The 65,624-nt window shown below is 36.8% G+C and overlaps 1 protein-coding gene across 2 annotated transcripts; it reads left to right on the top strand.

The window, feature by feature from the left end:
- Window positions 1-7,768: 7,768 nt before the first annotated feature.
- Window positions 7,769-52,950, top strand: mroh1 (maestro heat-like repeat family member 1). 2 transcript variants are annotated; one of them, XM_073872240.1, is made up of 43 exons: window positions 7,770-7,995; window positions 8,620-8,719; window positions 9,982-10,127; window positions 11,527-11,658; window positions 11,887-12,049; window positions 14,106-14,204; window positions 15,056-15,207; window positions 15,656-15,796; window positions 16,577-16,669; window positions 19,160-19,238; window positions 21,598-21,711; window positions 21,851-21,924; window positions 24,256-24,378; window positions 25,006-25,113; window positions 27,097-27,241; window positions 27,719-27,762; window positions 28,127-28,269; window positions 29,722-29,773; window positions 30,174-30,281; window positions 30,410-30,529; window positions 32,759-32,881; window positions 33,224-33,370; window positions 34,043-34,069; window positions 34,789-34,911; window positions 35,781-35,860; window positions 35,989-36,127; window positions 36,935-37,030; window positions 37,110-37,214; window positions 37,912-38,047; window positions 39,579-39,691; window positions 39,816-39,968; window positions 40,070-40,227; window positions 40,313-40,475; window positions 43,229-43,434; window positions 44,134-44,271; window positions 44,654-44,768; window positions 47,869-48,015; window positions 48,325-48,513; window positions 48,606-48,755; window positions 49,137-49,271; window positions 49,434-49,536; window positions 52,014-52,079; window positions 52,404-52,950. In XM_073872240.1, the coding sequence occupies exons 2-43, from the start codon at window positions 8,689-8,691 to the stop codon at window positions 52,478-52,480; spliced, it is 4,956 nt and encodes a 1,651-aa protein (XP_073728341.1). In that variant the 5' UTR covers window positions 7,770-7,995; window positions 8,620-8,688; the 3' UTR covers window positions 52,481-52,950. The 2 variants fall into 2 exon arrangements, with proteins under 2 accessions (XP_073728342.1, XP_073728341.1); XM_073872241.1 differs by lacking the exon at window positions 34,043-34,069 and having other exon boundaries at window positions 7,769-7,995.
- Window positions 52,951-65,624: the final 12,674 nt, after the last annotated feature.

Raw genomic sequence — 65,624 nt, 5'->3', positions numbered from 1 at the left:
CTCCCTCTTTTCTCATGCCTTGATGTCTTTCTCTCTACTTCTCAGTTTGTCTCATTCACTTTTTGTCTCTTTCGCTTCTTGCCTCTCTACCATCTGTTTGCTCTCCGTCTTAGAGATGTGCGATACCAAACAAGTCACGTCCCTGTATGTTGCTCTTTGGGATAGATAAATATGCAGTGTTCACGTGTTCATACTGTTTGTTATTATAGTTTGCATGGATAATGGGCTAATGGCCTGCACCATAATAAATTGTTGGGGTTCGCAGAATCACCATGAAATGAATCCCTGGCCCTCTTAGTACAAAACACATGCTTGACAAGAGGACCACCACCAACAGATGGCATTGGGGTAGTCCTGGTCCCAAACATCACTTTTGAAAGTATACTCAGAAACAGAGAAATATATTTAGTATTTTATGGCACTAGCTAGCTTTTGACTTTGCAGTTTTTAAAAATGATAAAAAGAAAAAAACTATTTAATCACAACACACTTATCATAAGCAGGGACAGTGTTGTTGAATTGACAGGTCTTGTTTTTATGTATATGAAAATATGAGACGTGAAAAATGAAAATGCCTAGACAGAAACAAGGATATCTTAACAGTTTTTATGAACCTCATAGGTCAGAAAGATTTAGGACCTGGGTGCTTCTCCCGGGTCTCATATGCAATCTGAACATGTCCTTAGTGGATTTTAACCGTTTAAGATTTCTGTCCTAAATGTTAGCCAAGCACGGACAGAACATAAATTCATACTTCTGTTTTGTTATAAAGTATCTGATAGTGCCAAAATGTATTAAAAAAAGGGACAGAATGTTTTTTCTTTCTCGAATTTCTCTAACTGTTCGCTCTAAGTCACACTTAATTCATTACAAATGCAGTATATACTGTGCATGGTGTTACGGTAAAGAAAAATATTGATACGAGGAGAAATATTTTTGATGTTTCACTGTATATTGTGTTCTTATTCCTGTCATGCTTGCTGACTTTTACTCTTATGAATGTGTGATAACATTAAAATTAAAAACATTTCACAGTTGTCACGTTTCATTGTATTTTCAGGACCTCTAAGCACTTTTAAACAAGCCCAGATATATGAACAGCGTGACACTTTATTTATTTTTTCATTATTTATCATATAAATTTCTTCATGAGTTCAGCTTTCTTGTACCAAATTTTTTTCGTCTTGTTTTTTATATTTTGTACTTCTGTCAGATTTTTCCCACAAAACCAGTCTAAAAAATTCATTAGAAATATACTTTAAAGGGACACTCCACTTTTTTTGAAAATATGCTAATTTTCCATCTACCCTAGAGGTAAACATTTGATTTTTACTGTTTAGGAATCCATGACTTTTAGCATAGCTTAGCATAATCCATTGAATCTGATAAGACCATTTAGCATCACGCTCAAAAATAACCAAAAAGTTTCAATATTTTCCTATTTAAAACTTGACTCTTCTGTAGTAACATCATGTACTAAGACCGACGGAACATGGCTGCAGGAGGCGGAAAGATATTATGCAGCGCCTGAAAATAGTCCCCTTGGTAACTTTCAATAGCAGAAGACTATTTTCGGGCACTGTGTAATATATCATTGCGCCCCTTGCAGCCATGTTACGGCAGCAAAGTCCTTGATTATTACGCCAGAATGAGAGTATAGTTTCTTGCCATATCTGCCTAGAAAATAGCAACTTTTGATTTTCAGTCAGTTTTAGTACACAATGTAACTACAGAAGAGTCAAGTTTTAAAGGAAAAATATCGAAACTCAGGTTTTTTTAGCGTGATGCTAATGGTCTAATCAGATTCAATGGATTATGCTTAGCTATGCTAAAAGTGCTACCGTCAGATCCGGAGATCAGCTGAATGAATTCCACAACGATAAAAATCAAATGTTTATCTCTAGTGAAGCTGGAAAATTAGCATATTTAAAAAAAGGGGTGTTTCTCTTTAAAGTATATATGGATTATTTAACTCAAATGGACCATGATAATTGTTTCAGTTTTGGTTTAAAGTCTGCAAAACCAGCATTTTTTTTTTTGAATATTCACTAGTTTTGCAGTTCTTTAAGTTAACACAATTTACATTTTAATAAAAAACAATCACTTTTTAAAACTCTAAAAAGGCTTCTTTCAAATTCCAGGTTAAATTTCCCCTGCATGCCTCGCACCACAGTCGCTGAGTCGTTGAAAAGCTGTTATTTGTCATGGGTCAGCAGGTGTAACTTACCTTTCTTATTGATTTGACCAGCAATTAGGGGATTTGCTATTTAAACATGATCAAATATCATCTGACTCGGTTCTTATATGGCCCATAAGCACACATACACACACATATGAGCTCAGTACTGGTATGCAAAAACTAACTGAGGTGGCCAATCACTCAAAACCCAGAATAAAACTTTATTCACAGAGATTTACCGATTTACAAGCTGGTGTCAGTGTCCAGGACGAAAGACAGAAGAGGGGTGAACTCATATTTTTGCAAGTGTTGAGTGTCCTCAGGAGAAGTGAAATTGTAGTTCACAGCTGTTCAAACACACAGCTATTTCAGCATGCTTAATAAGAAAAGGTCACAAGGGCTGTAAAATACATGCATTAAAATGCTATTTACATGAAGAGTGGCAAAGATCCTAATGCTACACTTTGTTCATTAAATCTGATAAGACAGACTTTCTGCTCATGCAGCAAAAGATAGGAAGCTAGATAGGATAAGATGTTTTTTTTTTAATTACTTGTACATTTTATCAAAGACTTTATATTGATAAATCTGATCTGTGGAACAGAATGTTTCAGCCAGCCAGGATCTTTTAGATCTCTCACCTGTGTTTGTGGATTATAATAAAATCAAGCACACGAGAGCCAAATGTTAAAAGTTTAGATAGTGTTGAACAGCAAATAAGGACCATAAACTGCAAGAAAATGGTCAGGGGTGATTAAAACCATTCAAAATGCCCAGCAGACAAATATGCACCCTGCAAACCTTCATGTTTATGTCATGTTTGACACACTGGCTGATCTGGGGTGGGGCCAGAGGGGCCCCAGTTGAAATCTGATTGGCCCCTGAAGTGCCCCTGTTCTGTCATTCATCGCTGATTTACATCAAAGCACTCTATTGGCTGTGTCGGTTCATCATTTGAAAATCAACCTGCATAACCATTTTTGTCTATATCTACATCTGTCATTAATAAACATAAACTCCATTTCTAGTGTGTCGTGCTAATCTGCTTGTGTATAGTATGAATAATGAAAAAAGAATCATACTTGCCCCCCTTTGTAAATTGTGGCCCCACTGTGGCCCCTGCCTTTAAAAATCCTTGATCCGCCAATAGTTTGACAGGTATATCGGTTTTCTTATGCCACAAGGCTCTCATTATATGGATTGCTTTACCAGCCAACAACACCGAATCTGTGCCAAATAAGGCAAAACACAATCCAAACCTTAAAAACCGGATCAATGAGAACCCTATAAACAATAATAATCCTGCCATTAATAAGATCATCACCTATCAGTAAGCGTGTTAATAACCAATTACCTCATCATGAGTAATCCACAGCTGTAGATATTTGACTTTGTTGAACAAAAACATTACATTCAACTCTAGATATCAGACCTCTGGGCCAATATATTCTTTATAACTGCAATAACTGTGTCTGGTCTGTCTAGTATAAAAATCATTAAAATTATGTTTTTGAAACCAACTGTCAACAAATTCATCAGCTGAAATTTTTACAGTATTCTGCAGTTTTTATTGCTGCAACTATAGTGTTTAAACACAAAATCCACATTTATCACAATCCACTAAATCTACTAAAAACTTATGATCTAACCTGTTTGGCAAGATGCCTTGACATGCACAGAGTCACTGTGTGTTTAGTTTCAAATGTTCAGTTTAATTGCTGCCTTAAAATCAAAGTAGGTATATTTAGTGTTTAGTTGCTTGTACTATTTGTACATTGCGCTTTTATTTGATTCACTCCAATGAAAATGTGTGTGTGTGTGTGTGTGTGTGTGTATTATATATAAATATTAATATTTCAGTATTATTCAATATTATAAATATTAAATTCATACAAAGAAATCAGAGCATTTAAGTATACAAGTTGAGTCATAATAAATAGTGAAATGACACAGGCAACACTTTATTTAATACTTTGTAGAAAAGCCTTTGTTGGTGATTACAGCTTCTTGACGCCTCTTGTATGGAGAGACTAGTCGTCTGCATTGCTCAGGAGTGATTCTGGCCCATTCTTCCACACAAATGGTCTTTAAATCTTGAAGGTTCCTTGGGCCTCTTTTAGGAACTTTGATCTTAAGTTCTCTCCATAGATGTTCCATGGGATTTAGGTCAGGTGATTGACTGGGACAAGCAACTTGATTTTCTTTCTTTGAAACCACTTCATTGTTTCCTTGGCCTTGTGTTTTCACTTTCAGCTTTCTGGTAGATGGAAGCAGATTTTTATTCAGAATGTCCAGGTACATTTCTACATTCATCCTGCCTTCAATAATATGAAGTCTGCCAGTACCCCTTGCTGAAAAGCAGCCCCAAACCATGATGCTTCCACCCCCAAACATAACTGTTGGTATGGTGTTCTTGGGGTGGTGGGCAGTGCCATTTCTTCTCCAAACATGTTGTGTAGAATGACTGCCAAAAAGTTCAATTTTGCTTTCATTTGATCATATTATAGTCTCCCAATAATCCACACAAACTTACACAAACTTTAACCGAGCCCTTTAACATGCTTTTTGTTCAGCAATGGAGTCTTGCGTGGTGAGCGTGCATGGATGCCATGGCTGTTCAGTGCATTGCTTATAGTTTTTTTTGAAACAACAGTACCTGCTGATGCAAGGTCTTCCTGAAGTTCTGCCCGAGTGGTTCTTGGCTCTTGGAGAACTCTCCTGATTATTCTTTGGACTCCTCGGACAGGCATCTTACGTGGAGCACCTGATCATGGCCGGTTTATGGTATGATGCTCTTTCCATTTCCGGTTAATGGCCCCCACAGTGCTCACAGGAACATTCAGCATTCTGGAAATGTGCCTATAACCATTCCCCCATTCACCGATAAGATTATGAAGATTTTGAGAGAGTTCTTTGCTTTTACCCATCATGAAGTCTTTCCTGTGTGCCTCCTGGGTAATGAGAAGCCTTTATAGGCCATCAAAAGCAGCTGATATCAATTAGTACTGATAGGGTGCAGGGTTTCTCTCTCAATACTCGGGTGATCTGCTTTCTATGCCATTTTGCACCTTGTTCTCTTCATGTGTTCAATACTTATTCCCTGTGTCATTTCACTTTATTTATTATGACTCAACTTGTATACTTAAATGTTCTGATTGGATAGTTTTCTGTGTGTAAAGGTGTGTGCGTGTGTGATGCCAGCGTATTGCACTGAATACACAATCCTGAACTTTTCTTAAACATCACGTCAGAGATCTGGTCTCAGATCAGATTACCCTCCTGTCTGTACTGATCCACACCACTCTGTGCTAACAACAAAACTGACCCTGACTTACGGCTGCCGTTTGGAATCCCCCCCCCCACATGTGGTCCTGATTTCTCTCTCTTTAAACCAAGCATAAATAGTCGATTTAGAGCTTTGGCGTGTGCCTAACCTTTGTATTATTGAGATTCACCTTTCGTTTCACTAAATGTAAAAATATTAATTTTAGGGGTAATGACAGAGCTGTACAAGCTCTAAAATTTGTCATGCCCTTAAAGGGACATTACCCTCATTCATGCAGAGAGAGGGGATTTTGTTACCCACTATTATTTATGAACTTTTCAAACTTTTCAAAATTCTTTGTGCATGCTGATATAAAACTAAACGGGTGTATGAATCTAATTGTCAGGTGTACTCTGTATTTATTGAGTGTGTAAATGTTAAATGAATTATTGATCTACATTAAAGCAAATCATGGCAGTTTTGCCTATTTGAATGCCAGCACAGCCATCCAAATATCATTTCCACATGAAGACTGAAAAGATTTATTTTCACTTCTAACAGGCAGTCTAAGCAAACATATATTACAAAACGTATTTAAAACAATACTAAGATGTCACATTTTTTCAGAGCTGAAAATATTTCATCTGCTTATTTGGCTACGTGTGCACACACGTGTCTGTCACACATTAGGTGCCTCTCAGTAAAGCAGCAGGTTCTTGTGAGCGATCCATACCAAACTGTTTATTAGACTCACTCTGTAATTCTGTCTCAGACCTGGAATCCCAACTGGGAAAAAATGGATTGACTTTAATGGCTGCCAAACCTCTCAGTGCATTAAAAGGGAGAAAATGGTATTTTTGTAATTAAAATATGAAAAGGGTCACAGTGTCTCATGGATTTTGTAAAGTAAAACTGGAAATCCCTGATGTGTCTCGTCAGTTGCAGTAAAGCTTTCATCTCACTTTCTGAAAAGGCCAAGAAAATAAAGAGTAGAAAATATTGCCATGCAAATAAAAGCTGTGTAATTACAGCAGTACCTATATAAATCAACTCATGCAATACATAATTTAGAGTCAAGGCACTCTTAAAAAAGGCATTTGAATATTAGCGCCATAAAGTATAGAAAATAAAAACAATTATTTAAGTTTGTTTAAATGGGTTTGTTTAACCAGGTGAAAAATAGCTGTGCCTTAAATCTAAGTGAGCTGCTTATTAGACACAGACAGAAGGCTTTATGTAGCACTGTGCGGACCTGTCGAATCCAAGTACTGTCGTGGTGCTTTGATGTTATTCATCGCAATGGCACATTAAGTTGGACACATGCATTTTTTGCATTGTGTGCACATTTGACACCCCCCCCCAAAAAAAATGCAGGAGGCATCTATAATGCTCAAACTGCTTGCTTGCAACTTGCTAGATTTGGACACATCCTCTATGTTGCAGGTTTGTATCTGCAAACTGAGCAATACAGAATTCAGGAAATACAGCATTGCAGGTTATTTGCAATGCAATAATAGTGGAGGCCTCTATAACTGCAACTTCCCAAGATGCACTGTTTAATGTCACCTTAAGTAGCGCCTAAAAGAGTTCACCAGCTCCCTCTAGTGCTCTTTGTGAGAGTTAAAACTAAGGTGGATCTTTTGTGGCACTTTTACTGTCATTATACAAATTTCACCATTCATCAGTCTTCAGAATTATTTGAAAAATCTACGTTGTAATTGCACACTAGCAGTCTAGCATATTAAGTATTTTACAATAATATATATGAAAACATACTACCAAATGTAATCTGCCTTTCATTGATCAAGAATATAGAAATAAACAACTTACTTGAAATAAAAACATGCATTAAAAGAGGTCTACTAGGCTATATGTGTGGTGCATCATAATTTTGATTATTACTGGCGAAAAAGATATGATAGGCTATGTTTGTAGGTTTTTTTAAAGTAAAAAAAAGGTTATCACATTTCCAGCATATGTAATAAGGATGTAAAATAGCGAAATAATATAATAAAGCAAGATGTTTTCACAAAAGTAACTACCAGAAGGATACTAACACAGATTCTACTTCATCTTATATCTGTAATATATTATTTGTTGAAATGCATGACGATTACCTGTCTCAGAAGTGTAAAAAAAGTTTTTTAAAAAAGTACATTTTAGCCTCTTTAATATTAATGCATATTTCCAAATGTTCAATTTCCCCTATCCTTCTATGACTCTGCCCCTGACATGGTGCATATGAATAATTAAGTAGGTCTCTTCTTCGTTGGTGTTTGGATGACAGCGCGCAGGCCCCGCCCACTCTGTTGCGTTACAAGCACGTGATTAGGCGTGTTTACCTACAATGTAGCAAGACCACCAATCCGTGTTTACCAACCTCAACCTCAAATGTGAAAAAGCACAGTCGAGTTCAGAGTCACAACCATTTACTGGATTTAAATCCGATTCTCCGTTTATTTTTCGCTAATAACTGTTCAATGCATCCGAGAGAAGCAGACCTGAGTGTGTAGTTTGCGGCCAAACGAGCAGACGAGCGGACTCGGTGAAGGTAACACAAGATTGACACAATGTAGCCTACATCTTTAATGAAACATTTACGTTGTTGTTAAAGCATACAAAACGTTTGTATTCGTATTGCAGTTGTTTTCGGGGCAAAGCCCTCAACGCAACAATGTAACGCAAAAGCTGTCATAGTAGTTCAGTGTGTCGTGGCTTTGAGGAAGTTGACAGTGAAATAACGACATGTGGAAGTGCTCATCATCAGTGTTGGTGTATGATTTACGCGTCTAGATCTTTATACTGTGTGTAGATATGTTTATACAGTCTTATAGCGTCTTGTTTTCTTTTTTTATTTTTTTATTCCGCATTGCCTAATCACATGGAACGGGTTTTTGTCTGCGTCTCAAATCCTAGTGAGTACCTTACTAGAAAGATAGGCTTCATGGAGCCTTGCGCAGACTGAATGCCATATGACATCAAATTACCGCGAGAGCGATTCCATAGTACAGCTTCTGAATCGCTCTCGCGGTACTTTATGTCCAACACCTAATATTTGGACGTTGGGTGCGCATATGACCTCCTAAACGCAGGTGTCTTACTATAATGCTGACGAACTATTGTCTAGTTAGGCAGCTTGCTATGACACAAATATGTTGTTGGTTTGTATTTGCAGGGTGAGCTCTTTGAGGGATACTGGACTAACAGATGCATACCGGTACCTAAATCTGCTGCCAGCCTCGTTATGGGCATTATAGAGGAGACTGATGTGGAGCGTGAGTATTCCCTTTGCTCCCTATCTACTTCAATAGATTTAATGTTGGTATAAACACATGAGAACGCTATCCTGTTACATTGAGCACGGTGGGCAAGAGTATTTGATATGCTTTAGCTATTATTTAATGTTTCTATTTTTTTCTTAGATGTTTAATTTAATAAAGGAACAGTCTGTTTGGTTATTGTAGTGCATATGGCTACTAACCAAAGCAAGCCACAGCAAAACAAAGAGAGGGTAGATTAATAAAGTTATACATACAGCTCCAGGGTTTATGCATGTTGTCCATCCCTAAGGGGAAATGTAAAGGACAAAATACACATAAGGCAGTGACTCGTTGCCTCGCTGCCTCATGAGGAAATGACTTCGGAGGCATGAAGGCAGCTCAGAGAAAGACTTTCGGACACACTTCAAAGGCAGTGTGCTTGAAATATAAACAGAGAGCGCATTTGTGATAACTAATCACATATTTGAAAACTACAATACTAATTTCTCGCTAGAAATGCAATTAAAAGGTGTAAAAAGTGAAAATCTACCTTTATTTACACTAAATTGGTGGTCCAGTCGCGTCCTTGGCCGCCATTTTATTTTTCGTACTCGACCGGGCTCGACCAATCACATTCTTATTGTACGCCCACTCATAGGTATCTCAGGAGACAGGAAGTAAACCAAACATTGAATTCGGACATGCCTTGATGCCTTCCTTCCTTGGAAAGCTGCCTCAGAAGGCAGCAATTTAGAGTTTTCGGACGCAGCCATAGTCACACTGAGTCATGAGCTTCTCTTATGCAGTTAACTCTTCCCCTATTTGATCAGTGCATGAGTATGTTTAGGTAGGTAGAATGATTTAATCAGATAAGCTCCTGTATCTGTTTTAAGATGTTCTGCATTGCAGAGCTTCCTATGCCTTGTGGTCTCTGTTTTGTGAGTAAGGGAGCAAGAGTGATCGTGATGTACCAGTAATGTACCATACCATATCAATATGTACCATAACAGTCATTTCAATGATGAATTGATCACATACTTAAGCTTACTGCCCTTCAGAAAATGTGTTTGAGCTAGTAAGATAAATTAATGCTTGTAAGATGTTGATGAAATTACACTTACACTGAATTTCCCAAATTGTAAAAAAAGCTGATAAATTGTGAGATCATGCTTTTGAAACATGTTCTTTTGTGTTGTGTGTACATATATGTATGCTGTTGTGTATTAGCACATATATCGGAAATCATATATATTTATGTGTATGTTTCGTCCAATCAGAGGTGACCCTGGCTCTTTTGGATGCTGCCAATGACAGGGATCCTGTGGTGCAGGAGCAGGTCAGGAAGTCAATCTTGACAGTGGGGAACCAGCAGCCTGATAAGGTCCTGTCAATGTGCCAGGACTACCTGGTGAAACACCCAAAGGTCAGCCAAAGAGTCGTCTTATGTCATTTAAACTCACTTAAATGAGTTTTCCAATGAAATGTTATGTTAAGCATCAAAAATAGATATACAGTATGAATGAAAATCTGCTAAGAATTTAAATTGAGTTTAGTTTAATTGACTAACAGTTTAATGGAGTTACTGGCTTGTTACTGAATCTTGTCTCTTTAAGATTCGCATAATGTGTGTGCATTTATGTTTGTGTCTCTTGTGCTCTCCTATGTGAAGAATGTGATGGTGTTTTTAACACTGTATGTTTACTGATATCTTAGTTTCTTACTTTGTAATAAACTAAAAACATTTAATGTAGTTTGGACACTTGAAAGGAGTGATGTGGTATGTTATCAAAATGGTGAATAGAGAAAAATGTGTATTTTCAAATTAAGTGCAAATTTATAGGTACCCTTTACTTTATAAGGTTACATTATTAATATAAACTTGAGTAGATTTTTGTGTTTATAACAATGACAAGGCCACAATTAAAGTCATTTCAGCTATGCTGCTGACAGAAAGCAGTATGTCATCAGTTTATGTTGATATCCTCATGCACATGATGCATCTGATGGTGTGACCGATGTTTGTATTGTAATTTAATGTGTCACATTATTTAGTCTCATGGCCTGTTTTCATTTTACGTAATCATGTGGTTCCTGTGTTTGCGCGGTTTATTTTCTAACATTGTGATTCATACATAATTATGTGACTGGCTATTCTAAAAAAAAAAAAAAAAAAAAAAAAAATATATATATATATATATATATATATATATATATATATATATATATATATATAAAATACATGTATTTATGGACTTTAATTTGGCCTGTTAAAACTATATTACTTTGTAAAATAGTACAAATTATATGAGCCAGTTGTGAGTACCTAAAGCCAGCGTGAGGAAGATTTACATTATTTAATGCAAGTGTAATTTGCCTTTATTAGGCCTGTCGCTATATCCTACATGTATTGATTTTGTACATGAGGAGCTCAGATGCAAAAAACGCTAAACGCCACCTCCGTCTAAAATGAGATGATGATATTGATCGAATGCTGTCGGCACATATACGTTCATTAACCATTTTCGCTTCAAATCCGCTTAGTCCCGGTCTCAGCAAATTCAAAAATACCGGTTTGTTGGAAGAGTCCATTAAGAGTCTGATTAAAAAATGCAAATTTACAAGAAAACATGTCAGACGCACTTAGAGGGTTTTGCATCTGAGCCCTTCATATGTTATTATTCCATGCAACCATAAGTATTTGATTTTCTGTTTACTAAATGTGTGATTTAAATGTCACTGTAGTAATGCTATCTATTTATTAACTAACATAGATGAGATTTTGCCAGATCTTTGAGAATGAGCTCTTTTTGTCTTTTGTGTAGCTTGTGGTCAGCCACAGAGTGGTGATCTTGCAAACCATTGAGTTGGTGGTGAAGAGCAGGATTGATAACATCAGTTACCCCAAGATTAAGAGTGTCATACATCTGGCGTCGGATGAGATGACCAAATCAAAGGTGATCTTCTTTAAAACAGCTGTTTTACATTTTTGTAAATACTGTAGTACTTTATGATTACTTTTTCTTAAAGTCTTAATGTGGTTAAAACCTGGCAAAATGTTTCCGTCAGAAAGTATGATTGTTTTCACATTATTTATACAGTATATATTATATATTTAATATATAATAGAAGTTAGACATTGTGATTTATGTTTATACATCTAAAATATTTTCTCATCTGCATAGGACGTTGTCCCAGAATGGCAGCAAGCAGCTAGTAATATTTTGGTTGCTGTGGGCAACAAATATATCAATGACATTATGGAGGAGATTCTCACCAAGTTTCAGCCGGGAGTTTTGCCGCACTTTTTTGTGGTCCAAACACTAGCGAATTTGTCAGAATCGAATGGTGCGTATCTATTTGTATTATCTTTATTCAAAACTCACTTACGTTTCATTTAGTAAGGCACAAAACCTTGCATTCAAAAACACAAATAAGACGTTTATACATAATATGTCATCAGATGATGTTGGATCATGCTTTGTGTGTGTTTGTCAGTTGATGGTTTTTTCAGTTCCTCATTTAAGAGAACCTTGCTTGTTATGCATAACTTCACATTTTAACATGTGTTTATAACGTGTTTATTTAGGTGTGTTTCCTCATTTTTGTTTTTACTTTTTTTGCAGTGAAAATCTCTTTGCATTTTGTTAATGTATTGTTTGTAATGTATTTGCATAATGTTAATCTTATTATTTGTTTAGCTGTTATACTAAAAGCATACAGGTTAAACTCCATCTACAGATTTTTATAGAAATAATATTAATGATAAAATCTGGTAACCAGAGGCGATTCTAGGGTTAGAGCTTTAGGGGTGCTGAGCACCCAATGAGCTCCGCTGCCACCACCCGCTCTTTTTTCCTACAGAAACCAATAATATGTCTATTGTAAAATAGCTATCATTTTAACATTGGTTCAACTAACTCCAAAATAAAGATTTTTTTGGAGACCTTTTAGGCATGAAAATGTGTCAGGGGTGAAAAAGATGAGAAGAATATTACCCCTCTAGGGTCAGGGAGCATGCTTATTTTGCTTATTTTTTAAAAATATGTTATTTTTTTAAATAACATATTAAAGCATCAATCTGATGAGTTTTCAGATGCATTTTTTTGCCAACCTTTTTATTTCTAATTAATGGTGAGCTAGCACATTTTTGCCATTAATGCCATATTAAAGTCTCAGGACAAAAGGTGGGCTACACCAGCAGTGTGGGTATGGTTTTATGTGAATATACAGTGTATCGTTTCAAGCCTTTGTCAAAATGACAGATCTCCTAGTTTATCACTTTTATGCCTACAATATATGGTAGGTTTATTAATAGTTTGTTAATTTGCAGCTTTTCTTTTAACAGTCCTTTAATTGAACCATTACCTTTACTATATGTCTAAAACAAAACACTTGTGATTCCTGCACTAAGGGTTAAAAACGTTATCCCCTTCATATTAGTCTACATGTGACAAACTAAAAAAAATATTTATTGTCTAGTTTGATAGTCAGACAGTTAGTGATTTCACACATAACTTACCGGTAGCCTACTGGTGGTATAGTGATATGTAGTTTGTTTTCACTCTGTTCCAAACGCCATGTTTTCATGACGACTGACCAGAAAAGACGCACGTGATGTCATGTTTACATGACAACCGATTGTTAAAATAAGTCTCAAATGAACGATAAATCATACAATAAACTTTAACAACGGAGACACACGTATGCAACTACCCACTGAGACGCACTGCATGCGTCTTGCGGAAGAACAGTGTAACCGGCGCTACTTCTCTCCGTTTAAGTCTATGGACGAGTCACCCAGGTACTTTGCCATACTACTCCGCAGCGTGGGTACCCGCCGGAATAAAATAATCCGAAAATAAACGCTTATTATACGTGTCCCATGGTGATTCATTATAAGACAAAAACACAGCTTGAAAGATTGATTCGTGATTCACTCGCTCATTATAAACATAACATTTTGTAAGATTTGAACAAAAAAGTTACATCACAACACTTTTAACTGATTCTCACTCTGCGTGTGTTTCGCGCTGAATGACGGACGGGCTAAGCGATGCAGGTACAGAGAAGTAGAAGAAGAGGATGACACCATTTGCTAAGCGGGGAGGTTTTCATTTTCTACCTTATTATACATTATAAACCACAAACTACGGAGTATGTTTTGGACATTATTTAACCTGGTCAAAGACGAACGAACATTTTAGAATAATAAAATTTCTTGCCCCAAGTTTTAGGGGTGCTGAGCTCCTTTTTAGGGGTGCTGAAGCACCCCTAAAAAGGGGCTAGCCTCGCCCATGCTGGTAACAGTAGCTCCATAATATACTGTACTGTGTGTGTAGACCTTTTGTTTAAACATTCAGTAGGTTCAGCTGACTGTTTGGTGGATTGTTTCTGCCCACAGTATATGGCATGGTGCCGTTTCTCAATGCTATAATGGGGACCATGTTGCCCATGCTGGGCATGGCCAAACAGGACAACATGAAATGGGTCTTTTCTTCTGGTAAAGTTTTATGATTTTATTGTTATTTATAGGGCTGGGCCGATACCGCTTTTTCATGTCTGATACCGATATCGATACCACAACATTGAGTATCTGTCGATACCGAAAGCTGCAAATAACACATTTGTTAGCCCTACAAAATGCATCATGCTTAAACAGAGCTATGTAACTTAAACAGTTTACTTTGCAACAAATGACTGTGCAAATTCAAGACTCAATGATACATTGTCCAATAATGCTGCTTCATTTTATTTTATTTAAATGTTTCAAACAGACTAGTAGCAACATTTTTAATTTGTCAGCACAAAAATTCAAAATGAAATTTTTGGACAATTTAAAGCAATTTTTCAACTTTTTGTAAATTCATGTTGCTCAGCAAGTCACGCTTTACGCCAAGCTGGCATGACAGTTAAGGTCCGTGTTGCTGTCGGATCGGATTGTATTCCCCAACTTCTACTATATTCGATCCAGCCATTTTCACTAATATCAGACTAATATCGACACTGCATATCGGATCGGCCCACCCCTATTATTATTGTGTCACTGGTGGTGTGAATGTGGGTTATTTTAACACAAATACATTGTCTCTTGATTGCAACACGTTATTTACAACGCTATCTCATGCCAATTTGCATGTATTTTACGATGTGGCTAATTTGTTTAAATTTATTTTGTACAGCCACATTCATATTTTTGTAAGATTTGGGGTTTCGTTATTGTTGCTTTTTTATGATAATCTTGTTTTTTCATGATTACCTTCACACTAATTAGACAACTAGTAAAATATGTATGAATTCTTGTAAGATCAGGCTGTCAATTACTATTAAGTGTGCATACTGTTAATGTTTCTGCTCTCTGCCGCTTCAGCGAGAGCATTCTAGAGTATCTGGCCAATTTGGATAAGGCACCTGACCCCACCGTGCGCAAAGACACCTTCTCCAGTGAGATCTTCTCGGCTTACGACATCTTATTCAGCAACTGGATCCAAAGCAGAGATTCCAAGGTACACTCAATGAGACATAGCACACATCCAATTACAGCTAACTTACTTAGTCTAAAGAGAGAGTCTTTTATTTGAACAGAAGACATAAACATGTTCCCACTGGGTTCATTTTAGTTGTTTGTAACATAAGTAGAAAAAGCTGATAAAGACAGCCTGTCTTCTTTAGACAATCATGAGACTCGAAAAAGAGGAAAAAGAGGGAAGAGCATTGCAGTGCAACTAACTATTAAATAAGAAAGTAAATGGGGTAATTAGGTTTAAAAAGAATGACAACTAGCAGATGCATGCTATATACTTTGCATTTAGCATTGTTTTCTATGTTGACAGACAGTAATGCATCCATTTGGTGTAAATTTAAAAAGCGAGCCAGTTGAGAATCTCTATGTTACAGTTTGTGAGTGATGCACATGTGTTTGTGATTGTGATGTGATTGTGTATCGTATCACAGCTGCGTCTGACTGTAGCGGAGGCCGTCGGGTCAATGAGTCACCTGATGGCTCATGATAAACTGGAAGAGCAGCTTCCCAAACTTCTTCCCACTATACTGGGACTCTACAAAAAGAATGCAGAACACTACATCATTAGCAAGGTAGAAGCTTTCATACTGTTCTATCTGTAACCTCAAAGCTTTGGAGTACAAACGTTTGAGACCACGAAAATGCTTTGCTTTCTTTACAAATTAAGTTACTAACAATTGAAGTGAAAAGCTTAAAGGAAAACACCACCATTTTAAATATTTTACAATGTTATTACCTCAACTTACGAATTAATACATGCCTATCTTTTTTCAATGCATGCACTTTTAATCCTTGTACAGCGCGTCATGAATGTGTTAGCATTTAGCCTAGCCCCATTCATTCCTATGGCTCCAAACAGGGATCAATTTAGAAGCCACCAAACACTTCCATGTTTTCCCTATTTATAGACTGTTACATGAGTAGTTACACAAGTAAGTATGGTGGCACAAAATAAAACTTTAGTTTGGTGCCATAGGAATGAATGGGGCTAGGCTAAATGCTAACACATTCACGACGCGCTGTACAAGGATTAAGTTTATGCATTGAACAAAGATAGGTATGTTTTTATTCATCTAAGTTGAGGTAAGAGGTAAGCTTATTTTGCTTTAGCCATTTGAAACCTTACACGGATAAAAAAGCGTGTTTACATGACCTTACACGTTATTTATGTATTAAGCATAATCTGAGTAAACACACTCAATGTGGTCTGACACTTTTGGACCTGACTGTTCACTGCATGTTATGTTTGAATAAATGTTCTGTATTGACATGGTGACTTATGATGATCTGAATTAAAGACAAAACACACTTACAGTCTTTAATGAGGTGTGATGGGGTTTGTGTTTGTTCAGAGTCTGTGTCAGATTCTGGAGGCTTCTGTGAATATGGGCAGCAGAGTATTGGAAACACAGATTGATGGTCTTTTACTCGCTCTGCACCAACAGGTCTGTCTATTTCTCTTTTACACATTCTGTCTTTCTCTATGTGCCTCCACCTTTTCTGTTCTTGAGTCATGACAGGTATTTCACAACTCCTTTAATTATGTTTACATTTTGACAAAACAGGTTTTAAGTTGTCCAACCACAAATGCACACAGCCAACAGCCCAGAACAATTTAACGGTGCTAACAGGAAATCCTGAAATGACTGTTTTCATAGTTGTTCTGGAATTTGTTTTGTGTTAATTAGGTCAATATATTAAATCAGGTTTGATTTGACTTCAAGCTGTATAGCTTCTGCTTTTTTACTGTCTGTAATGCAGAATTTAGAGAGTTATTAAATTCTAATTTGTTGTTTCTTGTGCTTACAACCGGTGCTGTTCTGGACAGATGCCAGTTAGTAAAACAAATGAAGCACTTTAAAAAGCTGGCATTTGCCTAAATGCACTTATCCAGTCCATTGTTTTCAATGGTCAAATTCTCATTGTTTTGCACATATATCACACCAAAATATGAAAATTTGTTTATAATTTACTCCCCCCATGTCATTCAAGATGTATATGGATTCCTTTCTTTAGTTGAACACAAACATATAATTTTTATATTAAAATGCTGTCATGTTATCTTCTTATATGTGACCATGCCTGTGAAAAATCAGTTAAAGTCATTTTTCATAAAGTCATACTACATAAAGTAAAGAACATTTGGTGAAATATCACCTTGATATCTTGAATGAGTAATGTCAAACATGTTAGTGATAAATTACATTCTTAAAAAATTATTTAAAAAAAAGGTCTAATTTATGATGCGCATATAGGACTAATATCTTGTCAGAAGTTTGGCTAAAAATTGGACAAGCTGTTTTTTGGTGATAAAACAAAACATATCTTAACAGAAAAAAACAGGCTAAAGTCACAATTTTCATGCCTTGCCTGGCACTGGCCTCATTGTCGCTCATGCAATTTGATATTATGGTCTGTTTTTACTTTCTAATAATAGAAAAAAGGGTTCCTGAAACGAATGATATAAGAATCGTCATGTGTTTCTGTGCCTAAAGCCCGGGATACACTGCGCGATTATTGGCTGTCCCAGACGAAAGATTGCCATCGTGAAACAATCGTCGCTATTTCTGTGATCGTGGCTCTCCATCGGTGGTCCTATGTCGTACAATGAGAGAGGTTCAAAGACGGCCGTTTTCCCTGTCTTGCGTCCAAAGATAGCCTACGATAGTTTTCTGACAGTGTCAGAAATTCGGCATGATCACCGCACAGTGTGTTTGCTGCTACGACCTGCGCCCCGGTATTTGTTTACCACGAGCGCATGCTGGTAACGTTGCGCAACGTGTGACGCTGCCGCCGAAGCTTCCGTGTCATCATCGTACAGTTTACATGCCTCTCGTACCCGAGTTTAAACAATACATGTTGCACAGTGTGATAAGGTAATGATCTTATAGAGGACAAATATCGTGCAGTGTATTCTGGGCTTAAGGTGAATACAGAGATGGTCAAAATCAATGTTTTAACATGCCTTGGTATTTTCGCACAAAATAAAATGCAATGTCAAAAAAATAATAAATTTTTGTTTTTTTTATGTTAAAAAATTACATAAATAAACTAAGGGTAGCACTTTATGTTACAGTATGTGTACTTACCTTTTACATACATGGTAAATATGTTGTACTTACACATAAATGTGTGGTACTTACTTTTGAGTATCTACATGGTAATTAAATTGTATCATTACTGTACTTACCAGTAGTACATTCTTGTTTCTAGTTAATTCAGTATACATACACTATATGTGCTGTCATTAATGTACACTGGCCTGTATGTACTACACACTTACCATGTACATACAATTTGTAAGTACAGTAATGTTTGTTATTAGTTATCATATGTATAAGCACCTGTTATTAATCCACACTTACATGTAAGTAATAAACATTTATATTGTACATTAATTTGTAAGTACAGTAGTGTTTCTTGTTAGTTACAGTGTAGTACAGTATTCATAGTACTTACTTAGAGGTACATAATAACTGCCAAGTATGTACCACTGGTAAGTACAGTAATGATACCATTTAATTACCATGTAGATACTCAAAAGTAAGTACCACACATTTGTCTGCAAGTACAACATTTTTACCATATGTTCAAGGTAAGCACACATACTGTAAAATAAAGTGCTACCAATAAAAGTTTGTCTATTGTATGTTGAAAGCTTGAAAGTTTTTACTGCAGGCAGGGACATATACGGAGGTAAACATGACAAAATCTGAATAACTGGTGGGTTTATATATATCTTCTGATGCAAAACAATATGTTTGTGACAGAAAACAAAAAAATTTCAGTTGAATGCAACCAATCAGATTCCACCCTATGGAGTAATTTGGATTACTAATGGATACACATGTTTTTTGGAGCTTTGCCATGAGTAAATTGAAAAAAAAAAGTTCATACAGTATTTTGATATTGCTTTAAATCCTTTTTTCCTTCAGATATGTTCACCTTTGGACTTTAAAAACCCTCCCACTGTGAAAAACCACAATGAGGTGCTGCGATGCTTCAGTATTCTTGGTTGGTCTCCTTTACACTTTATTTTTGTTTTTGGTTCATTTGAGATTAAATGGCACCAGTGGCGGTTCTACACGGAGGCCAAGGGTGGCCCGTGCCTCTGTAGACATGTCACTGGCCACCCCTGTGGCCACCCCGTGCTGACCAAATAAAAAAGTATACATTTATTTTGATTTTACACGCGAGCGCAAAAAGCGGAACTTATGCGACGCAACGTTCTAAACGGGATAATTAGAGCGACGCACTCAACCACTGCACTGTTGCTGGCTGCGGGTGCTGCTCGGCGAGTGTCTCAATTTGTTCCCAATCTCCCGATGTTGTGAATGTGTATGCAGGTTCGGGCACTGGTAAGGACTCTAGCTCACTTGACATTTGGACACTGTTCACTTGTTCTCCTGTGACGTGGCTGCTGAGGCGCGTTGTGATCATTCACAGCTGTTACTCATCAACAACCGGAAAAACCAAAATCTCGCTAACTTTTTAAAGTTTACACGCTGTAATTATGTTCTTACATATACGTGCATAAAATTGGAGGAATATTATTAAATGTTACATATAAAAATCTTTACAATTTAAAATAAATATTATTTTAAATATTGAGTAGATTGTGGTCCTTAACTGTCTAGCAATGTGTGTTTATATTTAAACTAAAACAAACGTTTGTCTTTACAAAAGTTTGCATTTCATAAAGTTTATTGAGTAGGCTCGCATGATTTTCGGTTGGAGGGCTTTAGAAAAGGTCACGTGATTTCCAGTAAGGGAACATAGGGACCATCGATGCTCACTGGTTTTTGCGTTGTATGGAATTTTTAGGTAACTAACGTTTGGCATAATGGCAGACTACCTAACCACAGTGCAATGACTACTGAACAAGGGAGCTGATGTAAAGTAAAATAAAGTTTAAGGGGTGGTTTCCCGTACAGGGATTGGACTAGTCCTAGACTAAAATAAATGTAAGAGCTGTCCAACCTCAAAAAAACTAGCAATGCCATACATCAGTGTCCTTTGTTTTTAGTAAGGCATGTTTGTTAACTAGTTATATTTCCTAATTAAACTAAGGCATAGTCCTGGCTTAAACTAATTCCTGTAACCACCCCTATAATCTTTAAATATAATTTCTTGCCATTTTTTAATGTGCCCCTCTGGTAAAACACTGGCCCCTCCTTGGCCCCCCTAGTGAAATTTGTCTAGAACCGCCACTGAATGGCACATAAAATTGTACAGCATTCATTATAGTGGATTAACACTGGCGAACAAAAACACTGTGTTACTAGCCATGCAGACACATTATTTTTTAAATATTGAGAGTTGCACCTTTTCTTGGACATAAACTTGGCAGAAGGTTGTATTTCCAGTCAGCTGACTGCTGTATGGTCATGTGTTTAAAGAGAGATTAGGTTAAAGTGCAGACTAGATGTCTTGTCCAATCAGTGAGATGAAATGGAATGGTCATGTGTTTGCTGCAGATCTGGGGTGACACAGACCAGCTGAATTTTTTTTCACTTAAGTTAAATGTGTTTCAATGGGATGTAAGGAGTCTTGAAGTTGTGTCAATCATTATATATTAAACAGTGTATTATTCAGCTGTGAAAATATTTGGTTACTCGAGCATATGTTCAATGTGTTGTTTTGGTTTTATTCATAGGAAATTTGAAATTATGTTAGTAACCATTACACCTATTTACAGTATTGAGCTCAGGGGTATACAACAGGGGTCTCATGGTAGTACTGCAGGAGGTCTGCCAGTAATATTTTGATCTCAAACTTAATATCAAAAATTGTGTGTGTAACAGAAATACACTGTAAAAGAAACTTTTAAACAGCAGTTAAGTTGAGATAAAATGTTTCGCTTTACACTGTTCTTAATAACATTTTAACTAAGTAGGATTAAGTTAAAATAAATTGAATGTAGTAAGTAAATGACCCTGTACATCAATAACAGTTACTGTAGTGGCTTTGCAATCTAAGCTTCATTACAAAGGTTATAAATACATTATTGTTGGACTGCATGTATGCTATTATAGGCATGGCTATGCATTAAAATAGACAGTTTGATATAATTTTGGGGTTCTGCTTTGTTTCTTTATCCACCAAGGGGTCCCTGGCCAAAAAAATGAAAAGACCTCTGGTTTAGGTAACGCAGCAGCAGTGTAAAAGCCAATGAAGGCTTTCTATGGGCTATTAATATACTGGATCATTTACCAGACATTAAAACCAGACACCATTGCCTAATGTATATACATAAGTTGTGGTGGTTGATTTGTTGGCTCAGAACACTGTCAAAGTCTATGACGGTAATGCAAGGCGAATGTGATGAATTGCACTAATTTTTGCTTTTATGTTTGGCTGCTTTTGCCCAAAGCAAACACGTTCCCCGACCGTCTGATGGCGTTTGTTCTCCAGAGGCTGGAGAACAGTAATGAGAGGAACAGAATGGGCTCTCTGGCTGTGCTCAAACACCTCATCAACTCATCCAGTGAGTTTTACACATGTAATCAAATGCTTTATTGCTTCATCCAGATTGTCAGGCTTATTTTTGAAAAAAGATCTGAACGTTTTGCTGAGTCGGTCATGTTCAGACCTGAAGGTTTATGGTTGTACTCTATCCCTTTAAGCCTCCACTATGGAAACCAAAAAACTTCTCATTCTTGCCAGCATCAGACAACCTTTGGCTGACCACAGCAATAAGGTACGTTGATACAGTATATATTCCTTTACAGTGGAGTCCTGATGTCTAATTGTTTCATAATTCAAGTGTAAAATTAAAGGGGACATATCATAAAAATCAGTTTTTTTCCATGTTTAAGTGCTATAAATGGGTCCCCAGTGCTTCTATCAACCTAGAAAATGTGAAAAAGAACAACTCAGGAACTTAGTTTTGGTAAACCATTCTCTGCAAGGATGTGTAAAAAATAGATAATGAAATTTGGCTCCCCTTGTGATGTCAGAATGGGATAATACTGCCCCTTAATCTACACTATCCAACCACGGCACTGCCATTTAGTGCAGAGATCAGATTATTTGTGTTTTAAAGGACACACCCAAAAATTGCACATTTTTGCTCACACCTACAAAGTGGCAATTTTAACATGCTGTAATAAATTATCTATATGGTATTTTTGAGCTAAAACTTTACATACTTACTCTGGGGACACCAAAGATTTGACTTACATCTTAAAAATGTCTTGTGAAATGTCCCCTTTAAAAAATGAAAATGCTTTGATGGCAAGATTCACATGAGCCGATGTGGACTGACATGGAGGTTGTGCCTTGTTATCCAGCAACATTTTATCTCTTTAAAAATATCCTTATTTATGTGCTCTTAGACTTTATATTCTCCTAATATGATACAAAGTAGTGGCCAAATGTGATGCCTTGGGGTGAGATTTGTACAATATTTGCTTCTAATGCCCCGTCGAGTTAAATTAAATCATCAAAATATGAAGTGTATGGTCTAAAATGGACAAAACACTAAACTATTACGGTATTTATTGGCCAAAATAACTGCAGCATTTTGGAGAATCTGTTTTATTCAAATCAAATAAATCTAATCATAGAAAGCCAAAAAAACACATGGGTAATAAAGTATATATTAAAAAAGATGTTTTTTTTTGTTATTAGTATTTGTTCATTCTCCTTTGTGGCATTATTTTGTAGTCATAGCCCTGGGCTGTCTCTTAAAGGGGCCATGTCACAAGACTTTTGTTAATAAGATGTAAAAAAAAATCTTTGGTGTCCCCAGAGTGCACAAGTGAAGTTTTAGCTCAAAATACCATGTAGATAATTTATTATAGCATGTTAAAATGGCCACTTTGTTGGTGTGTGCAAAAATTTGGTGTTTTGGGTGTGTCATTTAAAATGCAAATGAGCTGATGAAATTCAAACACTGATCACAATGATGGTAGTTCGTTGCAATTAAAACTCAATTGTGCTGTAAATTATTTTCTCTTTCTCTCTGCACTAAATGGCTGTGCCGTGGTTGGATAGTGCAGATTAAGGGCGGTATTATTTTAATAAAAGATCCTTATGACATCAGAAGGAGAGCCAAATTTCAATGACCTAATTTTTCACGTGCTTGCAGAGAATGGTTTACCAAAACTAAGTTACTGGGTTGATCTTTTTCACATTTTCTAGGTTGATAGAAGCACTGGAGACCCAATTTTAGCACTTAAACATGGAAAAATATTTTCATGCCATGGCCCCTTTAATAAACTTTGGCCAACCCACCTTAAATTCTTCTCAAAGCTGAGCTTTAGTTTTTATTTCAAACAAACTTGCATACAACATTTTAATGCATCTTACACTCTAAAAACAAACAGTGCTATATAGCATCAAAAGTGGTTCTTTGCTCGTAATCATAGAAGAACCATTTTTAGTGCCATATAGCACTGGTGAAGCACCAGTGAAGCACCTGTGTAGAACCACATAGTGCCATGTAGAACCAAATGTGGTGCTATAGTGGTGCTATATGGCCCCTATATGGTTCCACACAGGCGCCACACAGGCGCCCCACCGGCGCTACACGGCACCAAAAATGGCTCCTCCACGGTCACGATCCAAAGCAACAGTCTTGGTGCTATATAGACCAGTTCAAATGATGTAAACAACGCTGGTCCAAAAACACTTCCTGTTACAGTTTGTGACAGTTATTTTTTTATTTTACATATATTATTATCTTTAAGATGTTTGTTTAACTTCAGTTAATTCAGGTTTATATGTTCTGTTGGTTTATTTTATCCCAACGTTTATCTAGTGTTAAAAAACGGAAACAGGAAGTGCTTCTGGACCAGTGTTGTTTACATCTCTTGAACTGGTCTATAGCACCGTTTGTTTTTTTAGAGTATATTTGAATAAAGAGCAACAATGTCAATTGTTTAAAGTTGGACATCACTTTGGGACATTACTGTATGTCTATTATGCATATAATCAGCATTAAGCTTTATGTATAAAGATGGAGAATACATTTGCAGGTGTTTTAGTGCTTGGAGAAGAGTGAGAATGGTAGTTTTTACCTGTGCAGGTAAAGAAGAGCGTTGTGCAGGTGATCAGTGCGATGGCTCATCATGGATACTTGGAGCTGGATGGAGGAGACCTGCTTGTCCGATTTATCATCCAGCATTGTGCTCTACCAGACACTTGCAATGTATGAACAAACTTTACCAAAGAGCAAACTTCATTGTCTTACTGCAAACCTGCTCTCAATTTCTTGCATGAATGTGTAGCTTCTAGTAAGGAATAATTTAATGTAATTTATTGCTTTAACACTTTTACAGTACTAATTCTAATGTGTTGAATAATAGTATCCGCTTCAAGTTTTTTTATTTTATGTTCTAGTCCAGACCTCAGTTTTGTGTTTTTATTTACATTTTGACTCTCTTATTTGAGTTTGTTGGCCTAAACAGATGTTATCTTAAAGGGGTAGTTTACCCCAAAATGAAAATACTGTCATCATTTACTCACTCTCGTGTTGTTACAAACCTGTAAAATGTCTTTGTTCTGATGAACACAAAGGAAGATATTTTGAGGAATGTTTGTAATCAAACCTTTCGTGAGCCCCATTAACTTTCATAGTATTATTTTTTTCCTACTATGGAAGTGAATGGGGCTTATGATCAGTTTGGTTTCAAACATTCCTCAATATATCTTTCTTTGTGGTCATCAGAACATATGGTTTATACAGGTTTGTAACAACACGAGAGTAAGTAAATTATTTTTACTTTAAGCATAGCTTTTAAACTGAGAGTGATAACTTGTATCGCTGTTTATACAGCGAGGACAGCGACCACCAGACCCAGAAGAGGTGACCAATGAAGCTCTGCGAAGCATGTGTGACAACACGCTGCACCTTTTCACTACTACGGTGGGACAGCTTACTGACGTGAGTACACAAAACACAAGTACACACAAGCATACACCAAGCTAGGGCTGTCACAATGATTAACTCTTTCACAGCCAGCGTTTTAAAAAAAATTTGCCAGCCAGTGCCAGCGTTTTTCATGATTTTCACAAAAGTTTAATGCCTTCCAGAAAATGTTCTTCTTCAAATATATAAACATACAATATACCAAATGAAAGAACAGACCCTCTGCTTTCAAACAAAAAAAAAGTTTCATCCTACCTTCAGTAGTTCTTTTGTAATCAGCTTTTGAATATGGGTAGGTTTCTGCAAAAACGCCACATTTTGAGCAAAAAGCAGAGATAATTCCATTATTGTGACGGACTTTTCATAGAGATCCCATTCAGAGCGATCTTTAAAACAGACACAGACATGCAGCAGCTTGCCATAGGGCATTACTTCCGGTTTTAAAAAGTTGCGGAAGGGCGGAAATATTCGTCATTGGATGGGAAGCGTTTTCTCTTGATTGACGAGATATCTCGTCAATGGCGGGGAAAGAGTTAAATAATTGTCTCATTGCGATTGTTTGACCTCATCGCAATGATTTCAGTTTACCGCAATGATTGCACATCTCTTTAAAATACACAAGGGGGAGCTGCAGTGCCTGTACAAATGAGACATTATCGGATTACTTTTAAATATGTGTTACATGTATTAATATTTACTGCCGGGTAAACCTCGCAAAAGATTTATTTTAAATAATTACAACTATGTGTGAAAATTATTTCATAAACATGCAAAACAAATTATGAAAATTAAATGTCAAAGCAATAAAACAGATGATTAATCATCATAATCGTCAAAGCACTAAAACAGCCAATTATTTGTTATAATCAGCACAATTTATTAGACAATTAACCGTAAGCCAAATTTCATAACCGTGACAGCCCTACGCCAAGCATAAATTTTTTGTTCTGATATTTTTTTTCTGATCAGATGTCCAATGCAGTGAAATGCTTATGGCACATTTAGGGCAACGTTATGATTGACTATGTCACTGTCATTTTTTATATCCCTTGACCTTGATAAATGTCCAGCTTTCATTTTGTAATGCAGTAAAGAAAGCTGCCATTCAGGGGATATAACCTCTAGATTCAGGATTGGGGAGGGAGGTGGTGTTTCACATACAGTATCACCAGAAAGAAGTGCTTATATATTTATTTTTTATGCACACATTGGTAATCTGATCAGACTATTCTTAAAATTTAATATTAACCAAGACAGTCTGTTAAAATAAAGACATTTAGGGTATTAACTTGGTAGCTTTCCTGTAGCTCAGCTGATAAAGCATGGCACTGGCAACACAAAGGTCAGGGGTTTAACTCATGCACTCATTAAATGTACTTAAATTCAGTCACTTCAGGCAAAAGCACTTGCCAAAGGCATAAATGTACTTTAACAATCAGCCATAGAAATTGATCCTATCACCTATCATTCATGCTTGTGTCAGTCCCACTCCCACTACATTTACACACATCCACTCCTGCAAGGCATTTCTCCTAAAGGCAACTGAATGAAAATCTCTGTCATACTTTGAGAGATGAGCTTTACAGTCTTTTAACAGTACATCATCCTCACAGCCAAAGTCAGCAGCCCCATCTCTGCACTGCAGCTTGTAAGCTTGAGTATCTAGAGAGACATTAGATCTTTCTTTCCTGTGAGCTTCCCAACATCAACAACAGGCAGTTGACATGCATCTCTCCACAATAGACAGTGGAAGACAGTTTATGTGCCGATGAGACTTTCTCCGTTCTTCTCCAAACACATTTGAATGATAACCAGGAAAGTGTCAGGAGACTGATTATGCATGATGGTTTGGATTAAAGAGGTGGCACATCTCTCCCCTCCCCTACATGATGTGATGTTCAAAACAATCACACTAGATTTTATCAGTGCTTTCTGATTGTCTTTGATTTGCTGTACTTCTATTACCTCTCAAATGAGTTATTGTTTATTTTTGTGTAGGTTCTGTGGCCAATGCTGCTTTGCTACCTGACCCCAAACCAGTATTCCAATGCCACAACCCCCCTGTGCAAGAGTTTAATTCTGCTGGCCAATAAAAAACGAGCAGCACAAGAACCCAGCTTTATCATCGACTTCAATGCACAAGGTGCGTGCACACATACACACATGATCATGATGTCATCAATGATCTTAGTCGCAGGCACTCGGTTATTGAAGACCGTCTGACCCAAAGGAACTCAGAAATCACACTGTATGTCTCTTCAGCACTGCGGCAAAGCCAGCAGGAGTGATTAAACATTGGCTTTAAACTAGTTTTCACTTACAGACGTTTTGTTTTCATTGCAGGTCGTTTGCTTGGGTATCTGGTTCTAATTAGTTAAATGAAAAGTGGTATTTATTATCTGAATTAGGTTTGTGGGGCAGAGGGTAATTGTTTCTTACGCTGACAAAGATTAAATTGAACTCTAGCAGGATAAATAAGTCCCAGGCTCAGTGATTATTTATTCGTTATTTGTAATGCTTTTGGATCATGTGCTGCACTAATGGGTTACCCTGGTCTGCCCTCTTTCTGTCTTTCTATCACTGTCTCTCTCTCTTTCCATTTTTTTGTTTCGTTCTGCAGGCTCCAATCTTCCCTCACAATATATTCTGATGATAAGGCTCTTGGTAAGTATTGAATTTAAAGTGACTTTCACTGCATGATGGACAAGAAAAGTCTTTATTTAAATATTCACAATAGTTAATCGCATGATATAGCTGAAGTTGTATTGCTAGGAAGTGTCCAATGAAGCCCATGTTTTCTTATACTGTATACTTTTATTTTATATATATATATATATATATATATATATATATATATATATATATATATATATATATATATATATATATATATATATATATATATATATATATATATATATAATTTATTATTATTATTATTATTTTTTATTTATTTTTTTTGCCTTTGATTCATTCTTATCTGATTGATTTACTACCAACGGAAATTAATATGTGTTGTGTTTCTCAGGTTAATGCCTCGTTCCCATTTCGATGTCGTGGGCACGGCGCTCCCTCTCTGAGTCTGCTCAATGCAATAAGCCCTAACATTCACCCTAAAGTCAAACTACTATGGGACGACCAAATTCCAAAGTTACTCGATTACCTTGAAGATTGGTTACAGTGTTCCTTATAGAAATGTAAATTTCCAAGAAATTTTATTATTAATTATTATTAATATTAAGTATTATAATTATTCAAACACACTTTAACAGACCTTAATAATTATTTATAAATATTATTATTCAGTGGCAGCTCGTGACTGCTCATTTGAGGGGCGCAAATTTAAAATAAGTGTTCAGAGTGTCATGTGTGTTGCTCGTGTTTTCAAAATATGTGTTGCGTCATGTGAACCATGTGCATCGCGTGTTTTGTCAAAATAAGTGCCTGCTGCGTTCACGTTCACAAAATACACTCAAGACACTCCTTTAACAGTAAACTCTGATTATGCATGAGATTATGGGAATATTTGGCAAACGCGAGCATCTCTTTTATCATAAACCCTTTAGACGCGTCTGCAGCGGGCAGTTGTTTTGACTGGACACGTGATGCACATAGGTTCACTCGACGCGCAGAACACATATTTTGAAATTACAAACCACACACACGTGACGGGCTACATACATGTTGTGACGAAATTTTTTTTTCTGATCTTGAAAACCCTTTTAATTAAAAAGCATTTGTCTGAATGTTTGAAAGTAGCTTGTGGAGATCAATAAATGAATTTCATTTGTAATGAAAGAACTTGGAATGTTATGCATGTACATATTGACTTGTATATGAATAGCATATTAATTTCTTTCATTACAAAACAAAAACGTATACAAGACAAAATAATGAAGAGAAAGCAGACTATAAGAGCCTAGAATAGATGGAAACTCATTCAATACTGATTATAAAGCATTATTAACAGACCTTAAGAAGCTGGGTGATAAAATGCCAAAAAAACCAACATAATTTTCTTATCATTTCTCTAAAGCAGTGGTCTTCAACATGGTGCCCACCACAGCACATTCTATTAATAGCTTCAATTTTAATATAAATTTATTACATATTTTTTATATTAGCTTGGCTACTTTTATGTATGCTAACATTTTAAACAATGATAAAACATGTACAATTAAATAAAATTAACAAGTAAAACTAAAATGTTTTGAGTAGACTATAACTGTTTAGGGTTATTGGTTTATTTACTCATTCTTACTTTAGAACCCAACAAAGAGGTCATAAACTATAAAAGCTTAAGTTGACTCTCTTTAGAAGTTGTGGATCTTGTTCTAGTTTCAAAGTTCTTGATTTTTACTGCCAGGTTCCAGTTTCAGATAAGTGTTCTCTTAAACCACAACCACCTGTCCATGGAGACAACCAGATGTTTCCAAGATTTAGCCAAAATCATATCTAAGAAAATGAAATCAGATTTTGCATTTCTAAACTTTTCCAAGATAGTTAAATGGGATAGCTTTAAACTTCTATATTGGATATCTTATTACATTTACTTGCTTTTTCCATAGTGTGGTGTACAGTATGGCATCATCTCTAAATCTTATTGCTCTGTTTTTTACCAGAAAAATCAGAAGAGTCTTTGGACCAAAAGAATTGGGAAGAAAGTTTACTTCAGGTTTGTTTGATTGTATATGAGTCTGTCATTTGGAAGAAAGGACGAACAATATGGTCGAGGGATATTTAATGAAGTTGTACAAATGTGACCCTGTCGCTCACGATGAGATTAGGAGCATCAAAGTTTGATTTCAATCATTGAATTTACATCAACTTCAATCTTTGACATAACCTTACTCAGTCAGTATACAAGATATCAAGGTTAAGTCTTTACAGAATGTTCTTTACAACATACTGTAATTTTATGTAGAAAACCCAGTAAAGCAAACAGTAATCGCAAAAAATGACTTATGCTGGGTTTTTACAGACTGGGTCACAAATGTGAAGACTTCTAGCATTAAAGAAGAGAAAGCTCTGCTTATGGTGATTTAACAAGTTGTTGCTTTTTAATTGTGATGAAGCTCCTGTCTAAAACCCTGGCAGTCATTGATGATGGGAAGTGGATCGCTCAGCTTGCAGGTGAAGCCACACGATATCTTCCTACGTACAACAGCTCACTGGAGGAGAAGGTGTGTTTCTATTTTTTTATAAGTAGTATTACCATTTTAGTAATTATTTTGTTTTTATATATGTTGTGTATATAATGGATAAACAATGTCAGAGAATCAGATTCAGCTTGTGAATCTCTTGTGTTTAGAGTTTTTTGTACAGGTGTATTGGTACGATTCTTCAGCAGTGCTGTAATAAAGAACTGGTCAGAAAACAGCTACAGGAGATCCTGATCAACGCTCGCCACAATGAGGCAATCGAAAGAACGGTGTGTTTGTCTTTAAGATTTTTAAATTGACTAGTTGTTGGGTTGTCTCAAAGACTAGTCGACTAATTGGTCTAAAAGGGACATTCCCCTTTTTTTGAAAATATTCCCTTTTTTTTGAAAATATGCTCAAAATATGGTCTAATCAGATTCTAAGGATTGTGCTTAGCTATGCTAAAAATGGTATCGCCAGACCCGGAGATCAGCTGAATGGATTCCAAAACGGTAAAAATCAAATGTTTAGGGGAGCTGGGAAATTAGCATATTTTCAAAAAAGTGGAGTGTCCCTTTAAACCCATATAGACTGTTTTTAAAAGTTGATCTTTCTTTGATGGAACATTTTATGTTCATTCTCATAAAACAAATTTTGAAAGCTAAAACAAAATATTGTAAAAGCAAGTCAATAAACGAGGTGACCTTAACAGTCTGTATGTGGAATACTAGTCAACAATTCTGTGCCATCTTTAATAAAAGGTAAGATTATTCTTCTACTGTACTATAATGTAGCATTATGTCAATATTCACACAGTTAATATGACTGAAAATACAGATCTTCTCATTGTTAATAGTAAATCAACAACCCCAAATCAGAAAAAGTTGCGAGACTGTAGAAATTTTGAGGAAAAAAGGAATGGAATAATTTACAAATCTCATAAACTCATATTTGATTCACAGTAGAATATAGATAACATATCAAATGTTGAAAGTAAGAAATTTTGAAATGTCATGCCAAATATTGGCTCATTTTGGATTTCATGAGAGCTACACATTACAAAAAAAGTTGGGACAGGTAGCAATAAGAGGCCAGAAAATTTGGATGTACATATAAGGAACAGTTGAAGGACCAATTTGCAACTTATTAGGTCAACTGGCAACATGATTGGGCATAAAAAGAGCCTCTCAGAGTGGCAGTGTCTCTCAGATGTCAAGATGGGCAGAGAATCACCAATTCCCCCAATGCTGCAGCGAAAATAAGGTTTTCTGAGTTTCTCAGAGAAAAATTGCAAAGAGTTTGAAGTTCTCATCATCTACAGTGCATAATATCATCCAAAGAGAATCTGGAACAATCTCTGTGCGTAAGGGTCAAGGCTGGAAAACCATACTTGATGCCCGTGATCTTCGGGCCCTTAGACGGCACTGCATCACATACAGGAATGCTACTGTAATGGAAATCATAACATGGGCTCAGGAATACTTCCAGAAAACATTGTTAGTGAACACAATCCACCGTGTCATTCGGCGTTGCCAGCTAAAACTCTATTTGTCAAAAAAGAAGCCATATCTAAACATGATCCAGAAGCACCGGCGTTTTCCCTGGGCACGGCTCATATAAAATGGACTGTGGCAAAGTGAAAAACTGTTCTGTGGTCCAACGAATTAAAATTTGAAGTTCTTTTTGAAAAACTGGGACGCCATTTCATCCGGACTAAACAGGACAATGACAACCCAAGTTGTTATTAGCGCTCATTTCAGAAACCTGCATCACTGATGGTTTTGGGTGGCATGAGTGCGTGTGGCATGGGCAGCTTACACATCTGGAAAGGCACCATCATTGCTGAAAGGTTTATCCAAGTTCTAGATACACATGATCCCATTCAGATGTCGTCTCTTTCAGGGAAGACCTTGCATTTTCCAACATGACAATGCCAGACCACATACTGCATCAATTACAACATCATGGCTGCGTAGAAGAAGGATCCAGGTACTGAAATGGCCAGCCTGCAATCCAGATCTTTCACCCATAGAAAACATTTGGCGCTTCATAAAGATGAAGATGCGACAAAGAAGACCTAAGACAGTTGAGCAACTAGAAGCCTGTTTTAGACAAGAATGGGACAACATTCCTATTCCTAAACATTGGTCCTCCTCCAGCTGTTCCTTATATGTACATTTAACTTTTCCGGCCTCTTATTGCTACCTGTCCCAATTTTTTTTGGGAATGTGTAGCTCTAATGAAATCCAAAATGAGCCAATATTTGATATGACATTTTAAAATGTCTCACTTTCTACATTTGATATGTTATCTATATTCTATTGTGAATAAAATATAAGTTTATGAGATTAGTAAATTATTCCATTCCTTTTTTACTCACAATTTCTACAGTGTCCCAACTTTTCTGATTTGGGGTTGTATGGTAAAAATCCACTGTTTGAAAATGTGAAGCTTTAGCAGTCATCTAAAAGTCTCCAATTCACCATAATGGGAGTAACCAACAATAATTGTTTTTACAGGGTGTTGCAATGGGAATTGGGCTGTGTGCTAGCAGCCATCTTGATGGCACTCTCAAAAACTTGGAAGAGTTTGGGAAATCTGACACTTTCAGGAAAGCCTCAGGGATATTTAGTCTTCTCAAAGTAGGTCGAGATTTGTTATGCTTCTCCCAAAGTGCAAATCCAAAATGTCTACTTTTTTCCTGCAGCTCAACATTTACATGTATGCATTTGCCAGATGTTCATTGTGTCAGTTCATGTGTTTTGCAAGAATCAAACACACAACACAGGTGTTGCAAGCTCACTGCTGTACCACGTGTCGTGAGCTACAGGAACGGCAAAATCATGGGGTTAATTTTATGGCGTTATAAAACAAGAGGTTGTAGATTTGTTTGGAGGAAAAGTGTCAGCAAAATGCATGAATGTCTCCCTAATATTGTAACCTCCAATTGTGTTACCATATTCACATACTATCTTGTTTTCCAGGATAAAAATGATGTTGATGTGGAGAAAATTAAAAGCACACTGATTTTATGTTATGGATACGTGGCACTAAACGCACCAGAAGATCAACTCCTCACTCGCCTTGATTGTGACATTCTCCATAACATCTCCAAGCACTTTAACACCAAGGTAAATACATGGGGTCGCATTCAAGTAAAAAGACAAGTTAAATTCTTCAGACAACCCAACAACTAGTTTGGTGACCAAAAATTGAACTTGATCCTGATTATATTTCTTAATATATAATAACTTTTATTTTTGGTGTAATCATTTTTAGTGTATTGAAATGTTCACATGTTTGTAATTCTGTTGTGTCAGGTAAATATTTAATTGATAGTCTCAAAATTAATACATTAATCATTTCTTTGTAGTTTGATGACATTGAAAAACAGCTAAAATATGCAGTTTGTGCCAGGGTTTTGTTGCTAAATATGTCCTCGGAACGTCCTGATACATTCACACTTGGTTGCTTTAAAGTCAGCAGTTATTTGACAGTTCGATCCAAGTGATTTTAATGCCAAGGATCATTAATTTTCTTTTAAGTGCTGATTCATGCTGTATCTTGATGTTATTCATACTACATATTGCTGTTTGAATATCATTTTACTGTAACAGAACCATGTTAGTCATTTTATTACAATTTATTTTACAGTATACCAGGGCTATGTTTAAAGTACAAAGCAATTTCAAAATAAATCTTAATGTACACCATTATCATAAAAGAGGTATTGATTGTTTATAAAAAAAAAAAAGGATCATGTTTGTGAATTAAACTGGATTATTACATTTATTGTCGTACAGGTTCTGGGAATAAAAGTAGAGACCAAGGTACCGTGAAGGGAAGCTTCATAAGGACCTTCTCTGACCCTTACATTTTTCCTCACTTCTTTCTCTTCAGTCTTGCTTCTGCAATCAAAAACTTTATTGTATAACCCTTTGAGCTTCTCAGAAAACCATATATCATACTGAGAATGTACACTGATATTTGCAAGTTTATGTATACAACTCACAAGATTTGTATACAGTGTTTTATAAGGTTTGATTTAAACAGTAATTTATAAGATGATAGCTTTAAAGTTGAATGGCTTTTGAGAAGGTCAAAAAATGCTCTCTAACTTGATAACGTTTGTCTTACTAAACACAGTCTTATTTACTTGGTTTTCTGGCCTTTCTGGATCTTAGGTGGCTTTAATTCACCAATTCTGATTTACACCAGCAAGTTTCTTCAACCACTTTTTCACTGATTTACAATTACATGGTTGCGGATTGTGATTTTATGATCTTAATAGCATTGTACTGAGTTGAGATTTTTAAGATGATTAACACACAAATGATTTTGTAATGAGCATGCTGTGTAGCAACCATGACCAGGATAACAAATCCTGGTTAGGTTGTAATACTGACAGAGGTTGGCTGGCTTGTACTGGGAGTGCTAGGTTTAATTCGATTTGCTTGTGTTATTTGATTGACATTTGCACTGTTCTGTAACCACAGTTTGTGTGTGTCTGTCTCTCTTTATTTTTGTCTGTTTTGTTGGCACTTTATAGGACCTCACTATGAAACTCAGTCTTATCCACAGCGTTGGACTCATTGCAAAGGCGATCAGCACTTCTGTCCGTAAACAGGGTTTCCAGTTCTCCCGCAAACATGAGCTGATGGGTGTTATGACGGTAGGAAACTTAATTAAAATTTTACTAGCTTTACAATTTTCACCAGGGTTATAATGTACATTGCTCCACCTTGAAGTTTAATTTGCCACTGTTTAAAAGATATACTATTCTGTGATCATCCTGGAGTCATTAAATGACATTTAAATGCATCAAATGTTATATCTACCTGTATCTATTTACAAAGCACTTATATGTATTTGTTAACGCAGTAGGGTACAGCAAAAAAAGTTATGATGTGAGAGAATAAGAAATATAACATGGACCATCAGGTTTTGCAGAAACCTATGGAAAATTAAAGGGAAAGAAAACGTACAACAGACATTTTGAAATAAATTTCAATTTTAAGTAATTATTTGCAAACGAGGCATATTTTCACTGCTGTTAAAGGGACACTCCACTTTTTTGAAAATATACTCATCTTCTAGCTCCCCTAGAGTTAAACAGCAGCAGGCGTAGTGATATTACGCACTGCCTGAAAATAGTCCCCTGCCATTGAAAGTTACTAAGGGGACTATTTTTGGCTGCTGCGTAATATCATTGCGCCTGCTGCAGCCATGTTACATCAGCAAAGTCCTTGATTATTATGCCAGAATAAGAGTATAGTTCCTTGCCATATTTGCCTAGAAAATCACATTTTTTTAATTTTCTGTCGGTCTTAGTAGTACACGATGTAACTACAGAAGAGTCAAGTTTTAAATAGGAAAAATATCGAAACTCTTTGATTATTTTTATTTTTTTCCAAAAAGGTAAAAATCAAATGTTTAACTCTAGGGGAGCTGGAAATTTAGCATATTTTCAAAAAAAGTGGAGTGTCCCTTTAAGACTGTTGGATCACATAGAAAATGAACATGTCTCTTGTTTTACTGCAGGATTTTATCAAAGCTGAACCAGCAGATGTCATGCGGACCCCTGTTCGCTATCTAGTTTTGACCACATGTGCCAATCTCATGTATCCTGTCATGTTATTTTATATCTCATCAGTAAATGGAAATGCATAAGTGACTCTTGTATGCCACTGTAAAGATCAGGATTGTAATTCAGAGAAGTGATTTAACAAAACTTGACTCAAACCTTCATAAATTTAGACCCTCCTTTAACAGAAAACGAAAATTTTGAGTTGCTGAGAACGTGTGTAAATGGAATTTATGGGCTTCCTACTCCGGACACGCCAGATAAAGGGAAAGATGAAGACGCCTTGGATCCACAGCAGAGAGAGGTCAGTGTAAAATGTATTATATCTTCAAATCCCTGCAAATGTCTGTGTTTAGTGTGTAGTTCCTGTGCCACTAGCATCACCAAACCAAATCACAGGAAAGTGAATCACAGGAAACATTCCCTTTATCATCCATTGGTTGAACAAACAGATAGTCCCACCCGTAACATATCACAATATTAGTTTAGCCAATTTATGCCAATTTCAGGATGTTTTGAAAGCCACAGTTTTCACTTTGTGAGTGAACCTAAAATGCTGTTTATTTTATTTTAAAAGGGGACATATCATGAAAATCTGACTTTTTCTATGTTTAAGTGTTATAAGTGGGTCCCCTAGAAAATATGAATAAGATCAACCCAGTAACTCAGTTTTGGTAAATCATTCTCTACAAGCATGTGAAAAAATAGTTCATTGAAATTTGGCTCAGAAGGGGATAATACCGCCCCTTAATCTGTACTATCCAACCATGACACTGCCATTTAGTGCAGAGATCAGCTCATTTGCATTTAAAGGGACACACCACAAACTGCAAATTTTTGCTCAACCTACAAAGTGGCAATTTTAACATGCTATAATAAATTAGCTATATGGTATTTTGAGCTAGAACTTCACATATGTACTTTGGGGACACCGCAGATTTATTTGACATATTTAAAAATTCTTGTGAAATGTCCCCTTTAAAAAAATTTACACAGCTTTAAGTGATGGTGAAGTGAAGTGAGATTTTATAGACACTCTCCCATATCTAGGATCACAAACATCTTTTGGTAGAGAAAGTTTTATGCAGTGTGTATCTTCTGTTTCTCTCAGGTTTTATATTCCGACACCTTTAATGCTCTTCATGAATTGCTGAAAAATGTGTTACGCAGAGACTTGAGTCCTGATGGTCTTCAGGCTGTGTTCAAGGTAAAGAAGCTTTGATGTTACTCGCGTTTCTGAGTTTCTATTTGAAACCCATTTATTAAGTGCTTTTTTATCTTTTCAGCATATAGAGGGCTGGTTGAGCTCAGGGCAAAATTATGAGCGGGAGAGAGCAGTGAACACTACCGCTGAGTTACTAAAGTTTTATTTGGACAGTCTCAATGTAAAGGTAAAGATCATTAATAAGTATGCAATGCCTTAATTTTGTATTTTACAATTCTTTTTACTTTAGTTATGCTAACTCATAGGGGCGATTTCCTGGAGAGGGTTTATCCTAGTCCCAGACGTAAATGCATTTTGAGCTTCCTTAATTTAAAAACACCTTGTGCTGACATATCTTAACATATATGAGTGCCATTGTTTTGTCTCAAGATGCACACCAGTATTTTGTGTAAAAAACTACTTAAATGTCCTAAACCCTCTTTGGGAAACTGCCCCATAATGTTTAAGAATCTTATACATATATGAATGTTGTTATTTTTAAATGTATGCGTATTATTGGCATATAAGTATTTGGAAAACAATTGCATTGGTTTGGTTTACAAATTTCTTTCTGCAGTAATAGTCTTTGAGTTGTTGAATTGCTCCATTTAAGACCTTGACAAATCTCTCACTTTCTTTAATGTCCACTGGGCGTTTTATAACTGTGGATATAAAACATTTACTTTAAACACCTATTAGTTTGATTCTGCCCATGCTTAAACTTTAAGTGGGATCGTTTATTTTCTTTCTCTAAAAACCTTGTTGGTTTCCTTCAGGCATTGACTAATGAGACATGTGCGTTTGAAGAAGAATGTAGGTAAAATCTCATTAGATCTCATTCTCCGTGTTGATGACTCCCTCTCTCTTTTTCTCTCTTTCCTTAGAACTTGGTGACATTCCATAATCTGGGAGCTCTTTTGGGACGTCTGGCCCCAAGATGCACAGACCCAAACCCTGAGGTCCGCAGGGCAGCCATAGACTGTGTTTACAGCCTGCTGTACATTGAGCTGCGCTATGAAGGTACTGCCATGTTTTTCCTAGCACAACCCTAATTACCTTATACAGAAATATTGCTATTGAATTGGTTGGTATAAAACAGTGGTTCTCAAACTGGGGAGCGGGACCCCCTTGGGGGATATTGATGGTGCCAGGGGGCCCCAGTTTTATGACAATAATAAAATACATTCATTTATCATAAATTCTGTGTAATTTAACCTAAAAGAAAGGCTATTAACCAACAGCACTACATTGTATCATTTAATGGACAAGTTTGGTATTTTACACTTAAAGCCCTGTTTTCAGATTGTTTATGATGAAATAGAACGGTTTTGACATATGATGCTGGCCCGAGAATTTTCGGGTGTTTCTTGTATCACCTCCCACCTCTATAATGGCTCTATAGGTGCACAGTAACAATCCTTCCTAAAATGCATTAAACTTTCATTTACAAAGACGTGAAACTCACCGAGTGGTCAGGGGTGTTCACTGATATGCTCACACAAAAATCGCTGCAAAAGATGCAACTAGAGGGCCCTAAACATGCATTTTTCACGCCTAGCGCCCCTAGAGGCCACAAGCACCACAGCACTGTCACAAAGGAGAAGAAGACAACTCTTTAGGTCACAAAGTCCACGGTGTGCCTTCCAGCATGTCATTTGAATATTGGTTAAAGTTTATATTAAAAAAATGTGCCTTAAAGGGGAATCAAACCCAGGTCGCCCGTGTCATAGGTCCGTGACACTACCACGGCGCCACAGAATCATGTGATAAAAAAATTGGTGTTCAGATGCCAGACAGGACTTATATATGCAAGCAATATAACATTACTTACTAGTCCAAAAGCATGACGGCCAAATCAGCATCAGTCAGGAACCCCTCCTCCTCCTTTAGTTCACGCCAGCGAGCGAACGCTGGTCCAATATTGATCCTCGTCCTTCATTTTATTCTGTCACTCTCCTGTTTTCTCTTTCTGATCTCCTACGACAAAACCTTGGGTTTCTTTTTCTTAGTTGCTGCTTCGGCCATGACAAAAACATCAGGAAAACAAATAGGTGCGCTCGCACGTCCGAATTTGAGGAAGTGGAGGAAGTGACGTATGCCGTAAAGCAGTCAAATTTTGTAGTTCTTTTTGTGCTCGAGTTACTACCCGAAACCCTGAGTGTAAAAGTACAAGTAAAAGCGATACAGACCCCGTCAGGATATGGTAGACATGCCATTCAACCTATTTTAAGTCAATGTACCATCACAAGGGTCTTGAAAATATATTATGAAGGTTGAAAAAAGGTCACTTTAATATGTTTTGTTTATTACAAATTCTAAGTTTAAGATTGTTTTATGTCATGAATTTGGGGAAAGAAAAGGGATGCACCCTTTATGGTTTCCCTCTGTTGTAAATTGCATTGGATGCCTAAGTGCAAATGTATACACATTTTAGATGGTTAAATGCAAAGTGTGCATGATTCCTATATAATAAGGCCTTACTGCATAAAGTTAATAGTAAATGTATAGTGTTTTCACTAGTTGATTCAGTTTCTTTCTCTCTTTCTAACAGGCTTCTCATTGGACCACAAGGATGAGTCAATTGAGAGCATGTTAGATATCCGTGAGAAACTAAACAATCCTGACCATTCGGTCTTGTACAAAACTTGCTCTGACTTGACCAAGGTAAAATTTCCTATTGCTATGTTCTCCACAATAGTAAGCTTTAAAGACCCTAAAAGAATGTGAAATGTTAACTGGCTGGTTGGTTGTACTAAGCAAACACTTTCTTTTGTCGTTTATGTGTTAGATCATCAGTAAGCGTCTGCCACAACATCAGTTGAGCCCCCTCCTTTTTATGTTGTTCGATGGTTTGGTGGACTCTCAGTCCAACTGCTCCAGAGCCTCCAGTGTGATCATCAATTCTTTGCTAAAGAACAGAGGTGCTGGACTGCAAGATCTGGTACATGATACTTTCATCAGGTTCTGGGCAATAAAACATCATCAGATATTTGTATATTTAGATGCAGCAGTAGCTCATTGGTAATGCTTACTCTTTGTCAGGTGCCAGAGATTTTAGAAGTGTTACACAATCGGCTGCAGCTGATCGGTGAAGAGCAGGTGAGGGTGGCCGTCGGTCAGTCTATCCTCATCCTCGCCACACAGCATCTTCAAACACTTGTGAACACGCTTGTCGCCTACCCGCTGCCTTACGACAGCTGATTATGTGCACGGCACTCATGGTTTATCATGCGGTCCAATACATGTGTTTATTGTATTGATATCTGTATGTGTTTTGTCCAGCTGGAGCTGTGAGATGTGGATGGCTCTTGGAGCAGACAGCACTTTGGCCCTGCAAATCATGGAAATGATTATTGAGAAGCTGAATGTCATGGTACCCTACGTAGATAAGAAGGAGTCCATGCTGAGGCCGGGCTTGACCAAAGTTGCCACCAGCCAACCACTAGCTGTGAGTCTGAATACAGCTCGTAGGACTTGACTTGCATTAGTTGTGGTTTAAAGCTCACATAACACACGCTGTTTCTGCCTTTCTGATGTTAATTCGGAGTACCTATAGAGTAGTATACATCCTTTATATCTCCGAAGAGTCTTTAGTTTAATCAGATTCATAAAAGAAAGATTAGCTTTACAGATTCTTTCCAATAATGTACGAAAAAATTTGGAGGAGGAGTTACTACCGTGGGAGGAGCGAGTCCGAGTCATCACTTTATACAATACTGACTGGATAACTTATGATTGACTACATGTTCGTGTCATTTATATAATATGCACTTACGTGCCTATTTCCAAAATAACACAAAAGTCTTACATACTGCATGCAACTCATGACTGGTTTGGACTTTTCAATGAAATCCAGCGCAACAAACACACACGCAAAACTCTGCTGCTACCCCGGATAATAAACTATATCCATTGTTTCCATAAGTCTGGCTTTCTTCTCCTTACATCCAAAAACACACTTCTTCTTTCATGCCATTGTTGAGTCTTGATATTAACAAGCTGTCGTGTGAAGTGATGTTTGTAAGTTCTAGCATCTCTCGCTGATTGACAGGTGGGCGTGGTTTTCCAGGGGAAGTGCCTTAAGTGATACATGCTGAAATGCCAGCTGGACCCGTAATCGAAAAAACTTTCCGAAACTTGTACAAACCCTGGCATTCGGCACAGAAATACTCTGTAACACATCCAACTGCTTTTTTGACACTTTGCCTACGTTTAGCATGAGGAAACAACTCTTAGATAGTGTTAAAGCTGACATAACACAAGACGTTTTTGCCAATCTAATGTTAATCTTGCTTATATAGAGTAGTATTTCATCATTCATATGTCCAGAGAGTCTTTCATTTTGTCAGATTTATAAAAGAAAAAACAGCCTTTCCGATTTTTGGCGTAAAAGGTCGAACACTTGGCGGAGCTGAAGAGTTACGAGTACGCGCAGCTTCGGATACTACTTTTGGATTTACAGCCGACATAGATGGAAATCAAACTTTAAAAAAAAAAACATTTTTTTTTTAAATAACCAGCCTTACATTATTCATATGATACAGAATCGGATACTTAGTCAGTAATGGACGAACAGGAACAATAGCAGCAATGATTACTGCAGGACGTCTCTATGAGGTAATTAATCCTTGCTTGTTTTTCTGCTATTTTAATAAAAAAAGCAACATAATCCAGATTTTAAACTGCATTTGCCGGTTTTAAAAGGTGTAAATGTTGTAAATGCAGTACAAAGTGCTGTTGGTGCTGTTGTTTACATTACATGCACGTATGCGCGATTGCAAAAAAACATGTAAGATTTTGAATTACTTACGCCTGTGGTTGTGACTCCTAAACGGGGTCTTTTAAAGTTTTGACCACTCCAATAGTTGTAAAAAAGATGAAAATCCGGCGTCAAACTGAGCCTTGTTTGTAAAGCAGTCCTCTCCGAAATACAGCCAGGAAACCAACAAACTCATTCGCAATTACGTTGCTGTCCGGTAAAAATGAACTGCATCCATTGTTGTCTTAAGACATGGAAAGCTAAATAAGGTTTTCTTCTCCTTACATCCAAAAACGTACTTCTTTTGTCGAACTATCTTGCTAAAACAAAGTTGACGCGTGCTGTGCAGTGATACCGGTGACTTCGACTTGACGGAGCAATGCTAATGCGCGTTCTCGCTGTCACTTGACGTGCAGGGCCAGCGTGCTTTTCTGGGGGTAAAGGCCCATAAAAGGAATATGGGGTCAATCAGTCGTAACGTATACCCCCATTTGAAAAAAACTTTCCGAAACTTGTAGGAAAAAGGAGGCATGAGTTTGGCTCAGAAATACTCTGTTACAAGTTCAACTGCTTTTTTGACACTTTGCTTATGTTTAGCATGAGGACTACAACTCTTAAACTGTGTTAATAAGTCAGAACGCATGAAATACCATTGAACCACCCCTTTAAAAAGTCAGAATGCATTCAATACTGTTGAATCACCCCTTTAATAAAACAACTCAAAAACACATTACGTTAAACATAATTGATGTTTATAATTCTGGACCAATGAGATTTTACTGTAGGCAAGACGCCCAATATCAGTGCACCAAAAATAGACCGCAAGTGTATGCCACAATATCTTGACACTGTTGACTGTCACAGCTGGTTAGAACAAAAGCTCATTAACATGTTGGAGATGTGATTTATCACTGGATGCTTTATTGCGTCATGAAAAGTGAAATCACTGTAGTAAACCTGGGGTCCAAAATTAACACTCACCAGACTCCAGATAAAAATAAACCTTGACTTTGGCAAGTAAATACAGTCAACAGTTACGGTTGTATCTTTAGAAATTAGATTGTGTTATTTAAAGAGCACCTATTATCCGATTCATGTTTTTAAATTTCCCTTGGTGTGTATGTGTGTATGAGTACATGTTAACGATATGCAAAAGGTACAAACCCCAAAGTAAACAATGACGCGAGTTATCGTCTCCAACGTAAATCTCTTATCTTGGACTACAACAAACACACGGATTGTAGGCAAGTTTTGTTTTTACATTTTGTGTATATATTTCCTGTATTTTCGGTTTGTATCTTATAAGAAAATATATTTGAATGTTCATTTAAACTAATTTTAAAGCAACAAATCTGGTGGTGACTTGCACAATATTGTATGTTTGTAATTTTTGCACACCAATTCACTTGTTCTCCATCTGTGTATATTTTGATGTTGTCCAGATGACGTGTGGCCTGCGTGAGATGATGTTGAATGGTCAGTCAGCAGATGCGGTGGCCTCTCTCTTTCCACAACTCTTCAGCACGCTGCTGGTGCGTCTGGGCTCAAGCGTGGGAGTTCAGCTGCCCAAAGACCTCAACAGTAACAGCATCATCTCAGACCGTAAAACCACCAACAAAATCAACATGGCCAGCTTTGACGTCTGTGGGTGAGCGCCATAACCATGCGGTTTGATTACGGTTGCATGTTTGTAATTAGTTTGATTAAAAGATGAATCGTGTACAAATTATTTATGCAGCAAAGACAAAAAGCGTTGAAGCTGAAATCTGCTTACAAATAGATTTTCTATTATACATTTTCCAATCTGAACATAAACCCTTCTAACAGTCAATATTTGCCAACTGGAATTGATTTTTAGAGTCATTTTTTATGGGAGCACATTTTTTCTAATCATTTAACAAAACAGTGTGTTGTCTATTTATCTAGAATACAAAAGTAGCTGTAAATAATGCATGAGACCCCCTAGAATACATTTTACATAATTGGCAAGACACATTTTAGATAATACAGTTCTCTGTCCATCACAGCTCACGTTGTAAGCTCACACGTGTCACACAAGCTGATTTCAGGTTATATAAAATGTTAGATGACGGATAAAAATGGAGTATTGGTTGCTACGGGGCAGATTTTAATGATCAATGACATTTTTTGCCCCAAGCCCTGTTTAATCACTCCCTTTGTGTGGCACTCTGATAACAGAGTTGTTGTCCATGAAGACAGTTTCAAATCAATTTATTCTGGTTATGTTGCTGAATTAGGACATAACCGTGCATGTAGTCAGGGAGACGGCTCAGGTTTTGGAACGGAGCTAATAGGACATCTGTGTTTTCTTCTCTGTGGTGTTCAGAGTGGCGGTAGAGGCTCTGCGGATCCTGTTGGCTCGAGCTCAGCTGGACGCTGTCATGAAACTATTAGATCAGGAGGGAGCTTGGGACAAACTGAAGGACCCACAGCAGCACACGACAGGTGTCACGCTACTCTCCAGGTACACCCACCTGTCCTCGCATAACTCCACTCAGACAAACCAAACATCTCTCATTAACTTCTGTAGTCACGCTTATGAAGGGAGACGGAGGAAACAGTGTGACGTGAAATGTGTTTGACGGTAGAGTTGTCCTTGAAGACACACAAGGTGTTTTTAATTACAGTATGTTGGGAGGATATACGTTTTTAAGGGTTTAGTTAATACCTATAATTAAGATAGGATATCCGAATTGGCCAATAGTTTTCAAAGTCAATAATGATATTAAATATAATATTGAATAAATATTTTCCACTCAATTGTGCGAAAATTTATTGTAAAATTACTTCATGAAGACTAAGTAAATATTATTTTTTTATTTTATATATTATTATTTTTGTATCAGAGCAATGGCAAAGCATGCTGGTCCACGTCTCCCGGCCATTGTGGAGAATATCTGTCCATCTCTTAATAATATCTATGAATGTCAGAGGATCACAGTCACAGCCTTCTTCTCTGAGGTAAGACGAGGGCACACAGTTGCACTTTTACACAAGCATTTTGATTTTCATATTGTGTTCATTTTTATGTATTACATAGAATTTGTCTATGTCTGAGGCTTTAGGTCAGGGATGGCCAACTTCGGTCATGGAGAGTTTAGTTCCAACTTGCCTCAACACCTGTCTAAAACTGTTTCTAGTATGCCTAGTAAGACCTTAATTGGCTACTTTAGGTGTGTTTAATTATAGTTGGACCTAAACTCTGCAGGACACCGGCCCTCCAGGACTGAAGTTGCCCATCCCTGCTTTAGGTTGTGGCTGCTAAGCTGATCACAATGAACTTTTAGTTTAAACAGTAAGTTATGGTGGATAACTGATTATCTGACAAAACATTATATGTGACCCTGTACCATAAAACTGTCTTAAGTAGCATTGGTATGTTTGAAGAGTTTGGTTCCAAAATGCAATAAATCCATTTTGACTAATTTCGGTAAAAATGTGTATTCTATACCAAGAAAGTGACAAGATGAAAAATACTGTTTTCTGTTACAAACTTTCACATAGCATCTTTAGGTTATAATAACATAAAAAAATCAAATCCAGAATTTGATTTTCAAAGATTTATTATATAAACTGATACATTTTTCTGCAAAATGCAATCCCCCCCCAAAAATTTTATAAATCTATTGAATCAATATATAAATGTGCATTAATCTTTACCATTGTATATTCATTTAGTTGACTAGTGGTATACACTGATTAAAAAATAAACATTAAAGCAACACCAAAGAGTTTTTTTTTACCTTAAAATAACGTTTCCAAAAAAGTTTCAGTCGTTCATCCACTCGAAACAGGGTGAACAGCACTTTCACATTCGCTTTACAAAAGACGTTTTCAACCGTCGGGTTGCGGTTCTGTAGTTCGAGTGAAAACTACAAAAACTTGCTTTACGGCAGACCTGCAATCCAATCAGAGCCAGCTTTGCTGCAGTAGGCTAAATTATTTACGACAGTGGTAATAGACAATTCCGCTTCCAACCTGTAGGGGGACCAAAGAGCAAAAACTCTTTAGTGTTGCTTTAATGGGATTAATCAAAACACTTACTTTGTCATATGAAGAACACTGTCATTGATGCTGTCGTCCTTGGGACGTCGTCGCTGAACTTTTTTGACAGCGATCAGCTGTGAAATGTGTTGGTCCTGCTCGATTTTCATTGACTTTGAGTAAAATAATGTAAAGTTTTTCATAAGATCCCATAGGGTCAATGTGTTAGCATGACAGAAGCTTGATGCTGTCGTGTGAGAACAAGCAACAGTCGGCATTTTTCCTTCGCCCGAGTGCCTCTTCTGTAAATTATTTGATTTTGATGGCTTACATTTCTTCCCCACCACAGAAAACCACCACAGGTTTAGCAGTGCTATCAAAAGTATTATTTTGTTTTTGTTTGTTGATCACGAAGTACAAAGTAGATGAGGAAAACTTGGATTCTGTGTGTATTCAAAGTGTCACTGTTATTGTTTACAATGCGTGGAATGGTGCGCTGTGATTGGTTAAGTGGATTTATAAAAGGAGGACTGCCGTTTATCGCGTTTTGTGAAAAAGGGAGAAAAGAACACAGAATAACACAACGGATATCAGATTTTGCGTAAAATAAAGATTTGACTGTTTAATACTGACCTGATACAATACTGATTTTGGCCTTAACTATTTTTTTAAATGGTGTTCATCACATTTTGAAACCAAACTTTTAATTTGTAGCAATAGCCAAAAATGCATTCTATGGTTCAAAATTATCATTATTTTAATGCCAAAAATCATTAAGTAAAGATCATGTTTTGTAAATGTCCTACACTGAAAAAAAATGATTCCTTCAATTTACTCAATTTTTTTAGGTAAGTGGTTGCAATCAATTTATTTAAGCTACATTTAAACAAAAAAGATTAGTAAAGTAAAGTAAAATAATAAACTTTTGTTTAAATGTAGCTTGAATAAATTGATTGCGACCACTTAACTTAAAAGAACTGAGTAAATTGAATGAATCATTTTTTCAGTGTATACTGTAAATATATCAAAAAAAATTATCATTTGTAATATGTGTTGCTAAGGACATTATTTTTTTTTAATATTTAGATTTTTTTTGCACCCTCAGTTTTCTAGTTTTATCTTGGCGAAATATTGTCCAGTCCTTAAAGGAACACGCCCACATTTTGGGAATTTAGCTTATTCACCGTATCCCCCAGAGTTAGATAAGTCCATACATACCTCTCTCATCTCCGTGCGTGCTGTAACTCTGTCTGACGCAGCCCCCGCTAGCTTAGCTTAGCACAAAGACTGGAAATGCATGGCTCCAGCTAGTATACTGCTCCCAATAAGTGACAAAATAACGCGATCATTTTCCTATTTATGTGTTGTGATTTGTATAGTCAAACCGTGTACAAATAACAAGGTGATATGAGACACAGCGATCTTTTAACAGTATACATACTGAGAACTATATTCTCTGAAGACGAAGCACTGCCGCATGGGCGGAGTGATTTGCACAACTCTGACCGAACTCTTTGCTCCTCACCAGGGGCTTCTCGTGTGCTGCGAGCAGATCACTCCGCCCATGCGGCAGTGCTTCGTCTTCAGAGAATATAGTTCTCAGTATGTATACTGTTAAAAGATCGCTGTGTCTCATATCACCTTGTTATTTGTACACGGTTTGACTATACAAATCACAACACATAAATAGGAAAATGATCGCGTTATTTTGTCACTTATTGGGAGCAGTTTGCAAGCTGGAGCCATTCACTTTCAGTCTTTGTGCTAAGCTAAGCTAGCGGGGGCTGCGTCAGACAGAGTTACAGCACGCACGGAGATGAGAGAGGTATGTATGGACTTATCTAACTCTGGGGGATACGGTGAATAAGCTAAATTCCCAAAATGTGGGCGTGTTCCTTTAAATCAATGAGTGCTGTTTTTTACACCAAATATAACAAAATGAATAAGCAAAAAATATAGACAATTTGTGTAAAGTTTTGACATTTGTTGCAATATATAGAAAAGGGATATTAACAATGCTGTGTAAAAATTATCACGACAAACTGTCAGTGTGAATTTATTTGTTAATTTCTCCAAGCTACTGAATCACCATGTTGCGACCGAACTGATGATTTTGGACATGTTAATGAACAACATGATGGAGAGAATAACCGACTCTTGCAGTACCGTCCGTATGCTGGCGATCCGAGGCCTGGGGAACATTGCTGTGGGTTCACCTGAAAAGGTACAGAGACTCTTGCATGAGATAATTTGACTGTTTTTCTTTAGTCTGTCATTAAGTTTTCTGATGTACAGAAGCATTTCACCCTGACGTCCATACATATTTTACCTAGCAACAGCTCTCAAAAGTTTCCCAATGTTGTTCTCCATGACTTTCTGTACTTCTTCTGCTCCGTTATTATTCTGTTCTTTGCTTGTATGTCGTCTTTTTACAGGCGAATGAAGATTCATGTCATTACTAACAAAAGCGGTCTGTTATGTAATTATACGTTGTTATGCGCTGATCTCGCTGCTTCTGTTTGATCTCGGTCAGGTGAATAAATATGCGAAGGAGCTTCTAGCAGCCATGAGTTCAGGTATGGAGGAAAACGATGATCCAGGAAAACAAATCACACTGGAAGCCATGTCAGGCATGTCTAAGATACTGCTTTACCTGGACCAGAAGAATGTCCATCTGCTTGTGGTTTACATATTCATGAAGATCAAACCCTTTCTGGAGAATGTGAGTGTGAAGACGCTGAATAGTTAAGCTGTTGTAGTTAAGCTTGTGTTAAGATGATGAAAATGTAAATGTACTTATCTGTGTTCTCTCAGGAGAACAATGAGATTCGATGTGCTTCCATCATGCTCCTGGGGAACCTCTCGAAGTTTGGCTTGGGTGAGCCTGTTTTTAGGGACCAGATCCACAATGTTCTGGTCAGCTTGCTGTTGCACCTCAGTGATCCCAACCCTCAGGTGGTGAAGGTGAGTTTTTAGTCTACATACATTTTAAAAGGGATTGCTTGCATGTTGCATTTCTTAATAAAATTACTGTATATCCATAGACTTATATTCCTACGTATGTACTTGTAAATATCAAGTGTTAATTTTTGTATCCTGGCTGTAAATATTGGAAACATTGTACCGCCATTCTTCAAATTGGTTTCTAGTTGCAAAAATGATGCAATAAGCATAACACTCTTACGGGTCTGTTGTTTGGTTTGTTTTTTAATAATCCTTTCATTTTGTTACAGTGTTCCCATTACATTTTATTCAAATCTTGTGCAATATTTACTGCTTAAATCAAAAGATGAAGTGTGTTTGTGTTTCTATACCAATATCTGTTTGCCTCTCTTTTATTCTCAGGCATGTAAGTATGCCATGCGCGTGTGTGCTCCGGCTGTAGGATCAGAGCAGATCTCCACCATGTTCCTGAATCATCTTCATGAGGACAAGGGTCTGCATTATGGAGAGTTCATTAATGACCTCACTAAATACCTGGTACGGCAAGAGCCAAAGCTTTATCATAATAACTGCACGATACATCTTGATCTCTTATTATAGAAGAGATTATTATCTTACACATGCATATGGTGTTGCAATATATGCATCAGTTTTATTAAACTCATTTTTAAATAAGCATAATATGTGTTTTTTCGAAAGATCCAGGATTTTCCAGGCATGCTGAACTTCTACCACATCACAGTGATTCAGTTTTTCAAAAGTAACTGGTCTGAGATCAGAGCAAGTGCTGCCATGTTTATTGGTAATAATAGCGTTATTCTTAGATTGAATATTGTGATTATTTGTGATTATTTGAGTCAAAAAGCTCAGTTAGTTAAAGGGACACTCCACTTTTTTAAAAAATATGCTCATTTTCCAGCTCCCCTAAAGTTAAACATTTGATTTTTACCGTTTTGGAATCCATTTAGCCGATCTCCGGGTCTGGCGGCAGTGTTGTTTTTGGCAGCCATTTTAGTTTTAGTCTTTTGGATGAAAATGCTTTTTTAGTTTTAGTCACTTATAAACTTGATCGTTTTAGTCGACGAAAACACCAAAAATGTTATGGTCAAGTTTTAGTCGATGAAAACGCAAAAAGGTTTTAGTCAATTTTAAGTCAATTTTAGTAAAAAAAGTAGTCTTTAACAAATTAATTTAGGTTAAAAAGTATTGTAAATGGGATTAGGTTTGACAAGTAGATACATATAAAACCTTAAAGGAATAGTCTACTCATTTTCAATATTAAAATATGTTATTGCCTTAACTGGGAATTGTTGGTGCATCCCTCTATCATCTGTGTGCGTGTGCGCGTGGGCGCTGGAGCGCGCTGCGATGCTTCGATGGCATTTAGCTTAGCCCCATTCAATCAATGGTACCAATCAGAGATAAAGTTAGAAGTGACCAAACACATCAACATTTTTCCTATTTAAGACGAGTAGTTATACGAGCAAGTTTGGTGGTACAAAATAAAACGTAGCGCTTTTCTAAGCGGATTTAAAAGAGGAACTATATTTTATGGCGTAATAGCACTTTTGGGAGTACTTCGACTCGCCTAAAAAGTCCGCTCACCTTCTCACTCTCATAATGGGAGAGGGAGGGTGTTACTGCACCGAGTCGAAGTACTCCCAAAAGTGCTATTACGCCATAAAATATAGTTCCTCTTTTAAATCCGCTTAGAAAAGCGCTACATTTTATTTTGTACCACCAAACTTGCTCGTATAACTACTCGTCTTAAATAGGAAAAACGTTGATGTGTTTGGTCACTTCTAACTTTATCTCTGATTGGTACCATTGAATGATTGGGGCTAAGCTAAATGCTATCGAAGCGTCGCAGCGCGCTCCAGCGCTTACGTGCACGCACACAGATGATAGAGGGATGTATCAACAATTCTTAGTTAAGGTAATAACATTTTAATATTAAAAATGAGTAGACTATTCCTTTAAGCTTACCATGAAATGTGTCACAAGCCGAATGTCTAGTAAAATTTAATGTATATGATATGTTAACAGCGTGACTTGTTAGTTACCTTTAAAAAAATATCAGCGTGAGCCTTCAGGTGCCGCTTGAGGTTGGTGGTATTCTTCCCACCTAGTTTGTGGACACATTTCCCGTCGTCTCCCAATATGCATTTCGTTTTTCTTTCTGATGGATTATACTGAAAGTATGTCTATAAATCATCTCGTCGTTTTCGTTTATTGGCGTCAGCGCCACAGTGCTCTGAACTCTCCACAGCCGCAGATGTGTTGTTGTTGTGTGAAGTCTGGCGCGTGTGCGCGGCATGGCGGCAGCCGGGTGGTGGACGTGCCCAAAACAAGGATAGGAAGCGGCAGCGTTGCTGATGCTTTTTAGCTAAAACACACAGATTTCACGCAAAATAGGCAGAAATTACATGTATTGTGAACGTCAGACTTATAATAATTTCCGTCCCATCTCGTCAACAAAACTCGATGTTTTAGTCACCTTAGAGCCATTTTTAGCTAGTCATCGTTGCGTCATCGTCATAAAAAAAGGTGCATCAACAAAATCATTTTGTTATCTTCATGGTTGATGAAAACAACACTGTCTGGCGGTACCACTTTAAGCATAGCTTAGCATAATCCATTGAATCTGATTAGACCATTAGCAGTGCACTAAAAAATAACCAAAGAGTTTCGATATTTTTCCTATTTAAAACTTTGCGGCTGTACCATGGCTGCAGCAGGCAAACATGATATTACACAGCGCCTGAAAATAACCCCCTGCTATTGAAAGTAACAAAGTGGACTATTTTAGGGCACTACGTAATATCACTACACCTGCTGCAGCCATGTTACAGCAGCAAAGTTCTTGATTATTATGCTGGAATGAGAGTATAGTTCCTAACCATATCAGCCTAGGAAATCACAACTTTTAATTTTCAGTCGGTCTTAGTACACAATGTAACTACAGAAGAGTCAAGTTTTAAATAGGAAAAATAGCCTAACTCTTATTTTTTAGCACAATGCTAATGGTCTAATCAGATTCAATGGATTATGCTAAGCTATGCTAAAAGTGCTAGTGCCAGACCCGGAGATCAGCTGAATGGATTTCAAAACGGTAAAAATCAAATGTTTAACTCTAGGGGAGCTAGAAAATGAGCATTTTCAAAAAAAGTTGAGTGTCCCTTTAATGATATAAAGTAGTTATTTTCAAATAGTTTTTTTAAAACATTCTTTACTGTTTAACTGATGCCATGTTTTTAACAGTATTTTGTGGATTTGTAGGTTTTTTGCTCGGGAACCTTCCAGATGAACACTTCTCTCACATGAATATGGGATCAGTGACTAAGGGTGGGTACTGCAGTCCCACAGTAATATCTGAAATGTAGTGCTATCTTAGAAAGAACATCCTTGTTGTTGTGCAAAATTTGCTGTTTCACAGCACCTTAGAAATCAATTATTTTGTTCCACCATTATAATAGAGCTTTTGTCTGGCAAAGGGCATTGTAAAATGTATTGGTGAAGTTTGAAAGTCTGTATTTTATGTTTTATCAATTTTAGCTAACTTACATTTCCCTAAACAGTCTGTTTTATTTGAGTAATGGGCTCTCTTTTGTCTTATTCTGTCCTCCCCCTCTCTCACTGCATATCTCTGTCTCTCTCTCTCTTCTTTAGGTCTTGTGATGTTGCTGCAGGATCCAGATCCTCTTGTGCGGGTTAAAGCCGCTGAGGCCATGGGTCATTTTCACTGATGTCATTTCTGCTCATCAGATTAGTCTTACATTTTAAGTTGCATTTATTAAGGAGACAGCCTTGAATTGTTGTTCTATAATAGACCTTTAACGGTTTTAAATAAGGACCAAAGACTGTGCACTAGTTCTGTAAGAAAAGAGAAAAATAAAAAGTAGAATACATATATTGACCTTACAGCACTTTTAAGCACATGTGTTTTGATGCATTGTTGTACACTACATAGCTAATTTATATGACCATGCCTGTAAAGTCTAGGCTAAATTATATTATTATGAGATTATAAGCATCAAATTTGAGCTCATTCAGTCACTGTTAAATATATCAAGGTTATGGTTTTACTGAATGTTCTTTGTATCATGTAGGCTCAATTTAAAAAGTTGACTCTAGTTGGGATTTTACAGACTTGGTCACATATAGACACACTCATTCTAATTAAAGTGTTTTGCTGTTTACCTACAGTATAATCAGACCCGTACAGAATGTCCTGACTTTTTTTCTGTGAAAATCAGAAATACAGCTGTTTAGTCAAGATTTAAAGGTGCAGTGTGTAGATTTTAGGAGGATCTCTTGACAGAAGTGCAATATAATACACACAACTTTGTTTTCAGTGGCGTAAACCACATGAATTTCACATGTGAACCACACCAATTTCACATGTGAAAAAACACATGTGATCACATGTGAAATGTGTGTTTTTGGAACATTTTTGTGTGAATCAAATGTGAAATTTGTGTGACTTTTCCCTAAATAATAAACCGTTATGTTTTCATTATTAGTCATTTGATGACTATCGTAGCTTCTCATTGCATTTCCAAAGGGAGAGGTGAGCTGTGGATGGAGCTGTTGGTTGCAATTCGCATTCTCACCTCTACATGCTCCTAAAATCTACACACAGCACCTTTAAAACAGATACTTTCTAGTAGAAAGCCTGGTTGAGTAAAACATGTTATAGCAGTAATAACAGGATCAATTCCCTGTTAATGTCGTTTATGAAATTATACAACAAGCACATGTGAGCATGGAATTTGGGTGATCACATACTTTTGGCTGTAACTTTATACCTGGTGGCCCTTTTAAATGTTACATTTTTAGAATATTCAGTTTTTACCCATGTACATTGATAGAATTGATGATACTACAATGCTTGGCCATTCCTTTAGTGTGCATACCAACACTTTAAGTCATCAAAAATGTATATGGTATAAATCAATATACTTAAACCTAAAACCAAAACTGCAAGGTTTTTTGCTCGGAGCAGATTTCAAAGGTTTAGATTTGAATCCTATAAAGATGTTATAGAGATGCAGACAGTTGAGTCATATTGACCACCATAAACCTTCAGCACTAAATTACTCTAATATTATACCACAGGCTGTTGAATTCTTTTATCTGATTGGCTGAGAAATGTTACATGGGTGTTGATAATTTTTCTGTAACCACACAAAAATGTCTTAAAAATAGGCACCAGAGCAATGTTTGTGGTAACTGTTTTATAAAAAGGATGACTTTGGTCCTTTGAATTATTTGAAAATAATGCACACCTGGCGGTGTAGCCCGCCTAACAACATTGGGTGTGCATTATTTTCGAATAATTCAATGGCCTGTCATCAATTATTCCTTACAGAAAGTGTATAAGCATAAGCCACTCACTGTGACTAAAGTCTTGTCCTGTCCCTGTCGTCTAACATCAAATATTATATTATATAATCATTTGTGGTGTTATTTGCCAGTGTCATGTGGTTTTGTTTATGTGCTATGGACAGGTAATACAATTCTGCTTCCTTATATGGGGAAGGAAGATCAAAATAGTGCCAAAAAATGTATTTGTATCTTAAAAGGGATAGTTCACCCAAAAATAAAAATGGTGTCATTTTCTCACCCTAAACTTTTAGTTTTTTTATTTTGTTGAACACAAAATAAGATTTTTATTCATAGATGGTACTGTAAGCACACGACTAACGGTACCCATTGACTTTCATAGTATTTTTTTTCTTACTATGGAAGTCAATGGGTGCTTTTAACTGTGTGCTTACCATCAATTATTAAAATATATTTTTTTGTTTTCAACAGAAGAAACTAATACATGACATGTTCGAACAACATAAGGTTGACTAAATGATGACAGAATTTTCATTTTTGGGTGAACATCCCTAAACAAACACACAAACGTACAAATAATAATTTAGAAATTTGGTACATATTATCAGCTTTGTAAAATTTTTAATATAATGCATATTATTTTACTGTAAATTAAAGAGAAATAATCTACAGTGGCGGCTCGTGACTCTTCCGAGGGATGCAAATTAAAAATATAAGTATCATGTGTGTTGCTTGTGTTTTCAAGATATGTGTTTGTTGCATCATGTGAACCATACACTGAAAAGAAATTATTCATTCAATTTACTCAAATTTTTTAAGGTAAGTGGTTGCAATCAATTAATTTTAACAAAAGTTTTTGTTTTGTTTTGCTAATTTTTTTTTGTTTAAATGTACCTTTAAAAGTGTGAGTGAATTGAATGAATAATTTTTTTCAGTGTGTGCATCATGTGTTTTGTCAAAATAAGTCAAAACAGTTTATGATAAAAGAGACGCTCACGTTTACAAAATATACGCAAGACACACACTTAAAAGTAAACTATTTTATCATAAACCCGCGTCTGCAGCAGGCACTTATTTTGACAAGACACGTGATGCACATAGGATCACTTGACGCACAGAACACATATTTTGAGGTTACGAACCACACACATGACGGGCTACATACATGTTGTGACGAACTTCACATCGAGCGCCCTCGGAAAAAGAAGTCACCGGCCACCACTGATAATCAATCTAGTTAAAATTTTTAAATGGGCGAATAATGCCTTCATGAATTTTGCCATTCATTAATTCCCATAGCTCATTTCAGTACTTAATCAGTATATAATATATTAAAAGATAAGTTAGTATATAAATAAGTCTTAGTATAGCCTATGTATGAATGCTCTGTTCCAGTTTGGCACTATGAGGAAGAAGCTCGATTCCTTTCTACCTCAGGGTGTTGAATATGTATAAGCACAAGTCAATTGAAAAGTGCTTACTGTGAACGCGAAACTTTGATGTAATCTGAATGCTTTATCCAAAGTTTAGCATTTAGAGGTGGTTATTTCATTCAGCCAAAGCTGTAATGACATTGGAATTAATTTCTGGAACACAGTCAGGCTGACTGATATTGTTTTTGCGTCTTGGATGGATTTCTGAGCAACCAAACTGCCACAGCATGTTTCACAGGTCTGCTGCCGAGCATGCTGTTACATTTACATCTTCCCATTGATTTGTTGATATTTGAATATGTCTGCTGTTTTTTTAGCCTGAATTGTTTTGTATCATCAGACAATCTCATCAGATGATCTTGAGAGTATGTACGACTGAATCATTAAAGTTATTATAATATGGCATATGGAACCATCACGTTGATTGATTTGATTTAAATTGATTTAGCCATGAACATTATATAATGAGCATAACAAGCTTTTTACAACACAGCCATCTACCTTAACCAGTTTTGTCTGTTTAAAAATGATGTTGCTTCAGAATAACAAAAACTACATAAAAAAGACTTCAATGGCTAATAAGTCTTAAAGGGGACATTTCACAAGACTTTTTTAAGATGTCACATAAATCTTTGGTGTCCCCAGAGTAAATATGTGAAGTTCTAGTTTAAAATATCATATAGATAATTTATTACAGCATGTTAAAATTGGCACTTTGTAGGTGTGAGCAAAAAAATGCAAATGAGTTGATCTCTGCACTAAATGGCAGTTCCGTGGTTGGATAATGCAGATTGAGGGGCGGTATATTATCCCCTTCTGACATCACAAGGGGAGCCAAATTTCAATTACCTATTTTTAACATGCTTGCAGAGATTGGTTTACCAAAACTAAGTTACCGGGTTGATCTTTTTCACATTTTGTAGGTTGATAGAAACACTGGGGACCCAATTATAGCACTTAAACATGAAAAAAATCTGATTTTCATGATATGTCCCTTTAAGTTCCAGACTAGCTAAGTCTAACCTCAAGGGCTACAAGTTTAATCTAATAAGCATCCAATGAAACATTCTAATCAGATATGATACAAGTACATCTTCAGGAATATAAAGGCAGGTTTATGCTGTGATCTCACCTTTAATCCCTTTGTTCTCCTTAGTGATGGTGTAAGCGTCAGGACTGAATGTTAAGTGCCATAGTCCTTCTTTATAACGCCTTTCTTGCATGTCAATGCCATCCCTTCAGCATGACTATTCTGTGACACTCAAGGTGCTGTTGGTTTTCAGAGAATGGCCAATGAGGTCATATGGAGATTTTGGTAATTTTCAATCTCTATTGACCCTCTTTACATAATGACATTGAGGATAAAGCAAAGATGCTGCTGTGAAGATTCGATGTGAAGCTGTGTGTGATATGTATGCAGTGAGTAGAAAAATCTGTGGTTATGGTTAGAATTCATCAGCTTGACGTTTGGCCATCATGGAAATGCAGTTAGTTACATAACTGCGTTTGCAATGTGTGCGGATGAGATATGGAGAAATTTCATCTCTCCAACCTGGCATTTTCACACAAATGTTCAGTTCAACAGGTTTACTAGCTATTTTTAACAGGTACAGTTAAACAATAGTTGGCATAACACAGTGTAAAAACATAAAAGCATAAGATCTGTATGGGGGAACCTCAAGTACTCATTCTGACAGAAATCCCAATCTTATTATTTAATGTTGCCGTTTTTATTCATATTAAGACTGTAATCGTAAGGTACTGTAAGGTAGTGTAGTGTAAATATTATATACTATAGAAAGGTTCAAACAGCACTCAAATCATTAAAGGCGGGTTGCACGATTAAAAAAAAAGCTTTGGAAAAGGGAGTCGGGCCGAATACCAAAAATCACTTGTAGCCAATCAGCAGAAGGGGCGTGTCTACCAGTGGTGGCCGGTGACTTCTTTTTTTGAGGGCGCTCGATGTGAAGTTTGTCACAACATGTATGTAGCCCGTCATGTGTGTGGTTCCTTTTTTCAAAATATGTGTGTTCTGCGCTTTGAATGATCGTGTGTGCATCATGTGTCCTGCCAAAATAAGTGCCTGCTGCATACACGTCTAAAGGGTTTATTATAAAAGAGACGCTCGCATTTGCCAGATACTCGCATAATCTCATGCATAATCAAAGTTTAACGTTAAGTGAGTGTCTTGCGTGTGTTTTGTGAACATGAGCGTCTCTTTTATCATAAACGGCTTTAACACGTGTGCAGCAGGCACTTATTTTGTCACTACCCATTCTCACCAAAAAGCGTACAAATGACACGCAGTGTGATTATCGTGCAATAGATACGCCAAATTCCGCTTTTGCATGCATATGACATGCCAGTCCTTCCCGTTCACCTATATGGCGAATCGTTTTGTGTCGTTTTATTTATTGGTTTCTCATTTGTTTTCTGTTTTTTAAACCATTTACGCTTGGGTTTAGGGTTAGATTTGGGTTTTGCTTTAGGATGTAAATTAATATATAGGTTTCTCCATGTTTTGTCTATTTTTAAATCACTGGTCATTTGGAGTTTTAAATCAGGGTTTGGGTTAGGATGTCATTTTATGTTACAAAAAGTTGTTCTAACCCAAAATAGAAAAAAAAACAGAAAACAAATGACAAATCAATAAATAAAACAACACAAAATGATTCGCCATATAAGTGAACGGTAAGGACTGGCGTATCATATGCGCGCAAAAGCGGGATTTGGCGTATCTATTGCATGATAATCACACTGTGTGTCATTTGTACGCTTTTTGGTGAGAATGGGTTCTTTGACACAACACATGATGCACACGGGATCTCTCGACACGCATGACACATGTTTTGGAAAAGGGAACACACATTATACTCCGAACACTTATTTTGAATTAGCTCCCCTCGGATGAGGAGTCATGAGCCGCCACTGGTGTCTACTAACTAACCGACATCGTTGCCTGTGTATGTGTGGGGCAGGTCTATAAAAGAAGGTCCAGATTCTATTGGGGTAGGGGCGTGTTTGTTTAGGTTTAGGTTATTTCAAATATCAACACTGGCTTTCAGAGATCATGCACCCCGCCTTTAAAGGGATAATTCACCCAAAAACGAAAACGTTGTCATTATGTACTCACCCTCATGTCACTTGGACCCCTAATGTCTTTCTGTGAGATTTTTCAACGAGTGTATTTGGTTTTCTGGTTACTATGGAAGTGAATGGTGACCAAGGTGGTCTGTATCTGTAACCAGAAAACTCTTCAAGCTTCAAAAGGACCCAAAACCCTCATTTGAAGTGTCCTGTTGTTACAAATTTTATACTAACATACTAAAACTGCCTAAAAAAAACATTTCAGGGAAAGAGAATGCTCACTAAAAGAGAGGCACATGTCAAGACTTTTTTCAGATAGTAAATTATAGTTTGTTTTTAACCAAACCCTTTTATTTGCCTTCAATGCAAATATTCGGCTGTGTTAAGTGGAGTTATTTGTTTAAAGGGATAGTTCACTTTAAAATGAAAATTCTGTCATCATTTACTCATCCTCATGTTGTTCTAAACCTGCATGAATTTCTTTTTTCTGATGAACACAAAACAAGACACCCTGAGAAATGATGACAAACACACAGCAGCAAGTGACCATTGACCTCCATAGTAGGAAAAACATATTTTGGAAGTATTGTGATAAATGACTAAGAAAATATTTTGATAAATGATGGTAAGCACAGGGTATCCATTAAATTCCATCATATTTTTTATTCCTACTATGGAAGTCAATGGTCACTTACTGCTGTGTGTTTACCATAATTTCTCAAAATATCTTTTTTTTTTGTTCATTAGAAAAAAGAAATTCATACAGGTTTAGAACAACATGAGGATGAGTAAATGATGACAGAATTTTCATTTTAAAGTGAAATATCCCTTTAACACCTGTGGGTCCTTCGAAGCTTGGAGAGGTGGTCACCATCCACTCCCATTATAATCAGAAAACCCAAAAACAATACTTTTCAAATCTGTGTTTGGGTTCTGGAAAACACAGAAAGACATCAGGGGATCAAACGGCATAAGGGTGAGTAAAATTGACAGTTTTTGGGTGAACTATCCCTTTTAAGTATATAGCTGCAAAAAAGCATCGTTGTATTAGACATCTACCATGGTATTCTCTGAAATAAAATTGGAAATGTAAATACCATGGCTCGTGAAATAAAGACCATACCAAACTATTAACTTGGACCTACGCTGTACTTTTTGTAAGGGCATTATGCTATTGTCTTAGTTCTACAGCTCACCACAAGGGGGCGCCACAATGTATATTAAAAAAGCCCCTTGACGCTTAAAAATATTAGCATTTGAAGCTGACTAACAACATGAAGGACCAAACTAAAGTGAATGAGATTGCTCATCCAGCGATAATTATATGGGACCAAAAGGCCAGCGTTACCTTGATTAGATTCTTATTTTCAAAATCACATTAAATTTGCAGGCAAACAGAAAGGCGTTTTAATCCTAATGAAGGCGTTTGAAAGATTAGAGGTGGTACTACATGGACACGTGGCACACCTGAGGGTAATTTTCTCTGTTGGCTGCGCTCGGCCGTTCTTCTCCCTAATCATGCACATCTTGCCTTTCAGCTCACGTCTATTGACTCTCAGTCTCCACCCTCTCCGCCGTCTATAGCGCAAGATTAGACCTCATTTGTTTGCCGTTTGATGATGTTTCATTGTGCTCACCTCTCAAATTTAAAAATGGGGTAAAAAAAGCGTGCGCGTGACGGAGAGAGAGACAGAGAGGTGGACGAGGTCCATCATTTTAAAATGTCCTCCGACGTCCCTGCCAAACTGACAAATATTCAGGTTTAAGAGCGTGAGGTGGTGAATAACTCTCTTCTGAAGTTAATTCAGTTCCGTTCATCACCATAGCAGTTTTTATGACAGGGCCTTCTGCATTAAAAACAAGCTGAAACATCAAAAAGCTCCTCAAGGCTTCATAAAAATAATAATAATCTGATAACTCATAAGAAGTCTTTCAATAAACTCTTATTGATTTTATCAGCTCTGTTTTCATAACAGGTTTCTGTATTATTTTCTCAGATTTGTTGTTCCATATAAACGCTCGGAATACTGCACCGTAATGATGTACATTACCGAACGGAAAGTTTCTATCTCTCCTGTTCACTCTCTCTATCCATCCTTCTCTCTCTCTCTCTATCCCTCACCCTTTCTCTGAAATTACACTCATTCATTCCCCCGTGTCAGTGGAGACGAGAGAGACAGAGTGCGTATCTGCAGTTGACCTGGCTCTCTGAGAACATATGGATCTAATCTAAGACTCGATTGCTTGGCTCACATGTGATAGTGCCCATCAATTCATACCCTGTGATGCAATGGGAGAAAATCTTTTCAGACTTTTGAGGGTATTATATTTCAGTGGACCAGGCAAAATAGATTGTGGCCTTGTGGAACGTATTCTTTATGTATTGCTGCATTGGCCATTGCTTCTCAGTGGGACCTTGCCAAAAAAGAATCAATAACAATACATGGTGCTTATTATTTTGCTAAAGCAATAACCCCCCTAGAAAGTGCGCTTAGGGCTTTATTTTCTAATGACTTGATGCAGTTTTGCATAAATCTGGTTCGTCTTTACTGGGCATTCTAAATGAAATTTAATAGAGTCATAATTAACTAGAGTTCTAATTATGCAACATTTGATCCATTTCATCAGAAGGACTCTTAAATGGTTTTCAGTGGTTGAAGAGGACAAACGTCCTTCAGGGAGAGAGGAGAATTATTTTGTCAAGAGGACGTTGAGAGAATTACTCTGCCTCTCCAAATTAAATGTCTGTTCGAGGCACTCAGAATCAATTTAAAGTGTCGTTTTGTTAGAGGACAAGCTATACCTTTGCGTGTTAATAACTGTCAATTAATGAATTCAATTCTCTGATGGTTAAACTCATCACAGCTCCGCACCGTTGTCTAATATTATGCTAATGATGTCAAGATCATCTGATGTCTGAACTTCAGACATGTTAAAATGACTCATAATGCTTCAGAAATGCGTGTTGAGTTCGGAGACTTCTAGGACTTGGAGGTGATAACTGTATGCAGTTGTGATGTCACAATGTTCTTTTTAAATCTGAACCGGGATCACGCAGAGCTGTAAGACTCACTTTGGGAGGGCATACTGAATTACAGAGGCATTCAGAGTGACGTTTAGGGAGAGATTAAGGATTAGCATGTTATTGCAGCTGAGGTTGGGTTTGAGGGACAGGGAAAATAAAATGTGGGAAATTAACATTACTTATATAATGTCAGTGTAAAAGCATCAAAATTATGAAAATTAAGCATGAAAGCATGAAAATTTACGTTCCTAAAAGTTTCTTTATTAGGCTAAATATTTCTCAATATTTTGATTTTTTGCTTCCTCAGATTGCAGATTTGCAAATAGTTGTATCTTGGCCAAATGTTGTCCTATTCCAACAAACCATAGATCAATGGAAAGCTTATTTATTTAGATGATGTATAATTCTCAGTTCCGAAAAATGACCTTTATGACTGGTTTTAATAACCATGTCATCCAAAATGTTGATGTCTTTCTTTGTTCAGTCGAGAAGAAATTATGTTTTTTGAGGAAAACATTACAGGATTTTTCTTATTTTAATGGACTTTAATGGACACCATGGCTGCGTTCCACTTCAGTTTTAGACACGCACTCGCAAACTTCCCTAAACACTTCCCCTCGCGGGTATCCCTGTCGCCATTTTGAAGTGCGTTCCACTTCGTCAAGTGAATGAGGGAAGTTTATATGGACAGACCCTCGCTCCCTTGATTTTGACCGAGGGAGCGAGTCTACTTCATATGTACACTTCAGGCAGCTTCATATACCACAATGCAACACGATTGTGACATCAATTTAGCAGCTCGCACTTTGCACAGTTCAAATGATGGAGGGGGCGGTCTCCACTTTCCATGTGATCAAGGGCTTAGGGCGATCCATTTGAACCCACTTCAAGTGTTCTAGCAGAAGTGGGCACTCGTACAACGTAAGCAATAACGTACCTCCGAGTGAACGAGACTGAGGGAAGTTAGCAAGGGAAGGTCATAAAAAATGCAGGGCATTACTTAAAACTTAACTCAACACTTAACAGTTTTTTTAATGGAGTTTCAAAGGACTCTAAGCGATCCCAAACGAGGCATATGGGTCTTAAAGGCGAAACGATTGTCATTTTTGAAAATAAAAATAAAAAATATGCACTTTTAAAACACAACTTCTTGTTTATCTCCGGTCCTGTGATGTGCCAGCGCGACCTAACGTAATTGCGTAATGACGTAGAAAGGTCACGTGTTATGAAATGCACATTTGTGGACCATTTTAAACAATAAACTGACACAAAGACATTAATTAGTATCATTTGACATTCAACAACCTCGGAATGGTCCTCTTTCTCCAAACTTGAAAACACTGGGGCGTAGTTTTGCAAGTGTTGAGTTAAGTGTTAAGTGTTGGTGTCAATTAAAGTCCATTAAAATGTTTTCCTCAAAAAACATAATTCTTCTCAACTGAACAAAGAAAGACATCAACATTTTGGATGACATTGTGGTGAGTAAATTATTTGGATTTTTTTAAGAAAATGGACTAATCCTTTAAGGTCAAGGATCACAAATGCTTCTCCGTAGTGGAACTAGTCACTAGGGTGGTGCCATTTTAAAAAGTACACCTTTGCACCTGTTTGTTTGTTTGCTTTTTTCTTAAAAGGGTCATAGCGTGAAAATCTGACTTTTTCCATGTTTAAGTCTTATAATTGTGTCCTCAGTGCTTCTATCAACCTAGAAAACATAAAAAAGAACAACCCAGTAACTTAGTTTTGGTAAGCCATTCTTTTGCAAGCATGTAATAAAATTAGATCATTCAGATTTCGCCCGTTTTGTGATGTGGGTAGCAAGGCCATTTACAATAATGCCGCCCCCTTAATCTGCATTATCCAACCACAGCACTGCCATTTAGTGCAGAGAGAGAAAAAATAATTGACAGCACAATTGAGTTTCAATTTCAACAAACCACCATCATTGTGATCAGTGTTTGCATTTCATCAACTCTTTGCATTTTAAATGACACACCCAAAAATGGCAAAATTTTGCTCAGGCCTACAAAAGTGGCAGCTTTAACATGCTATAATTAGTTATCTATAGGTATTTTTAGCTAAAACATCACTTACGCACTCTGTGAACACCAAATACTTATTTTACATCTTTAAAAAAAATCTCATAATATGACCCCTTTATTGCCATTCCAACATCTATGGCTATATTCAAAGTGAGAACCAGTTAATCTACACAAAGTTGGGGAAGGACAATTTGGCATCTCCTATTCTGTATACCTGTAAACCCACACTGCTAACATGCAAACTCCAAAACATTTGCACCTTAAAATGCACAGATACTGGTACAAAAGAGTTCTTGTATCAATTTAGCTTAGACATTGAGACTCATATCTTCTGCCAGAGGGAAGCAGTTCATACTGTGAGTGCAAAAAATGACTCTGATCACCAAGGATCCTCTCCACCTGGTTAAGAATACATTTCTAATATAAATCTTGGAGGTTACGATCTTTCTCATGCCCGACAATTTTTGATGCTTGAATATTGAAATCAAAAAGTGCATATTAGTACCTCAAATGTACATGCTTGTACCAAATGTATACATATCTGTACCTACATATCATGTACATACAGTATTAATACCCTTTTTTAAAGGGACATTCAACTTTTTTTGAAAATATGCTCTTTTTCCAGCTCCCCTAGAGTTAAACATTTGATTCTTACCGTTTTGAAATCCATTCAGCTGATCTCCCGGTCTGGCGCTACCACTTTTAGCATAGCTTAGCACAATCCATTGAATCTGATTAGACCATTAGCATCACACTAAAAAATAACCAAAGAGTTTCGAAATTTTTCATATTTTAAACTTGACTCTTCTGTAGTGACATCGTGTACTAAGACCGACAGAAAATTAAAAGTTGCGATTTTCTAGGCAGATATGGCTAGGAACTATACTCTCATTCTGGCGTAAAAATCAAGGACTTTGCTGATGTAACATGGCTGCAGCAGGCGAAGTGATATTAAGCAGGAGCCAAAAATAGTTCCCTTGGTTACTTTCAATGGCAGGGGACTGTTTTCGGGCGGTGCGTAATATCACTACGCCTGCTGCAGCCATGTTACGTCAGCAAAGTCCTTGATTATTATGAATGAGAGTATAGTTCCTAACCATATCGGCCTAGAAAATCGCAACTTTTAATTATCTGTCTGTCTAAGTACACGATGTAACTACAGAAGAGTCAAGTTTTAAATGGAAAAAAATTGAATCTATTTGGTTATTTTATGCCCAATGCTTATGGTCCAATCAGATTCAATGGATTGTGCTAAGCTATGCTAAAAGTGGTAGCGCCAGACCCGGGGTCCGGGGATCAGCTAAATGGATTTCAAAACGGTAAGGATCAAATGTTTAACTCTAGGGGAAAACTGGAAAATGAGCATATTTTCAAAGAAAGTGGAATGTCCCTTTAAGGGTCTTGCCCTGGTGACAGCTTGGGAAAATTTTTTTTTGACAGTCTACAGACTTTGTAAGTATTAAGAATGAAATGGTTTTCTTAACAATCTTTGATTGAAAGTTTCTTTGGAGAACCAAAAACTGTTCTAACTTAAAAAAATCAAGATTTCAAAAATGACATTTGTCTGGCTTTATGGTTCAAATAAAGAACCTTTAACATACACAGAACCTTTCAGGTTTTCCGTAAAGGATAAAGATTCTACAGAGTACAGACTTAAGATAAAGATATCATTCTTTTAAGATTAAGAACCTTTGACCTAAAAGGTTTCTCTGGGAACCAAAAATGGTTCTACTCTAGCAAAGAACCCCTTTAAAACCTTTATTTATAGCAGTGTATGGCATTGCTGTAAGAATAATTTAGCAGCTTTATTTTTAAAAGCGTACAGTAGATGCAAAATGTACCCTACAGTACAATATTTAAATTAAGTTGTTATTCTATTTAGCACAAACATGACTCGTATCTAAATTAGGCTGATTATGGGATGCAACTTGTTGCTGTTTGTATAATTATTTTC

The sequence above is a fragment of the Misgurnus anguillicaudatus genome, chromosome 10 (assembly GCF_027580225.2).
Source record: "Misgurnus anguillicaudatus chromosome 10, ASM2758022v2, whole genome shotgun sequence".
Lineage (NCBI taxonomy): Eukaryota > Metazoa > Chordata > Actinopteri > Cypriniformes > Cobitidae > Misgurnus > Misgurnus anguillicaudatus.
Note: the sequence above shows the minus strand (reverse complement) of the source record. Positions and strands in the feature narration are given on the sequence as shown.

Coding starts and splice junctions, on each gene's coding strand:
- mroh1 (XM_073872240.1), top strand. CDS start 8,689: ATGGGCATTATAGAGGAGACTGATGTGGAGC. Junction 15,797..16,576: donor AACACTACATCATTAGCAAG/GTAGAAGCTTTC, acceptor GTGTTTGTTCAG/AGTCTGTGTCAGATTCTGGA. Junction 49,272..49,433: donor ATGACCTCACTAAATACCTG/GTACGGCAAGAG, acceptor TTTTTTCGAAAG/ATCCAGGATTTTCCAGGCAT.